Source organism: Zea mays, chromosome 8 (assembly GCF_902167145.1).
Source record: "Zea mays cultivar B73 chromosome 8, Zm-B73-REFERENCE-NAM-5.0, whole genome shotgun sequence".
NCBI classification, from domain to species: domain Eukaryota; kingdom Viridiplantae; phylum Streptophyta; class Magnoliopsida; order Poales; family Poaceae; genus Zea; species Zea mays.
The window spans coordinates 125452377-125524465 of NC_050103.1; positions in this window are offsets into that span (position 1 = coordinate 125452377).

The window sequence follows — 72089 nt, forward strand, 5'->3', positions numbered from 1 at the left end:
AACAGTCCAACCCGGTGGCAAGGTGGACGGCCAAGTTATCCCAGCAACCCTCTCCTCCAGAGAACCTGTAAAAATTATGCCACAAGCAAGGCTGAGTATACTAATACTCAGCTAGACTTAGCCGGTGTGAGGAGTCTACTCCTCTACCTCTAGACATGCAGCTGTTTGGCTGTGGGGTTTGGTTGCCAAAAGCACTAGCTGAGTTTCTAAATCAAAGTTTTAACTTAGTCAAAGTTAAGTGTGACTCTCTTAAGGCTAAAAGTGGACTATCTACTCATACATGGTAGCAAGCATTATTAACAATCAACATCTTATCTCAACTCATCATACTTCCACTTGTTACTCAATGTAGCAGCATGGATCAAGCAGTCTCATTATCTGCGAGAAGCAGACGATTCGAATCGAGTTTTTATCCTTGCAAGGTAAACCTAAACACACGACATGTAGGGGCATTCCATCCCCACACACATCAACCGTCCCCATCGATTCCCCGTCAGCAGAGAGGGGCTCACCGCCTTGGCGTACAATGCCTCACTGACCCCAACTGGCCGTCGTGCAGTGACCGCACTTGTACCCACCATAACCGGAATGGGAGACCTCGTCTCAGGTCGCGTGAGGAGGGCAATATGCTGCCAGGTTCAATCAGGTACTAGGCTTACCGATTTACCATATTTCTCGGCATGTGCTTAGTACGTTCAAACGCTTGACACACGGTACCACACCTTAATCCTTATTCCCATCTTTACCTTGTAAACAACCAATCCCCATGGATTGTTGTCCACCAACTAGTATCATGACAGTGTGAAAGTGGGTACAATCAATTTCCTGATCTCGCGCGAGTGCTAGAAAAATCACTCGTCTTCTACCGAGATCCTAATTAAATAAAGCAACTACTCGACCTGTCATACTAGTATTCATTTCAAAAGGATTCCTGAGATCATGCAACTAGGGCTTCAAACAATTCCTACACCTAAGTGCACAATCAATCCTACAATCATTAAGTGAAGTAAAATAGCATAAATAACAGGTTATGCATAAAACCGGGGCTTGCCTTCCAAAGCAGTGGCAGGCAGGTCCTCTGGTGCAGGCTCGAGTGCTGGATCTGGGGCTACCTCCTGAGCAGCTCCTTGCTCCGGCACGAGGATGTACTCTCCGTCAGCAAGATTACAGTCTATCGAATGCAATGAACATGCATGTCATGATTATGCAGGATGTAATAATATTATGCGGATGAGAACTAAGTTAAGAAGTAACTTAGGGTTTCTTAATCATGCGGGGCTTCCAGTGGGTTAGGTTCAATACTCCTTAGGCTTGGGTTTTTAGTGAGGATAACATAGTGGATTGGTATTACCTTGATACATTTTAGTGGACAGATTACAAAGGTTTTAGGATAACATTAATTCACATCTTTCATTTTTCTTTCCTTAATTTCCATTTAGGGTTTTTAGTGTAGGTTTGAACTACAACAGGGTTTTAATAATTTCCAAAAATTCTGTAAAAATTACAGTGGGTTGTCACTGGCTATTCTAGCTTGTTTTAAGAATTTGAGGCTTAAAGTATAAAAGCTAGGCTTTAAACAAAAATAACAACAGTTAGGCAAAATGGGCCACTTTACACTACACCTCATAGTTAGGGGTAGGTTCTGTCCTAAAGGTTATTTTTGCTGGCATCCCATAGTAATAATAGGTCTCTGTGCTAAAAATCACAGAAAACTAAGGGGTGGTTATTTAGTTATGATTTTCTTAAGTTTAATGTTAAAAAGACACTTTCTACTACATTATTATTTGAAAAATGTCAAACAGCAGATTTCATATTTTTCCTAAGTTCTCTCTAATAAAACAATAGTTATCCCAAGGGTGGGGGTGTTTTTACCTTGGGGTTATTTTTGTAGAGTTTTCCTAAGTTTTACTTGTTTTATTAAAACAAAAGGGGTCTTACTTATTTTACACTAAAAGAGGGTATGATATATTTTTCCAGGGAACTATATTGAATAAGTAACCTAATAAAAAATAGAGGCACTCTCTGGTTCATTAATTAAATTACATTTCCTATTTTCCTTATCCTTAAGCATATTATAGAATAAGGGGTAAAACTAATTTAAATGGAGTAGACAGAGGGGTTTAACATTTTTACTTGGTCTAGTAGATTGATATAAACTTCTCAAAATTTTTCTAACCCTGGTCAAACAATATTCCTATTTTTCCTTCTAATATTGAGTTTTGAGCAGTTTTCTTATTTAATTCAAAACTTCAGAAAGGAATACAGAAGACATAGGTTCTATTATTTTTATTTGATAGTTCATGAATTCCAGAATCTAGCAAAATTGGTTTGAACATTTTTGGAGGATTATTCTTCGAGTTATGCATTTATTTAGCTATCTGTTATAACAAAAAGAAAAGAAATTCGAAAATGGAAAAGAAAACAGGTTTACGCTGAGGCCCCTGGGGTTTTTTTTCCTTTTCTTTTCTCACAGAACAGCCCTTGGTCCACTATTGGCTTGGGTCACTGACATTGCGCAAAGCCCCCTGGACTTAACTGAAATCTAACCCGCGCTCCCTGACCGGCTTAAACAGTACCCGCGGTATAGATTACGGCGGTGGGGCTTACCGGCGACAGTAGAGCTCCGGCGGGGTGGTCAGTGACGTCCGGGAGGTCGCGACGGTCACGTCGGTGTGCGGGTCGGTGTCGGAGGTGGTCGGAGCTACCCTGGCCACGAGCACAGGCGGTGGGGGTCGTCGGTGGCTCCTGCTCCGGCCAAACCACGGCAGTATAGTTCAATTAGGGTGCACGAGGAGCTTCACGGGGTGACACAGAGGCCATGCACGCAAGGAATTTGAAAACGGTGCAGGGGCTTACCCGGTCCACGTGCGCCGGCGGGTCTTTGAACTCCGGTGAGCACGATTGAGTTATTCCGGTGACGCGGGTCCACGGGTTAAGCTTGAGCAAGTCTCTCGGCCTCACCACGAAGCTATCTGAGGGCTTGGATCGAACGGAGGAGGACAGGAGAGGGGCTGGCCACGGTGGTTGCTCTCGGGTGGCACTGGCGGGTCGCGGGGAGGTCGCCGGAGGTAATGGCTGGCTCGGGCAAGTCCGGCGAGGTACGGAGGATGCAACGGGGAAGGCAGCCAAGCACTGGGGCGGGCTTTATAGCCGTGGCACGGGCGTGGTCACGGGCGGCTGCGGGCGCGCGGGGGTTCGCGCACGGGCGTGCTCTGAGCGCGCCCCCGGATGCCAGCTCGCGTCGAACACGTGGAAGCTTGCTTCTGCCATGGTTCAACGGCCGATTAGAGCGCCATAGCGTGCGTATCTTGGCAAAGTCACTGTGTACGGTCGCTTCTCTGCTCCAAATCCTATCTTTTCGCTGTGAGTTCCAAGTCGAGATATGGTAGGGGTAGGGAGATAGAGAGGGCAGAAGTTTGCTGTGTCAGCTGAGCCCGAACCGAGACAAAAGGGGTGTCAAGTCGTGTCTAGCGCCCTAGGGTAGGTGTCATCTCTTTCCAGGGTGTTCTAGGGTTAATTTGGTGCCATTTTGTCAATTGGGTCGAAGGGTTTTGAAAAGGGGATTAAGGTGAACATGTGGAGTCTTTGTGCAAAGGTTAGTTTTTGTACTTAGGCAAAAACTGAATTCTCCCTTGTGCTGAATCTTAGGTGAACTTTTTAGGGCTTTTCTGAAAACTTTTTGGGGGTACTTCCTTACTATTAATTGTAGGTTATTAAGTATATTACAACTTTTATATTTGGCCCAAACCATGATCTTAAGGTTTACATGATCTTTTGGTCATGGCTTCAATTAGGGCTCCCATTGCCTATGGGGGTTTTGCTTTAGGGTTTTGGGGAGATCCCCACTTAGATGTGCATGATAAGCTAGGGCATGACATCCAAGGTGGGTTACACTTGCTTAGGACCTAGAATTCCAAGTTTGGTATACTTTGCCCAATTCAATCTTCATGTGATAATGGGTGAAAAAGGGGGTAACCCTGGGGTGGACACCCTGAGTAACACCTGGGGTGTTACATTTTTTAAAACGCGATATGGGTGCACCAGACAGTCTACAGTGCCTGTCTGATGCACACCGGACAGCGCACAGGAAAGGGAGTTCTTGCGCGCGCATGGCCGGTGCACCGGACAGTGCACAATGCAGTGTCTGGTGCACACCGGACTGTCCGGTGAGCCTAGACAGAGGGAAAATTTGGGTTTTTTTGAATTTTTCTATCTAGTTTTCAACCAAACCAAATCCCAACTTATAATCACACAAAATAACACTTGTTGGGACAGGTATTGGCACCCTCATATATTTTCTCATAACTTTCAAAATATTTTGCCATAGGCTAGATAATTTTTAGAGAAAATAGGCAAATAGCGAAATTTGCATTTTGGCCTTGCACTAGGGATTTTTATGAGTAATTTGAGTTTTGAATACTCCCCCTAAGTGCAGAACCTCATGCATATTTCAAGAACCAACAATTGCATAAAAAGTAAGAATTTAAGTGCTAAAAGCTTAAAACTAAGACTTGTCAAGTTTGATCCGAGTTAAGCTTTTTCACTCGCTTTGTTGGCGGTTATCTCAACTAGGTTAGACAAGCCGTAGATGCAATACAAGTAATTTAAATATGCAATGCAAGCTTGACAACACCATTTGACATCTTAAATAAAATTTCTGAGATCAAGTATATTTAATTCATTCCTCAACATGCAAAAGCGGGTCTTATCAAGTGGCTTAGTGAAAATATCCGCTAATTGATCTTCCGACCTCACTCCTTCTAAAATGATATCTCCTTTAGCAACATGATCTCTAAGGAAGTGATGACGGATATCAATGTGCTTGGTGCGAGAGTGTTGTACAGGATTATTAGCAATTTTAACAGCACTCTCATTATCACACAACAAAGGTACCTTTTCTAGAACTACGCCATAGTCTAGAAGAGTTTGTTTCATATATAGAATTTGTGTGCAACAAGCACCTGCGGCAATGTATTCTGCTTCGGCGGTTGACAAGGCAACACTATTTTGCTTTTTGGATGTCCATGATACTAGTGATCTACCAAGTATATGGCATCCCCCAGAAGTACTTTTCCTATCAATTTTGCAACCGGCATAATCCGAATCGGAATAGCCAATTAAATCAAAAGTAGCTCCTTTGGGATACCACAGACCAACGCTTGTGGTGTGCCTGAGATACCTAAGAATTCTTTTAACAGCGCGGAGATGAGCTTTCTTAGGATTAGATTGAAAATCTAGCACACATGCAGACACTAAACATGATATCGGGCCTAGATGTGGTAAGGTACAATAAACTACCAATCATAGAACGGTAGAGAGTTTGATTAACCGGGTTACCTCCCTTATCTAGGTCGAGATGTCCATTTGTTGGCATAGGTGTCTTGATTGGTTTGCACTTATCCATGTTGAACCTTTTCAACAAGTCTTTGGTATACTTCTCTTGTGAGAGAAAGTTACCATCTTTCATTTGCTTGACTTGAAAGCCGAGGAAGTACGTCGGCTCACCAATCATTGACATCTCGAACTTCTTCGACATCAACTCACCAAATTCCTTGCAATGATAGTCATTTATCGAGCCAAATATTATGTCATCAACATATACTTGACAAATGAAAATATCATCGTTATGTTTCTTTGTGAATAGAGTTGTGTCGACGGTCCCGATCTTGAAGCCCTTTTCGATGAGGAAGTCGCAAAGACGCTCATACCAAGCCCTTGGAGCTTGCTTTAGCCCATATAGCGCCTTGGACAACCTGTAAGCATGGTTAGTATATCTAGGGTCTTCAAATCTAGGTGGTTGCTCAACATATACAAGTTCATTTATGAAGCCATTTAAAAATGCATTTTTTACATCCATTTGATAAAGTTTTTATATCATAGCATGATGCATATGCAAGTAGGATACGGATGGCTTCCAGTCGAGCAACCGGTGCAAAGGTCTCTCCAAAATCTAAGCCTTCAACTTGAGAGAATCCGTTTGCAACAAGTCTTGCCTTGTTCCTTACAATCACGCCTTGATCATCTTGTTTGTTTCTGAACACCCACTTTGTTCCAATGATTCTTGCATCTTGTGGGGGCTTCTCCAGGGTCCAAACTTGGTTATGGGTAAAGTTGTTAAGTTCTTCATGCATGGCGTTCACCCAGTTCAGATCCTGTAGCGCCTCATCTATACATGTAGGCTCAACACAAGAAACAAAGGAGTGATGTTCAATAAAAGAAGCATGTCTATGTGATCGAGTAATAACCCCTTGTGAAGGACTCCCAATGATTTGGTTTTGAGGATGAGCTTGAAGTAGTGATGAGTTTCTCGTGTCAACCACTTGGGAAGAAGATCCTGGAGCATCAACATCTTCGGCTTGTACCCTTGCTTGTTCATGAGAGACAAATGTATCTTCATTTGCATGCCTCTCATCTTTTTCATCATCTTGTGGTACATTTGATGAAGAAGACCTGTCAATGTTTTGCACCTCTTCTTCATCTTCTTTTGGTTTGATAGCTCCAATTGGCATGTTCTTCATTGCATCCCTAAGTGGCTCATCACCTACATCATCAAGATTTTCAAGTGCTCCTTGGGAGCCATTAGTCTCATCAAATTCCACATCATATGTTTCTTCTACCATGCCAGTGGCATGGTTGAATACTCGATATGCTTTGGACTTTAATGAATAACCCAATAGAAAACCAATATCACAACGTCTTTGAAACTTCCCTAGGTGATGGCGTTTCTTGTAGATGTAGCATTTGCATCCAAACACACGGAAGAAGGAGACGTCTGGCTTTTTCCCATTTAGCAGTTCATAGGGAGTCTTTGCAAGCAGCCGGTGAGGAAATGGCCTGTTTGATGCATAACATGAAGTGTTGACATCTTCGGCCCAAAACCTCTCCGGTGTGTTATACTCATCAATCATTGTTCTTGCAAGTGTGATTAAGGTCCTGTTTTTCTTTTCAACAACTCCATTTTGTTGAGGTGTATATGTTGCAGAAACTTCATGCTTGATCCCAATTTCATCACAATACTCATGAATGTTGGTGTTGTCAAATTCTTTACCATTATCACTTATATTCTTCTTGATCTTGCAATCAAATTCATTTTGAGCTTTCTTGGCAAACTTCTTGAATATAGATGCAACTTCAGATTTGTCATGAAGAAAGTGAAAGGGAAATGTGCCCTTGGGCCATTTCTATAAGATTTTGGTGATTAAGTGCCCAACACACATTAAGGGAATGAGTATATTCCAAAGGGTGGACAAAGTGCAAATCAATACAAAGGTATGATTCTAGACTTAGTATATTGGTTTCTGTGTACTAACATATTTGTCTAAGTGCTAGAATCAAAGAAAAGACAATTGGAAAGACTTGGCTCGAGCAGCCAAGACTTTGCTCAGTATGGGTGCACCGGACTGTCCGATGGTGCACCAGACAGTGTCCGGTGCGCCAGGCTGGCTCTAGTGAAAAGGACGCTCTCGGGAATTCGTCGGTGGCGTACGGCTAAAATTCACCGGACTGTCCGGTGAGCCAACGGTCGGTCGCGCAATCCGCGCGTGACGTGTGGCCGAGCCAACGGTCAGAAGGGGGCACCGGACTGTCCGGTGTGCACCGGACAGTGTCCGGTGCGCTAACGGCTCCAAATCTTCAACGGTCGGCTGCGCCAGAATAGGAAAGAGATCTGCACCGGACAGTGTCCGGTGGTGCACCGGACTGTCCGGTGCGCCAGTCGACAGAAGGCAAGAATTGCCGTCCTGGAATGTTCTCAACGGCTCCTAGCTGCCTTGGGGCTATAAAAGGGACCCCTAGGCGCATGAAGGAGAACACCAAGCACACTTTGAGCAATCTTGATCATTCACACTTCGTCTTTGCGCACTCGTTTGACATTCTTAGTGATTTGAGCTTCGTTCTAGTGAGAACTTTGAGATATTCATTTGAGCTCAAGTCTTGGCCGTGTGTGTGTGTGTATTGCTGTGGACTTGTGTGTGTTGCTCATCCCATCCTTACTTCCGTGTTCATTTGTGATCATCTTTTGTAAGGGCGAGAGACTCCAAGTTGTGGAGATTCCTCGCAAACGGGATATAGTGAAAGGAAGAGAAACACTATGGTATTCAAGTGGGTCTTTGGACCACTTGAAAGGGGTTGAGTGCAACCCTCGTCCGTTGGGACGCCACAACATGGAGTAGGCAAGTGTTGGACTTGGCCGAACCACGGGATAAACCACTGTGCCTCTCTGTGTTGATCTTTTTGTGGTTATTGTGTTTCGCAAGAACTCCTCTCTAGCCACTTGGCTTTATTGCTCTAATACTTAATCAAGTTTGTGGCTTTAAGGTTTAAGTTTTTACAGGATCACCTATTCACCCCCCCCTCTAGGTGCACTCAATTGGTATCGGAGCCGTTCTCTTCAAGAAAGGGACTAATCACCCGAAGAGATGGATCCTAAGGGAAAGGGGATGGTGGTCAACGACAATGAGAAGGAGTCCATCTTCAACGAGCCAAGGGACGACAAAGTCAATGACTGTGGCTCGAGTCAAAAGAAGAAAGATGGGAAGAAGAAGAGGCGCATCAGGAAGGTTGTCTACTACGACAGCAACGAATCTTCCTCTTCTCAAAAGGACGACGAATACGAGGAGAAAAAGAAAACGGTTAACTCAAACTTTTCTTTTGATTACACTCGTATTCCACATAATTCCAATGCTCATTTGCTTTCTATTCCACTTGGTAAACCTCCTCACTTTGATGGAGAGGACTACAGATTTTGGAGTCACAAAATGCGTAGTCATTTGTTCTCTCTTCATCCAAGCATATGGGAGATAGTAGAAAACGGAATGCAATTTGATAGTTCAGATAATTCTATGTTTATCAATGAACAAATCCATAAGAATGCACAAGCTACTACTGTTCTTTTAGCCTCCTTGTGCAGGGAAGAATACAATAAGGTGAGCGGCCTGGACAATGCCAAGCAGATCTGGGACACCCTCAAGATCTCACATGAGGGAAACGACATCACCATGCTCACCAAGATGGAGTTGGTGGAAGGCGAACTAGGAAGGTTCGCGATGATCAGGGGGAGGAGCCAACCCAAACGTACAACAGGCTCAAGACCCTTGTCAACAAAATAAGGAGCTATGGAAGCACGCGATGGACGGACCACGACGTCGTCCGACTTATGCTAAAGTCCTTCATCGTCCTTGATCCTCATCTTGTTAACTCTATTCGTGAGAATCCTAGGTACATCAAGATAACGCCCGAAGAAATACTTGGGAAGTTTGTGAGCGGGCGAATGATGATCAAGGAGGCAAGATATGTTGATGAGGCGCTAAATGGCCCAATCTACGAGCCTCAAACCGTTGCTCTCAAAGCAACAAGTAGCAGTGAGACGCTACCTAGCAAGGTGGCGCAAGTTGAGGCGGCCGGGCTAAATGAAGATGAAATGGCCCTCATCATCGAGCGCTTCAAGACGACGCTCAAAGGTCGCAAGGAGCACCCCAACAAGAGCAAGACGAAGGGGAAGCGCTCCTGCTTCAAGTGTGGTAAGGTTGGTCACTTTATTGCTAATTGTCCCGATAATGATAGTGACTAGGATCAAGAAAAGAAGAGGGAAAAGAAGAAGACCTATAAGAAGGCTAAGGGCGAGGCACACCTTGGCAAGGAGTGGAACTCGGATTGTTCATCATCCGACTCCGACGACGAAGGACTCGCCGCCTCGGCCTTCAACAAATCGTCCCTCTTCCCCAACGAGCATCACACATGCCTAGTGGCAAAGGAGAAGGTAAGTACTCGAAATAATACTACGTATGCTTCTTCAAGTGATGATGAATCTAGTGATGATGAAATAGACTATGCATGTTTATTCAAAGGATTAGATAGAACTAAAATTGATAAGATCAATGAATTGATTGATGCTTTGAATGAGAAGAATAGACTTTTAGAAAAGCAAGAAGATCTTTTATATGAAGAGCATGATAAATTTGTAAGTGCGCAAAATTCTCTTGCTTTAGAAATTAAAAGAAATGAAATGCTTTCATGTCAATTGTCAACATGTCATGAATCCATTTCTAGCTTAAAGAGTATAAATGATGACTTGAATGCTAAGTTAGAAATAGCTAATAAATCAAACTCTTGTGTAGACCATGTTGTGATTTGCAATAGGTGTAAAGATTTTAATGTTGATGCTTGTAGTGAACACCTAGTTTCCATTTCTAAATTAAATGATGAAGTGACTAGTCTTAATGCTCAACTCAAAACTAGCAAAAATGAATTCGATAAACTAAAATTTGCAAGGGATGCCTACACTATTGGTAGACACCCCTCAATTAAGGATGGGCTTGGCTTCAAGAGAGAAGTCAAGAACTTAACACGCCAAAGGACTCCCACTTTCACAAAGGAGAAAGGGAAGGCCCCTATGGCTAATAGTGCTCAAAAGATCATGCATTTATTTATGATAGGAAATTTTCTAGAAATGTTCATCATGATAGGAGTTGTAATGCTTATGATTCAAATGCAATGTTTGCTTCAAGTTCTTCCTATGTGCATGGTAGAGATATGCCTAGGAAAAATGTCATTCATCATATACCTAGGAGAAATATTGCTCATGCTCCTAGGAAAATTAATGAACCTTCTACAATTTATCATGCTTGCAATGCTTCCTTTGCAATTTGTAGAAAGGATAAGAAGGTGATTGCTAGGAAATTAGGGGCAAAATGCAAGGGAGATAAAACTTGCATTTGGGTCCCTAAGACCATGATTACTAACCTTGTAGGACCCAACACAAGGTGGGTACCTAAGACCCAAGCCTAAATTGCCTTACAGGTTTATGCATCCGGGGGCTCAAGCTGGATTATCGATAGCGGATGCACAAACCACATGACGGGGGAGAAGAAGATGTTCACCTCCTACGTCAAGAACAAAGATTCCCAAGATTCAATCATATTCGGTGACGAGAATCAAGGCAAGGTTAAAGGGTTAGGAAAGATTGCTATTTCTTCCGAGCACTCCATTTCTAATATGTTTTTAGTTGAGTCGCTCGGTTATAACTTATTGTCCGTTAGTCAATTATGTAATATGGGTTATAAATTATAATTGCTTATTTACAAATGTAGATGTGTCTGTCTTTAGAAGAAGTGATGGTTCATTAGCTTTTAAGGGTGTACTAGACGACAAACTTTATTTAGTTGATTTTGCAAAAGAGGAGGCCGGTCTAGATGCATGCTTAATTGCTAAGACTAGCATGGGCTGGCTGTGGCATCGCCGTTTAGCACATGTGGGGATGAAGAACCTTCACAAACTTCTAAAGGGAGAACATGTGTTAGGCCTAACAAATGTGACTTTCGAAAAAGATAGACCTTGTGCAGCTTGTCAAGCAGGTAAACAAGTGGGAAATGCTCATCACAGCAAGAACGTGATGACTACATCAAGACCCCTGGAGCTGCTGCACATGGACCTCTTTGGACCCGTCGCCTACCTTAGCATCGGGGGAAGTAAGTATGGTTTAGTAATTGTTGATGATTTTTCCTGCTTCACTTGGGTATTCCTTTTGCAGCATAAAACTGAAACCCAAGGGACCCTCAAGCGCTTCCTAAGAAGAGCTCAAAATGAGTTTGAGCTCAAGGTGAAGAAGATAAGGAGCGACAACGGGTCCGAGTTCAAGAACCTTCAAGTGGAGGAGTACCTTGAGGAGGAAGAAATCAAGCACGAGTTCTCCGCTCCCTACACACCACAACAAAACGGTGTGGTAGAGAGGAAGAACAGGATGCTCATAGACATGGCGAGGATAATGCTTGGAGAGTTCAAGACGTCCGAGCGGTTTTGGTCGGAAGCCGTGAACACGGCTTGCCACGCCATAAACCTGGTCTATCTTCATCACCTCCTCAAGAAGACTTCGTATGAGCTTCTAACCGGTAACAAACCCAACGTTTCATACTTTCGTGTATTTGGGAGCAAATGTTATATTCTAGTGAAGAAAGGTAGAAATTCTAAGTTTGCTCCCAAAGCTGTAGAAGGGTTTTTGTTAGGTTATGACTCAAATACAAAGGCGTATAGGGTCTTCAACAAATCATCGGGTTTGGTTGAAGTCTCTAGCGACGTTGTATTTGATGAGACTAATGGCTCTCCAAGAGAGCAAGTTGTTGATCTTGATGATATAGATGAAGAAGATGTTCCAACGGCCGCCATACGCACCATGGCAATTGGAGATGTGCGACCACAGGAACAAACGGAACAAGATCAACCTTCTTCCTCAATAATGGTGCAACCCCCACCTCAAGATGATGAACAGGTTCATTAAGAAGAGGCATGTAATCAAGGGGGAGCACAAGATGATCCTGTTATGGAGGAAGAAGCACCTCAAGCCCCTCCAACTCAAGTTCGAGCGACGATTCAAAGGAATCATCCCGTCGACCAGATATTGGGTGATATTAGCAAGGGAGTAACTACTCGCTCTAGATTAGTTAATTTTTGTGAGCATTACTCTTTTGTCTCTTCTATTGAGCCTTTCAGGGTACAAGAGGCCTTGCTAGATCCGGACTGGGTGTTGGCCATGCAGGAAGAGCTCAACAATTTCAAGAGAAATGAAGTTTGGACACTGGTGCCACGTCCCAAGCAAAACGTTGTGGGAACCAAGTGGGTGTTCCGCAACAAACAAGACGAGCACGGAGTGGTGACAAGGAACAAGGCTAGACTTGTGGCAAAAGGTTATGCCCAAGTCGCAGGTTTGGACTTTGAGGAGACTTTTGCCCCTGTGGCTAGGCTAGAGTCAATTCGCATATTGTTAGCCTATGCCGCTCACCATTCTTTCAGGTTGTTCCAAATGGACGTGAAGAGCGCTTTCCTCAACGGGCCAATCAAGGAGGAGGTGTACGTGGAGCAACCCCCTGGCTTTGAGGATGAACGGTACCCCGACCACGTGTGTAAGCTCTCTAAGGCGCTCTATGGACTTAAGCAAGCCCCAAGAGCATGGTATGAATGCCTTAGAGACTTTTTAATTGCTAATGCTTTCAAAGTTGGGAAAGCCGATCTGACTTTATTCACTAAGACTTGTGATGGTGACTTATTTGTGTGCCAAATTTATGTCGATGACATAATATTTGGTTCTACTAACCAAAAGTCTTGTGAAGAGTTTAGCAGGGTGATGACTCAAAAGTTTGAAATGTCGATGATGGGCGAGTTGAACTACTTCCTTGGGTTCCAAGTGAAGCAACTCAAGGATGGCACTTTCATATCCCAAACGAAGTACACGCAAGACTTGATCAAGCGGTTTGGGATGAAGGACGCCAAGCCCGCAAAGACTCCAATGGGAACTGACGGACACGTCGACCTCAACAAAGGAGGTAAGTCCGTTGATCAAAAAGCATACTGGTCTATGATATGTTCCTTACTTTACTTATGTGCTAGTAGACCGAATATTATGCTTAGTGTATGCATGTGTGCTAGATTTCAATTCGATCCAAGGGAGTGTCACCTAGTGGCCATGAAGCGAATTCTTAGATATTTAGTTGCTACGCCTTGCTTCGGGATCTGGTATCCAAAGGGGTCTACCTTTGACTTAATTGGATATTCAGACTCCGATTATGCTGGATGCAAGGTCGATAGGAAGAGTACATCAAGGACGTGCCAATTCTTAGGAAGGTCCCTGATGTCTTGGAGTTCTAAGAAACAAACTTCCGTTGCCCTATCCACCGCTGAGGCCGAGTATGTTGCCGCAGGTCAGTGTTGCGCGCAACTACTTTGGATGAGGCAAACCCTCCAGGACTTTGGCTACAATTTGAGCAAAGTCACACTCCTATGTGATAATGAGAGTGTAATCCGCATGGCGGATAATCCCGTTGAACATAGCCGCACAAAGCACATAGACATCCGGCATCACTTTTTGAGAGACCACCAGCAAAAGGGAGATATCGAAGTGTTTTATGTTAGCATCGAGAACCAGCTAGCCGATATCTTTACCAAGCCTTTAGATGAAAAGACCTTTTGCAGGCTGCGTAGTGAGCTAAATGTCTTAGATTCGCGGAACTTGGATTGATTTGTAGCATACATGTGTCTTATGCTTTGATCATGTTCTTTTATATTGTTGTTTATGGTGCTCAAGTTGTACAAACACTCCCCGGACCTCAAAAGTCCATGTGTGAGTGATGCACATGTTTAGGGGGAGATGTGCTACAACTTGACCCTTTGAGACTAACCGTGTGCTTGAGTTTACTTGATTTAGTCTCAAAAGTGGATTGAAAGGAAAAGGTGAACTTGGACCATGCAAGACTTCCACTGCACTCCGATGAGAGGGTAACTCACTCCAAGTTCATCTCCATATTCTTATTGCCTTTTTACTCTTATTTGAAGATTTTGGTGAGGCAATGGGGTTTAAGGGCCAAAAATGATCCTGTTTTGGTGCTTGATGCCAAAGGGGGAGATGTTAAGGGCCAAAGCAACAAATGGATCAGCTACCACTTGAGAATTTTGAAAATAGTAGAGTTAGGACTTTTGATTTGCCAAATATCTAAATGTCTTTTTTTGTCAAAAGTTGGTCTCTTGTGGGGAGAATGTTTGATTATGGGAAAAATGGGGAGTTTTTGAATCTTTGATCAATTTCTCTTGGAATACCTTTCTCTATGTCTCAACAAGTGAATTTGACTTAGAGATAGGAAATTGAGTTTGACTTGCAAAAACAAACCAAGTGGTGGCAAAGAATGATCCAAATATGCCAAATTTGAATCAAAACAAATTTGTGTTCTCATTCGCATTGATGTTGCACTTCTTTTAGTTGCTTTTTGTTGTGTTGGCATAAATCACCAAAAAGGGGGAGATTGAAAGGGAAATGTGCCCTTGGGCCATTTCTATAAGATTTAGGTGATTAAGTGCCCAACACACAATAAGGGAATGAGTATATGCCAAAGGGTGGACAAAGTGCAAATCAATACAAAAGTATGATTCTAGACTTAGTATATTGGTTTTTGTGTACTAACATATTTGTCTAAGTGCTAGAATCAAAGAAAAGACAATTGGAAAGACTTGGCTCGAGCAGCCAAGACTCTGCTCAGTCTGGGTGCATCGGACAGTGTCCGGTGCGCCAGGCTGGCTCTGGTGAAAAGGCCGCTCTCGGGAATTCGTCGTCGGCGTACGGCTAAAATTCACCGGATTGTCTGGTGTGCACCGGACTGTCCGGTGAGCCAACGGTGGGCCGCGCAATCCGCGCGTGACGCGTGGCCGAGCCAACAGTCAGAAGGGGCACCGGACTGTCCGGTGTGTACCGGACAGTGTCCGGTGCGCCAACGGCTCCAAATCTTCAACGGTCGGCTGCGCCAGAATAGGAAAGAGATCTGCACCGGACAATGTCCGGTGGTGCACCGGACTGTCCGGTGCGCCAGTCGACAGAAGGCAAGAATTGCCTTCCTGGAATGTTCTCAACGGCTCCTAGCTGCCTTGGGGCTATAAAAGGGACCCCTAGGCGCATGAAGGAGAACACCAAGCACACTTTGAGCATTCTTGATCATTCACACTTCGTCTTTGCGCACTCGTTTGACATTCTTAGTGATTTGAGCTTCGTTCTAGTGAGAACTTTGAGATATTCATTTGAGCTCAAGTCTTGGCCGTGTGTGTGCGTATTGCTGTGGACTTGTGTGTGTTGCTCATCCCATCCTTACTTCCGTGTTCATTTGTGATCATCTTTTGTAAGGGCGAGAGACTCCAAGTTGTGGAGATTCCTCGCAAACGGGATATAGTGAAAGGAAGAGAAACACTATGGTATTCAAGTGGGTCTTTGGACCACTTGAAAGGGGTTGAGTGCAACCCTCGTCCGTTGGGACGCCACAACGTGGAGTAGGCAAGTGTTGGACTTGGCCGAACCACGAGATAAACCACTGTGCCTCTCTATGTTGATCTTTTTGTGGTTATTGTGTTTCGCAAGAACTCCTCTCTAGCCACTTGGCTTTATTGCTCTAATACTTAATCAAGTTTGTGGCTTTAAGGTTTAAGTTTTTACAGGATCACCTATTCACCCCCCCTCTAGGTGCTCTCAGAAAGAACACCCAAGTGTATCTTGAGAAATCATCAACAATCACTAGACAGTAGTGGTTGCCACCTGCACTTACATAATTTGTAGGTCCAAATAAATCCATATGAAGTAGTTCCAGTGGCCTTGATGTTGACAGGAAAGCTTTAGTAGGATGTGTATTAGCAACTTGCTTCCCAGCTTGACATGCACTACAAGGCTTGTCCATTTCAAATACCACATCATTTAATCCTCTAACCATGTCCTTCTTTAATACCTTCTTGAGTGTGCTCATCCCAACATGTGCAAGCCTCCTATGCCAAAGCCATCCAAGTGATGCTTTGGTGAGGAGGCAAGTTCTTAAGTCTGCATCTTCTGAAGTGAAATCCACTTAGTAGAGATTGTTGTATCTAAATCCCTTGAACACCATTGATTCATCATCCATCTTTGATACAATAACCTCTGTTGGAGTGAATAAGCATTGAAGTCCAAGATCACAGAGTTGACCAACTAATTATAAAGTGAAGCTCAAAGGTGCAACCAAGAGAACATTTGAAATTGATAAATCATTTGAAATTGCCACCTTGCCAAGTCCTTGCACTTTCCGTTTTGAATTATCTCCAAATGTGATTTTGTCTTGTCCATCAACATTCTCATCAAGTGAGGTGAACATCCGTGGGTTGCCTGTCATATGTTGTGTGCATCCACTGTCAATAACCCAATGACTCCCACCGGTCTTGTAGTTCACCTACATCCACAGACAAATGAAGCTTGAGTTTTGAGGGACCTATATTGCATAGGACCAGTGACTCTCTCAATCAAGGACTTTGCAACCCAAATTTGTCTAGGTCTACTCTTGTTTGGTGAACCTAGGAATGTAACTTTGACCTTTCCATTTGCAACTTTTCTTAGAACATAATGAGCATTGAAAGCAAATGGTCTTGAGTGCTTAGGCAAGGGAGTTGGTGGTTTGGCTTTGCAGTTGTGGGCAAAGTGACCTTTTTTTCCACACTCAAAGCATTTGATAGGCTTGTGAGTTTGCTTTGGCTTGTATTGAGTAGTAGCTTTCTTTTGCACAAAAGCATTGTATCCAATACCACTCTTGTTGTTTTTCATGACAATGTTCATAAGCAACTCATTTTGGAGGTATTGGCCCTTGTTGAACTTTTGCACACTTGTTGCAAGATGTTCATTTTGACTCTTAAGTTTCTTGACCTCATTTTAAGCCTTTCATTATCCATTGCCAACTCATTGTTGAAATCATTGTTCTCAATAACAACCTTTCCTCTAGTAGTTGCATCAGTCAAGTATCTCTTCAATTTTTGGTTGTCTAAAGTCAAGACTTCAACTTTTTCGGTCAGTTCATCATGCAGACTAGTTTGCTCCCCTTGACTCAAATCATCACATGAGGTTGCTACATCAATCTTAACAACAGGGTTAATAGCCTCATGTGTTTTGCAAGATAAAAGTTCATTTTCAACAAGAAGATTATCATGATCAAATTTAATCTTAGTATAGTCTTCCTTGATTTTTACTAGTCTATCTTGCAACTCCCTATTAGCTTCATTTAACTTGTCACATTTATCCTTAGCATCTTTTAGGGAGGTTGTGAGCTCATTTATAGTGGATGACATAGTTTTGTTCTCTTCTTTCATTTCATCACTAGCTTTCATAACTATGTCATATTTGGCATTTAAAGATTCATTTTCATTCTTCAACTTATCACATTTAGCTTTTGACTTCCTAATGATTTGAGTATATTCTTTTAGCAAGTCAGCTAGTTCATCATTTGAAGGTGAAGCAAATTCCTCATCACTATCACTATCACTATCATCAGTAGTATCAATATCATTTTGTACCTTCCGTTCACCTCTAGCCATGAGGCATAGGTGAGAAGTTGATGATGGCGATGGTGGTGGTGAAGAGAAGTCCCCGGCGATGGCGGCAACTTTTTCATCATTCTCTTCTTCACATGAAGAAGATCCACTTGAAGACTCAATGTCAGTGAGCCAGTCACCAACAATATATGCCTTTCCATTTTTCTTTTTGTGGAACCTCTTTTGCTTCCCATCCTTCCTCTTGAAGAATCTCTTTTCCTTCTTCTCATCATCGCTGTCATCTTCTTTCTTGCCCTTGAACTTGTTCTTCTTGGGCTTGTTACATTGATGAGCAAGATGACCAAGCTCTCCACAGTAGTAGCAATCCATCTCAGAAATGGGCTTTCTTTTGCTGGAAAAGAATTTCTTCTTTCTTGAATCAAATTTGATGCCTTCTCAGTTGAGCTTCTTTAACATCTTGGTGGTCTTCCTCACCATCAAGGCAATGTTAGCATCAAGGTCATCATCACTTGAGGATTCTTCCTCAATTTGTATTTTAGCTTTTCCTTTTCTTTCTTGATTTGCTTTGAGAGCCAAATCCTTTCTCTTGGAAGATGACTCATCTTTGTCATTGATGTGCATGTACATCTCATGAGCATTGATCTTTCCCAATATCTGTGTAGGTGTGGTAGCTGAAAGATCCATTTGATGTAGCACAGTGACAATGTGTCCATATTTGTCTATTGGGAGGACACTGAGAATCTTCCTCACAACATCCGGTTGTGAGTTTGAGTAAGCCCCAATCCATTTACTTCCTCTACAAGAATATTGAGACGTGACTACATAGCATTGGAATTTTCATTAGCAAGCATTTCAAAAGAATTTCACTTTCTCATAGCAATGTGATATCTCTCCTCACGCTCACTTCTAGTTCCTTCATGTAGAGCACAAATGTCCATCCACAAATCATGAGCATTTTTATGATTTCTAACTCTATTGAACACATCTTTGCAAAGGCATCTAAAAAGGGTGTTTTTGGCCTTAGCATTCCATTTCTCATAATTAAACTCATCACCTACAAGATTTGTGTGATCTCTAGGTTCGGGAAATCTTTGTGTGGCGGCTTTATAGACACCAATGTCTATAGCCTCTAAATATGCTTCCATACGAATTTTCCAATATGGAAAATCGTCACCATCAAAAACGGGAGGAGGTCCATCCCCACCGGACATCGTAACTCTAGCGGTTAAGCTAATTTAAGAGCAACAAGGCTCTGATACCAATTGAAAGGATCACGATGCCCAAGAGGGGGGTGAATTGGGCTTTTCTAAAAATCAACACTAATTAAAACCTAAGCAAGAGCTAAGCAAGAGCCCAACTTCACCCCAACAATTAGCACTAAGATAATAATACTAGAAATACAACAATGCTAAGACAATACTTCAAATACTTGCTAAACAAATACACAATGTAAAGTGCTTGAATTAAGTGCGGAATGTAAAGCAAGGTTTAGAAGACTCCAATTTTTCCCGAGGTATCGAAGAGTCGGCACTCTCCACTAGTCCTCGTTGGAGCACCCGCGCAAGGGTATCGCTCCCCCTTGGTCCTCGCAAGAACCAAGTGCTCACTATGAGATGATCCTTTGCCACTCCGGCGCGGTGGATCCCTCGAGACCGCTTACAAACTTGAGTCGGGTCACCAACAAGATCTTCACGGTGATCACCGAGCTCAAAACGCCACCAAGCCATCTAGGTGATGCCGATCACCAAGAGTAACAAGTCGTAGACTTTCGCTTGACCAAGAGAAGCCTAATGCAAGTGGTGTGTGCTCTAGGTGGCTCTCGCTAGCGCTAATGAGGAACAAATGCGGGATTAAGATTCTCTAATCTCCTCACTAGGCTTTTGGTGCTTGCAATGCTCTAGCAATGTGCTAGAATTAATGTGGGCAGCAAGACATTGAATATGGTAGGTGGAGGGGGTATAAATAGCCCACACCCACCAACTAGCCGTTACCAGCACTGTTCTGCGCATGGGCGCACGGGACAGTCCGGTGCGCCACCGGCGCGCCAACGGTGCGCCACCGGTGTGCCAACGGTCGACTCCAACGGCTAGTTATGACAGCTAGCCATTGGGCTGATGGCACACCAGACAGCGAACAGTCACAGTCCGGTGCACACCGGACAGTCTGGTGCACTGTCCGGTGCACCACTAAAATTCATTTCTGAAACTGGCGCTCTTGGGTTTTCTGCTCGGGGAAACCCTTCCCCTGGGCCAGCCTGGCCCCACCTGGCAGAGGGCACACCGGACAGTCCGGTGCCCCAAGGCCAGAAACCCTATTTCCTATTTTCAGCTGTTTTTCAAATCGGTTTTCGTTCTAACTTGTGAGTGAGTTCTAGAGTGACACCTAGCACTATATGTGAGTGTGAATGTGCACCAACACTACACTAGAACTCTCTTGGTCAAACTACTCATCGACAACCCCTCTTTATAGTACAACTAAAAGAGAATAAAAGACCTAACTAAATCACGAGTGTCCACATCTCCTTGACACTCGGACTCTGTAGTCCTTCACCTTTTGTTTCGTCGTTTTAGTCGTCGCTTCGAGTTCTTATCTCCGGGATTGTTTTCACCGTTGTAGTACTTCTACCTGTAATGCGACCTAACTTACCATTTGTCTCTACAAAACACATGTTAGTCACATATAACATTACGTTGTCATTAATCACTAAAACCAACCAGGGGCCTAGATGCTTTCAGTGGTGGCCTTTGGGCTCTAGTATAGAAACGTGCCAATCTCCCCCTTCAATCTGCCCCTAACATTGACGGCAGGCAGCGGAGCCTGGCCACCTCTGCCTCAAGTGTTGTGTGGTTATGGAGCTTCTTCATGAGTTGTTGGTTGAGTGTCCTGAGATGTACCACATCCTCCTTCAGCGACACAGTGTCGGCCTTCTTCTCCTGATACTTCCTAATAGTGGCACGGTTCCCCGAGGGACACTTCATTAGAGGTCATGTTGCTGTCATTGCCTAGCGCTTGGCACCGACCCACCCAGCACCTACTCCATATAGTTTTGAATCTTTTGATTAGTGTTTGGTTCGCTTGCTTAAACCACGAAAAGGATAGACTTAAAAAACAGGAAATAGCTGACCAAATGATATATCATAGTGCAATTGAGCGAAAAATGTTTGGCTCTATCACATTTTAAACTATAAAAGGAGATCATTTTAAAAGCATGACAACTGAGAACTTGTGAAACTATTTGAACATACTAAACAGATCTTGTGTAATTGAACATACCAGAAGTCATTTTTTTAGTTGATGTCAAGTTTGATTTGGGTGGATTGGGCATGGCAAATCCACAAACAACCTGCGTACCTTCCTAAGAGCAACTAAGTAAGCTTAGTGGGAAGGAATAACATACCATTGTGAATAATTGGAAAAGAGAACAGTTATAAGCAAGTCTAGGAGCATATTAGTAAATAATTGGAAAACAAAAAAGAATGGAGGAGGAACGATACAATTCCGTCACCACCCACCCAAATGATTCCTGCAAAAAATCATGGTGCCATTAAGATAATACCAATTAAAATGGTTGTCCCTAAATTGGAATAAGATAATTCACATATCTAATGATTAAAAGGGCAGCGATGTATCCTTCCAGAAACATAACACATTTGAATGCCTTAAAACCTAAAATGATCTCAGATAACTACATAGTTTTTTAATATCACCAAACAAAGATCCAAGACACATCATAAAGATGTTCAAGAAGGATGCATATGAAAACTCACCTCTTCTAGAAGCACAAAATTTATTCTCAACAACACATATCATGGGACGCCTTCTTGGATATGCATCAGACATTCCTACTCCCACCCGATCTTGTCGGCGTTTCGACCCCAGGGGGTCCCTGGACCGACGAGTAAATTGTCGTCGCGTGTCCCAGCCCAGATGGGTCGGCGCGAGACAGAGCACGGAGGGGGGAAAACAGGGAGACAGGCGTAAAGGGGAAACCCGCGGCCTTCGTGTTTGTCCCGCGCCCAGGTCGGGTGCGCTTGCAGTAGGGGGTTACAAGCGTCCGCGTGGGAGGGAGCGAGAGTCCTGTACGCGTCGTCCCGTCCTCCCCGCGCGGCCAACCCTCTGTACGAGTGCCCTGGGCCTTCCTTTTATAGGCGTAAGGAGAGGGCCCAGGTGTACAATAGGAGATGTAGCAGTGTGCTAACGTGTCTAGCAGAGAGGAGCTAGCGCCCTAAGTACATGCCATCGTGGCAGCCGGAGAGGTTTTGGCACCCTGTTCGTGTGATGTCGTGGCCGTCGGAGGAGCGCTGGAGCCTTGCGGAAGGACAGCTGTCGGGGCTGTCGAGTCCTTGCTGACGTCTCCTTGCTTCCGTAAGGGGTTGAGAGCCGCCGTCGTCATGGAGCACGCGGGGCGCCATCATTATTTGTTTACCGGGGCGAGCCAGATGGGACGCCGGTCTTGTTCCCCGTAGCCAGAGCTAGCTAGGGGTAGGGTAATGATGGTCCCTTCTGTGACGTGGGTGGTCCGAGCCCTGGGTCGGGCGAGGCGGAGGCTCCTCCGAGGTCGAGGTCGAGTCTGTCTTCCGAGGTCGAGTCCGAGCCCCTGGGTCGGGCGAGGCGGAGACCGTCGGCTGAGGCCAGGGCTGAGTCCGAGCCCTAGGGTCGGGCGAGGCGGAGTTCGTCGTCTTCTGGGGCCGAGGCCGAGTCCGAGCCCTGGGGTCGGGCGAGGCGGTGTTCGTCGTCTTCCGGGGCCGAGGCCGAGCCCTGGGGTCGGGCGAGGCGGAGCTTCCTATGGTGCCCGAGGGCGGACTTGGCTGCTGTCAGCCTCACTCTGTCGAGCGGCACAGCAGTCGGAGCGACGCAGGCGGCGCTGTCCTCTTGTCAGGCCGGTCAGTGGAGCGGCGAAGTGACTGCGGTCACTTCGGCTCTGTCGACTGAGGGGCGCGCGTCAGGATAAGGTGTCAGGCCATCCTTGCATTAAATGCTTCTACGATACGGTCGGTTGGTGTGGTGATCTGGCCAAGGTTGCTTCTTGGCGAAGACTGGGCCTCGGACGAGACGAAGGTGTGTCCGTCGCTTGAGGGGGCCCTCGAGCGAGACGTGAATCCTCCGGGGTCGGCTACCCTTGCCCGAGGCTGGGCTCGGACGACGCGAGATCGTGTCCCTTGAGTGGACCGAGCCTTGACTTAATTGCACCCATCAGGCCTTTGCAGCTTTGTGCTGATGGGGGTTACCAGCTGAGATTAGGAGTCTTGGGGGTACCCCTAATTATGGTCCCCGACAGTAGCCCCCGAGCCTCAAAGGGAGTGTTAATACTCACTTGGAGGCTTTTGTCGCACTTTTTTGCAAGGGGACCAGCCTTTCTCGGTTGCGTTTCGTTTCGGTGGGTGCGCGCGAGCGCACCCGTCGGGTGTAGCCCCCGAGGCCTCGGAGGAGTGGTTATACTCCTTCAAGGTCTTAATGCGTTTCGTGATGCTTCGGCCGGTCTGGTTGTTCCCTCATGCGAACTGGCCGTAGCCCGGGTGCACAGTCGAGTCCCAAGTTCTCGGGCTGGTATGTTGACGTTGTCAACGGTTTGGCCGGAGCCGGGTTTGCGAGAGCAGCCCCCGAGCCTCCGCACAGGGTGAGAGGACGGTCAAGGACAGACTCAACTTTTTTACATACGCCCCTGCGTCGCCTTTCCGCAAGGAGGAGGAGGGGGGAAAGAGCCATGCTGCCCTCGGAGGGTGCTGAACATGGTGTCTTCTGTGAGTTGCTAACGGGTAATCCGAGTGGACGCCCGTGCCCCATTTGTTAGGGGTCGGCTAGTGGCTCGGAGGCGCGCTCCAAAAGTACCTGCGGGTGATTTGCCGGACCTGGTCCCCTTTTGACGGGGTCGAGGGCTCGATGCCTCCCTCTGGTGGGATTCCATTACAAAATCGTTCCCGTTGGTCTCGGAAATGTCCTAGGGTACCTCGGGAGCGTAGCCCGAGCCTTGGTTATGTATCGAACGTACCCAGGGTCATCCCTCGGTCTCCGTCTGAGGCGGCTGTCGAACCCTTCGAGGGCCAGCCTACGAACCCCTGATCAGTAGTGGGCGCGGAGCCCGAGTGGCCTGAGGCGGCCGTTGAACCCTTCCGAGGGGCCGGCCTTCGAACCTCTGACCAGTAGTGGGCGCGGAGCCCGAGCGCTCTGAGGCGGCTGTTGAACCCTTCCGAGGGGCCAGCCTTCGAACCTCTAATCAGTAGGGGGCCTCGGGGCCCGCTTCCTTCGCGGAGAAGGATCCCTTTCGGGGTATCCCCTTTCCCGGTCCCTATTGTAAGAGAGAGAAAGAGGAAAAGGAAAAGGGTACGAAATCGAATGACGTGGCGCACCTTTTTTGACGCGGTCATTATGGCGGAAGCGAAGCGTCGCCTGCTTCGCTTGCCAAAGGTGCCGCTTGTCCTGCCGCAGAGTTAATGCGACGGGACGAGTGGTTCGCGGGGTAGCCGTTGCGCGTGCGCGAGCCGTTCGAGGAATGGAACACGGGCGTGCCGTCTTCACGCCATGGGAGAGGGTTCTCTCGCTGTCCCAGGAGGGGACGTGAGCTTGGCTGATGACTTGACCGCTGCTTCCGCCTGCCTGCCACCGCCATTACTGTCGGCCCATTTCTGGCCGTATCGACTGTCGCGCCTTCTCCCGTGGCCGATTGACCCGTGACCGATGTGCTCGGTTGGCACTGTCGGGTCATGCGCAGGGTTGCCTCGAGTCGCGGTACTGGTTCCGCAGTCGAGGAGGCACGGCAGTGGTGCGAGTGGCGGTGCAGTTTCTTGTACGCAGTAACCGGCAAGCCGGTTACATGACGTGTGGGCCTGGGCCTCCATGCTGGACGCGTTGAAGTCGAAAGGGTGCGCCCTCTTGGTGCGGTTGCATGCCGCCTGCATGGCGGCCCGTCCTCTCGCCCGCTGGCCTGGGTGGAAGTGGAGGAATGCTCGTAACCGCTGGGCAGTTGTGCACACCGCGCGCGGCGGTTTGGCTTTTTCCGCCCTGGGCCAGCTTGCATGACGCGTGGGACCCAGCCCCCATGTCGTAGGGGGAGGACCTTGGAGCGTGTTGGAGAAGACTCAGCCCGCGACGGCTGAGGACGCAAGTGGGGAGAGTTGCCTTTAAAAGGAGGGTGACCCCCTTGAAAGGCAACCATGTCTTTGCGCTCCCCTCATGCATCGCGTCTTTCCACCTTCCGAGCCCCCGAATGGGGGGCGCCCGCGGTTCTTCCGCCTCGTCGTTGTCGGAGGAACACAACTTCGTGGAGGTTGGTACCTTTCAGCCATCGTTCGGCTTCAAGGGTTTTCATCAGTCAGCCCGGCCGCCTCCCCTCGCCGGTGGTCACCCAAGACGGTGACCACCAGTTCGATGGTGGGGAGAAGCGAGCCGGGCTGCGATCTTGGTCCCGCCCTCAGCTTCAAGGATCTTCATCATCCTGGCTGGGGTGGAGGCCGGGCTGAGCCGGAGCTCTACCTCCCGCGCGGGTCGACTGGCCACCTCTTCTTCCAGCTTCTGGTGGTGAAAACCATCCTCCAGCTCTGCGGAGGAGGCGTCCTCCAGCCATGTCGGGGAAGGCGAACTGTTGCTGCCCAGCTAGAATGCAACATTCCATCCTCTGTCCTCGTTTTCGTGGCGAGGACGGGAGCGAGGACCTGCCGGTGCGCTTTGGAGCGGCCTGCGCTCGCTGGTGCGGTGTTGGTGAACAGGCGGACGCCGGCATAGGTGCTGACGTGGTGGCAGCTGGAGAAAGCTTCTCCGCCGTCGAGGCCGTCAACGCCGCCTACGGATCGACCTCCGGCTCTTTGGCTTTAATGTCTGGTCCGCGTCCCTTGAGTGGGGACGCGAACGAGAGCCTCCCGGTGGCTGCGTCCGTCCTGGGACCATGGCTGCTGCTGCAGAGGTCGCCGGCGAGTCGCCCGGAGCCTGTCGCCCCGCAGGCTCTCCGGTGTGGAGGTTGTTCATACCCGTGGGGGCGGAACCGGAGTTTCGTTTGTAATGGCACCTTGAGTGCCGGTGTCTGTTCATTGTGGCTGTCGGGGCCTGAACATGTATGTATTTTCGGCACGGAGCCGCGTTTTTTCCTCATTTCGAGCACTAGGACTCGCCTATCGGCTAACTGAACCGCTTAACCAAGTGTGAGTCGCCTCGTGCGAAGGTGACGAGTGAGGTATCCGTATCCCGGAGGCGTAGGAGTCCCTCGGCTCGGTCGGCCTCACTGCCCGAGGCTTCTCTTACTTAGTTAAGGGAACCCTCGGCCGCTCTTCGATGAGCCGAAGCCGGAGGCAGCGGTGTTAGCATGGACAGAGGCAGAGTTGGCTCGAAAAGAAGACTTCGTCGGCCGGAGCCTGGCCGGGCCGTCCACTGGCGGGATCGACGCCGGAGTCGAGTTGCCGAGGCCACGAGCCGGGTTGGTGTCCTCAGGGGACAGCTGGCTGAGGCTTCGGGGCGGCCGGCCGAGCCGTCTGCTCAGGCCGGATTCCTGAAGGAGACCCTGGCGACGATAGCCCGGGCGTGGCGCTGACGTCGTCCTTCGGAGTGGAGATCCTCCGACCGCGTTGCCGTCCGAGGCTCGGTCGGACTTCGTCGAAGGTGGAGTTGACGCCGAGGGTGCTGCTGCTCCCCTTCCGTCGACGTCTGAGCCTGCAGGATTGGTTCATCTTGTAGTGTGCGTATGTTTTCTGCGGCCGCCGAGGCCCAAACATACTATCGTCGTGTTGTAAGGCTGCGTTTCTTTTCCTCCTGTTTCGAGTATCTGGACTCATTTGTCGGTAACAGAATTGTTTGTCCGAGCGAGAGTTACTTTTCACGGAAGGTGATGAGTGTGGTATCCGTATCCCGGAGGCGTAGGAGTCCCTCGGCTCGGTATGCCTTGCCGCTTACGTGTACTCTTACTCGTCCGTAGGATTCTGCTATCTATATAGTCGAGAAGGCTCGAAAAATCGTTTCGGCAGAAGAGTTTTCGAGCGTGAAGACTTGTTCGGTCCACGGAATCGCTTATCCGAGCGTGAGTTACTTATCGCAGAAGGTGATGAGTGAGGTATCCGTATCCCAGAGGCGTAGGAGTCCCTCGGCTCGGTCAGCCTTGGCTGCTTACGTGTACTCCGTCGTTTTCTGGATCCCACTTTCGAAGTAGTCGAAAAGCACGAAAGACGTTCTGGCAGAAAAGATCTTTTTCGAGGAAAATTTTGACGCAGAGGGGGTTCCCCCCTTCTAGCCCCCGAGGTAGGGTCGGGCTTTGCCGAGGCAAGGCTGACCCTTCCTTGATGGTTAGACTTTGTGTGTGAACGAGGTGTACGAACGACTTGAAAGCATCTTAAGGGTAGAAGCGACGTAGTTGTCGGATGTTCCAAGCGTTGCTGTAGACCTCGCCTTGACTGTTGGCCAGCTTGTACGTCCCGGGCTTCAGAACCTTGGCGATGACGAACGGCCCTTCCCAGGGAGGCGTGAGCTTGTGCCGCCCTCGGGCGTCTTGTCGCAGCCGAAGCACCAAGTCGCCCACCTGGAGGTCTCGGGACCGAACCCCTCGGGCGTGGTAGCGTCGCAGGGACTGCTGATACCGTGCAGAGTGTAGTAAGACCATGTCCTGAGCCTCTTCCAGCTGGTCCAGTGAGTCTTCTCGGTTAGCCCGATTGCTTTGGTCGTCGTAGGCCCTCGCCCTCGGGGAACCGTATTCTAAGTCTGTGGGCAAGATGGCCTCAGCCCCATAGACTAGAAAGAACGGTGTGAAGCCCGTGGCTCGGCTTGGCGTTGTCCTCAGACTCCAGACCACCAAGGGGAGTTCCTTCATCCATCGCTTGCCGAACTTGTTGAGGTTGTTGTAGATCCGCGGCTTGAGTCCTTGCAGAATCATGTCGTTGGCACGTTCTACTTGTCCATTCGTCATGGGGTGAGCCACGGTGGCCCAGTCCACCCGGATGTGGTGATCCTCGCAGAAGTCCAGGAACTTTCTGCCGGTGAACTGGGTGCCGTTGTCGGTGATGATGGAGTTCAGGACCCCAAAGCGATGGATGATGTTGGTGAAGAACGCCACCGCCTGTTCGGACCTGATGCTATTTAGGGGTCGGACCTCGATCCACTTGGAGAATTTGTCGATGGCGACCAGCAGGTGCGTGTAGCCCCCGGGTGCCTTCTGCAAGGGACCGACGAGGTCCAGACCCCACGCAGCAAACGACCAGGTGATGGGTATCGTCTGCAGAGCCTGAGCGGGCAAGTGTGTCTGCCTTTCATAGAATTGACACCCTTGGCAGGTGCGGACAATTCTAGTGGCGTCGGCCACCACGGTCGGCCAGTAGAAACCTTGTCGGAAGGCGTTTCCAACAAGGGTTCGAGGCGCTGCGTGATGACCGCAATCCCCCGAGTGTATTTCTTGTAAGAGCTCCTAGCCTTCAGCGATGGATATGCATCGCTGGAGGATGCCTAAGGGGCTGCGGTGGTTGAGCTCCTTCCCGTCCCCCAGCAAGACGAACGACTTGGTGCGCCGCGCCAATCGCCGAGCTTCGGCTCGGTCGAGGGGTAGCTCTCCTCGGTGGAGATATTGCAGGTACGGAGTCTACCAGTTTCGATTAGGCGTGACCCTGCTTCGCTCTTCCTCGACGCGTAGTGCCTCACCCTCGGGGGCCGAGGGTGCCTCGGGCTGAGCCGAGGGTGCCTCGAGCTGGGCTGAGGGTGCCTCGGGCTGAGCCGAGGGTGCCTCGGGCTAGGCCGAGGCCTTCTCGGGCTCGGGCGTGTCGTCGGTCTTGACTGAGGGTTGATGTAGGTCTCGGGAGAAGACGTCCGGGGGAACCGTTGTTCGCACCGAGGCTATCTTAGCCAGCTCGTCCACAGTCTCGTTGTATCATCGGGCGACGTGGTTGAGCTCGAGCCCGTAGAACTTGTCTTCGAGGCACCGAACCTCGTCGCAGTAGGCTTCCATCTTTGGGTCGCGGCAGTGGGAGTTCTTCATGACTTGTTCGATGACAAGTTGCGAGTCACCGCGAGCGTCGAGGCGTCGGACCCCTAGCTCGATGGCGATGCGCAACCTGTTGACCAGAGCCTCGTACTCAGCCACGTTGTTGGACGCCGGGAAATGGAGGCGTAGCACGTAGCGGAGGTGTTTCCCGAGGGGCGAGATGAAGAGCAGGCCCGCGCCTGTCCCTGTTTTCATCAGCGACCCATCGAAAAACATGGTCCAGAGTTCCGGTTGGATCGGAGCCGCTGGAAGCTGGGTGTCGACCCATTCAGCCACAAAGTTCGCCAAGACTTGGGACTTGATGGCCTTCCGAGGGGCGAACGAGATTGTCTCGCCCATGATTTCCACCGTCCACTTTGCAATCCTACCCGAGGCCTCTTGGCACTGGATGATCTCCCCCAGGGGAAGGATGACACCACAGTCACCGGATGAGACTCGAAGTAGTGTCGCAACTTCCGCCGCGTCAGGATCACCGCGTACACCAGCTTCTGAATTTGTGGGTAGCGGATCTTGGTCTTGGACAGTACCTCGCTGATGAAGTAGACCGGCCTCTGGACGGGCAATGCATGCCCCTCTTCTCGTCTCTCAACCACTATCGCGGCGCTGACCACCTGAGTGGTAGCGGCGACGTAGATCAAGAGGGCTTCTCCGGCAGCGGGGGGGCACCAAGATGGGCGCGTTCGTGAGGAGCGCCTTTAGGTTCCCGAGGGCTTCCTCGGCCTCAGGGGTCCAAGTGAAGCACTCGGCCTTTCTTAAGAGGTGGTACAGGGGTAGACCTCTTTCGCCGAGGCGCGAGATGAAGCGGCTCAGAGCCGCAAGGCATCCCATGACCCTCTGTACGTCTTTCAAGTCCTTGATGGGCCCAATGTTGGTGATTGCCGCGATTTTCTCCGGGTTGGCCTCGATGGTTGGCCTCGATGCCCCGCTCGGAGACGATGAACCCCAAGAGCATGCCTCGGGGGACTCCGAAGACGCACTTCTCGGGATTGAGTTTTACGCCTTTCGCCTTGAGACACCGGAATGTCGTTTCAAGGTCGGAAAGGAGGTCGGAGGCTTTCCTCGTCTTGACTACGATGTCATCGACGTAAGCCTCGACCTTTCGACCGATGTGTTGGCCGAACACGTGGTTCATGCACCTTTGGTATGTCGCACCCGCATTCCTCAAACCAAACGGCATAGTAACGTAGCAGTACATGCCGAAAGGTGTGATGAAAGAAGTCACGAGCTGGTCGGACTCTTTCATCCTGATTTGGTGATACCCTGAGTAGGCATCGAGGAAAGACAGGGTTTCACACCCAGCAGTGGAATCCACGATTTGATCGATGCGAGGCAGAGGATAAGGAACTTTCGGACATGCTTTGTTCAGACCAGTGTAGTCTACACACATCCGCCATTTCCCTCCTTTCTTTCTCACAAGCACAGGGTTGGCAAGCCATTCGGGATGGAATACCTCTTTGATGAACCCTATAGCCATCAGCTTGTGGATCTCCTCGCCTATGGCTCTGCGCTTTTCTTCGTCGAATCGGCGCAGAGGCTGCTTCACGGGTCGGGCTCCAGCTCGGATATCTAGTGAGTGCTCGGCGACCTCCCTCGGTATGCCAGGCATGTCCGAGGGACTCCACGCAAAGACTTCGGCGTTTGCGCGGAGAAAGTCGATGAGCACCGCTTCTTATTTGGGGTCGAGCTCGAAGCCGATCCGTATCTGCTTGGAGGCGTCGTTGCTAGGGTCGAGAGGGACGGATTTGACCGTCTCTGCTAGCTCGAAATTGCCGGCATGGCGCTTCTGAAAGGGAAATGTGCCCTTGGGCCATTTCTAAGTATTTTGGTGATTGAGTGCCAACTCAAGTGCTTAAATGTGAATTTATGCCATGGATGAATAAAGTGCAAATCAAGAGCAAAGGTATGTTTCTAAGTCTTAGTACATTGGTTTTGTGTACTAATATACTTGTCTAAGTATTGGAAACAGGAAGAAAAAGAAAAGAAAAGAATTGGCTGTGTACAGCCAGAAGGCTGCTTCGGTCTGGAGCACCGGACTGTCCGGTGGTGCACCGGACAGTGTCCGATGCGCCAGGCTGCCTCGGCCGAAGAGGCCGCTCTCGGGAATTTGCTGACGGCGTACGGCTAAAATTCACCGGACTGTCCGGTGTGCACCGGACTGTCCGGTGAGCCAACGGTCGGCCGGGCCAACGGTCCGCCGCGGATTCTGCGCGCGACACGTGGCCAAGCCAACGGTCGGAAGGGGGCACCGGACTGTCCGGTGTGCACCGGACATGTCCGGTGCGCCAACGGCTCCCAGATCTGCAACGGTCGGCTTCGCCATTTAAGGAAAGGAATCGGGCACCGGACACTGTCCGGTGTGCACCGGACTGTCCGGTGCGCCTGATGACAGAAGGCAAGGATGGCCTTCCAGATTTGTTCTCAACGGCTCCTAGCTGCCTTGGGGCTATAAAAGGGACCCCTAGGCGCATGGAGGAGGACACCAAGCATTCCTACAACATTCCTAAGCACCAAGACATCGATCTCACGCATTCGTTTCATTGTGATAGCATCTAGAGCTCTTGTTGAGTTGCGAACTCCTTGAGTTGTGTTGCGAGCTCTTGTTGCGACTTGTGTGCGTGTTGTTGCTCTGATCTTTTGAAGTCTTGTGTGCGTTGCTCATTCCCCCTTTGCTCTGTGTTCTTTGTGAACTTCAATTGTAAGGGCGAGAGGCTCCAAGTTGTGGAGATTCCTCGCAAACGGGATTGAGAAAAAGCAAGCAAAACACCGTGGTATTCAAGTGGGTCTTTGGACCGCTTGAGAGGGGTTGATTGCAACCCTCGTCCGTTGGGACGCCACAACGTGGAGTAGGCAAGCATTGGTCTTGGCCGAACCACGGGATAAACCAATGTGTCGTCTCTGTGATTGATCTCTTGTGGTATTGTGTTTTGTTGAGACTCCTTTCTAGCCACTTGGCATTTATTGTGCTAACACTTAACAAGTTTTTGTGGCTATAAGTTTAAGTTTTACAGGATCACCTATTCACCCCCCCTCTAGGTGCTCTCAATTGGTATCAGAGTCGTTCTCTTCAAGAAAGGGACTAACCGCCCGAAGAGATGGATCCTAAGGGGAAGGGAATCGTGATCAACGACAAGGAAAAGGAGTCCTTCGTCAACGAGCCAAAAGATGACAAATCCAACGACTCTGGCTCGGGCCACAGACGTAAAGATGGGAAGAAGAAGAAGACAAGACGTATCAAGGAGATCGTCTACTACGACAGCGACGAGTCTACTTCTTCCCACAAGGACGACGACTACGACAAACAAAAGACGGTTAACTCAAACTTTTCTTTTGATTATTCGCGCATTCCGCACAGCTCAAATGCTCATTTGCTCCCCATTCCACTTGGCAAGCCTCCTCACTTTGATGGAGAGGACTACGGATTTTGGAGTCACAAAATGCGTACACACCTATTTTCTCTCCATCCAAGCATTTGGGAGATTGTGGAAAGTGGAATGAAATTTGATAGCTCGGATAGTCCTTCGTTTATTAATGAACAGATCCATAAAAATGCACAAGCTACTACTGTGTTGCTAGCCTCTTTGTGCAGGGACGAGTATCACAAGGTGAGCGGCTTGGACAATGCCAAGCAAATTTGGGACACCCTCAAGATCTCTCATGAGGGGAATGATGTCACCTTACTCACCAAGATGGAGTTGGTGGAGGGCGAGCTCGGACGATTCGCGATGATAAGGGGCGAGGAGCCGACGCAAACATACAACCGGCTCAAGATCCTTATCAACAAAATAAGGAGCTACGGAAGCACGTGATGGACGGATCACGACGTCGTCCGCCTAATGCTAAGGTCATTTACCGTTCTTGATCCTCATCTCGTGAACAATATTCGTGAGAATCCTAGGTACACGAAGATGACGCCCGAGGAGGTACTCGGAAAATTCGTAAGCGGGCGGATGATGATCAAGGAGGCAAGATACGTGGACGACGCCTTGAATGGACCGATCAACGAGCCTCAACCCCTTGCTCTCAAGGCAACAAGAAGCAAGGAGGCGCTACCTAGCAGGGTGGCACAAATTGAGGCGGCCGAACTTAATGATGAAGAGATGGCCCTCATCATCAAAAGATTCAAGACGGCGCTTAAAGGTCGCAAGGGACAGCCAAGCAAGACCAAAGCCAAGGGGAAGCGTTCGTGCTTCAAATGCGGTAAGCTTGGTCATTTTATTGCTAACTGTCCCGACAATGATAGTGATCAGGACCAAGGGAACAAGAGGGAGAAGAAGAAGAATTATAAGAAGGCAAAGGGCGAGGCTCATCTTGGCAAGGAGTGGGATTCGAACTGCTCCTCGTCTGACTCCGACAATGAGGGACTCGCCGCCACTGCATTCAACAAGTCATCCCTCTTCCCCAACGAGCGTCACACTTGCCTCATGGCAAGAGAGAAGAAGGTAATCACTCGTAATGATATCACTTATGATTCTTCTAGTGACGATGAGTCTAGTGATGATGAAATAGATTACTCTAGTTTGTTCAAGGGATTGGATAGAAATAAAATTGATAAAATCAATGAATTGATTGATGCCTTGAATGAAAAGGATAGGCTTTTAGAAAAGCAAGAGGATTTCTTGTATGATGAACATGATAAGTTTAGAGAGGCACAAAAATCCTATGCTTTAGAAGTTAAAAGAAATGAAGTGCTTTCTAGCGAATTATCTTCTTGTCATGAAAACATTGCTACTTTAAAGAGTGTTAATGATGACTTAAATGCTAAACTAGAAGTAGCTAGTAAATCAACATCTTGTGTAGAAATTGTTGAAACGTGCACTAGGTGTAAAGATCTTAATGTTGATGCTTGTAGTAAACATCTAGTTTCAATTTCTAAATTGAATGATGAAGTGGCTAGTCTTAATGCTCAACTTAAGGCTAGCAAAAGCGAATTTGATAAGCTAAAATTTGCAAGGGATGCCTATACGATTGGTAGACATCCCTCAATTAAGGATGGACTTGGCTACAAAAGGGAAGCCAAGAACTTGACAAGCCATAAGGCTCCCATCTCCGCCAAGGAGAAAGGGAAGGCCCCTATGGCTAGTAGTGTGCAAAAGAACCATGCCTTTATGTACTATGATAGAAGACAACCTAGAAATGCTTATAGGAGTTGTAATGCATATAATGCCTTTGATTCTCATGCCATGTTTGCTTCTAGCTCTTCTTATGTGCATGATAGAAATGTTGGTAGGAGAAATGCTGTTCATAATATGCCTAGAAGAAATGTTGTTAATGTTCCTAGGAAAGTAAATGAACCTTCTACAATATATCATGCTTTGAATGCTTCCTTTGCAATTTGTAGAAAGGATAGAAAGGTGATTGCTAGGAAATTAGGGGCAAAATGCAAGGATGATAAAACTTGCATTTGGGTCCCTAAGACAATTGTGACTAACCTTGTAGGACCCAACAAGAGTTGGGTACCTAAGTCCCAAGCCTAAATTTGCCTTGCAGGTTTATGCATCCGGGGGTTCAAGCTGGATTATCGACAGCGGATGCACAAACCATATGATGGGGGAGAAGAAGATGTTCACCTCCTACGTCAAGAATAAGGATTCCCAAGATTCAATTATATTCGGTGATGGGAATCAAGGCAAGGTAAAAGGGTTAGGTAAAATTGCAATTTCTAATGAGCATTCTATCTCTAATGTGTTTTTAGTGGAGAGTCTTGGATATAATTTGCTATCTGTTAGTCAATTATGTCATATGGGATATAACTGTCTATTTACAAATGTAGACGCGTCTGTCTTTAGAAGAAGTGATGGTTCACTAGCTTTTAAGGGTGTATTAGACGGCAAACTTTATTTAGTTGATTTTGCAAAAGAAGAGGCCGGTCTAGATGCATGCTTAATAGCTAAGACTAGCATGGGCTGGCTGTGGCATCGCCGCTTAGCACATGTGGGGATGAAGAACCTTCACAAGCTTCTAAAGGGAGAACACGTGATAGGTTTGACTAACGTGCAATTCGAAAAAGATAGACCTTGTGCAGCTTGTCAAGCAGGTAAACAAGTGGGAGGAGCGCATCACAGCAAGAATGTGATGACCACTTCAAGACCCCTAGAGCTACTGCATATGGACCTCTTCGGACCCGTCACCTATCTGAGCATAGGAGGGAGTAAGTATGGTCTAGTTATTGTTGATGACTTTTCCCGCTTCACTTGGGTGTTCTTTTTGCAGGATAAGTCTGAAACCCAAGGGACCCTCAAGCGCTTCCTCAGGAGAGCTCAAAATGAGTTTGAGCTCAAGGTGAAGAAGATAAGGAGCGACAACGGGTCCGAGTTCAAGAACCTTCAAGTGGAGGAGTTCCTTGAGGAGGAAGGGATCAAGCACGAGTTCTCCGCTCCCTACACACCACAGCAAAATGGTGTGGTAGAGAGGAAGAACAGGACGCTAATCGATATGGCAAGGACGATGCTTGGAGAATTCAAGACCCCCGAGTGTTTCTGGTCGGAAGCCGTGAACACAGCTTGCCACGCCATCAACATGGTCTACCTTCATCGCCTCCTCAAGAAGACTTCGTATGAGCTACTAACCGGTAACAAACCCAATGTATCTTACTTTCGTGTATTTGGGAGCAAGTGCTACATTCTAGTAAAGAAGGGTAGAAATTCTAAGTTTGCTCCCAAAGCTGTAGAAGGGTTTTTGTTAGGTTATGACTCAAATACAAAGGCGTATAGAGTCTTCAACAAATCATCGGGTTTGGTTGAAGTCTCTAGCGACGTTGTATTTGATGAGACTAATGGCTCTCCAAGAGAGCAAGTTGATTGTGATGATGTAGATGAAGAAGATGTTCCAACGGCCGCTATACGAACCATGGCGATTGGAGAAGTGCGGCCACAGGAACAAGATGAACGAGATCAACCTTCTTCCTCAACAACGGTGCATCCCCCAACTCAAGACGATGAACAGGTTCATCAACAGGAGGCGTGTGATCAAGGGGAAGCACAAGATGATCACGTGATGGAGGAAGAAGCGCAACCGGCACCTCCAACCCAAGTTCGAGCGATGATTCAAAGGGATCATCCCGTCGACCAAATTCTGGGTGATATCAGCAAGGGAGTAACTACTCGATCTCGATTAGTTAATTTTTGTGAGCATTACTCTTTTGTCTCTTCTATTGAGCCTTTCAGGGTAGAAGAGGCCTTGCTAGATCCGGACTAGGTGTTGGCCATGCAGGAGGAACTCAACAATTTCAAGCGCAATGAAGTTTGGACATTGGTGCCTCGTCCTAAGCAAAATGTTGTGGGAACCAAGTGGGTGTTCCGCAACAAACAGGACGAGCACGGGGTGGTGACGAGGAACAAGGCTCGACTTGTGGCAAAAGGTTATGCCCAAGTCGCAGGTTTGGACTTTGAGGAGACTTTTGCTCCTGTGGCTAGGCTAGAATCAATTCGTACCTTGCTAGCATATGCCGCTCACCATTCTTTCAGGTTGTACCAAATGGATGTGAAGAGCGCGTTCCTCAACTGGCCGATCAAGGAGGAGGTGTACGTAGAGCAACCCCCTGGCTTCGAGGATGAACGGTACCCCGACCACGTGTGTAAGCTCTCTAAGGCGCTCTATGGACTTAAGCAAGCCCCAAGAGCATGGTATGAATGCCTTAGAGACTTTCTAATTGTTAATTCTTTCAAGGTTGGGAAAGCCGATCCAACTCTTTTTACTAAGACATGTGATGGTGATTTGTTTGTGTGCCAAATTTATGTCGATGACATAATATTTGGTTCTACTAACCAAAAGTCTTGTGAAGAGTTTAGCAGGGTGATGACGCAGAAATTCGAGATGTCGATGATGGGCGAGTTGAACTACTTCCTTGGGTTCCAAGTGAAGCAACTCAAGGACGGCACCTTCATCTCCCAAACGAAGTACACGCAAGATCTGCTAAAGCGGTTTGGGATGAAGGACGCCAAGCCCGCAAAGACTCCGATGGGGACCGACGGACACACTGACCTCAACAAAGGAGGTAAGTCTGTTGATCAAAAAGCATACCGGTCAATGATAGGGTCTTTACTTTATTTATGTGCTAGTAGACCGGATATTATGCTTAGCATATGCATGTGTGCTAGATTTCAATCCGATCCTAAGGAGTGTCACTTAGTGGCGGTGAAGCGAATTCTTAGATATTTGGTGGCTACGCCTTGCTTCGGGCTCTGGTATCCAAAGGGGTCTACCTTTGACTTGGTTGGATACTCAGACTCCGACTATGCTGGATGCAAGGTCGATAGGAAGAGTACATCGGGGACGTGCCAATTCTTAGGAAGGTCCCTGGTGTCATGAAACTCTAAGAAACAAACCTCCGTTGCCCTATCCACTGCTGAGGCCGAGTATGTTGCCGCAGGACAGTGTTGCGTGCAACTACTTTGGATGAGGCAAACCCTCCGGGACTTTGGCTACAATCTGAGCAAAGTCCCACTCCTATGTGATAATGAGAGTGCTATCCGCATGGCGGAAAATCCTGTTGAACACAGCCGCACAAAGCACATAGACATCCGGCATCACTTTTTGAGAGACCACCAGCAAAAGGGAGATATCGAAGTGTTTCATGTTAGCACCGAGAACCAGCTAGCCGATATCTTTACCAAGCCTCTAGATGAGAAGACCTTTTGCAGGCTGCGTAGTGAGCTAAATGTCTTAGATTCGCGGAACTTGGATTAAATTGTAGCATACATGTGTTTATGCCTTTGATCATGTTCATTCTGCATTTTGTTGCTTATTGTGGTGCTCAAGTTGTACAAACACTCCCTGGACCTCATAAGTCCTTTTTGCAAGTGATGCACACATTTAGGGGGAGATGTGCTACAACTTGACCCTTTGAGACTAACCATTTGCTTGAGTTTGCTTGATTTAGTCTCGAAGGTGGAATGAAAGGGAAAGGTGAACTTGGACCATGCAAGACTTCCACTGCACTCCGATGAGAGGGTAACTTATTCCAAGTTCATCTCTATGATCTTATTGCCTTTGTACTCTTAATTGAAGATTTTTGTGAGGCAATGGGATTAAAGGGCCAAGATTGATCCCGTTTTGGTGCTTGATGCCAAAGGGGGAGAAAATAAAGGCCAAAGCAATAGATGGATCAGTTACCACTTGAGAAACTTTGAAACTTTGAAAATAGTAGAATAGAGCTTTTGGTTTGTCAAAACTCTTGTATTGTCTCTTTTGTCAAAAGTTGGCCTCTTGTGGGGAGAAGTGTTGATTATGAAAAAAAAGGGGGAGTTTTTGAAATCTTTGATCAATCTCTTTTGGGATAACTCTCTATATGCTTCAACATGTGTGTTTGACTTAGAAATAGAGATTTGAGTTTGATTTGCAAAAACAAACCAAGTGGTGGAAAAGGATGATCCATATATGCCAAAATTGAATCAAAATAAATTTGAGTTTTATTTGAAGTGATTTTGCACTTGTTCTAGTTGCTTTATGTTGTGTTGGCATAAATCACCAAAAAGGGGGAGATTGAAAGGGAAATGTGCCCTTGGGCCATTTCTAAGTATTTTGGTGATTGAGTGCCAACTCAAGTGCTTAAATGTGAATTTATGCCATGGATGAATAAAGTGCAAATCAAGAGCAAAGGTATGTTTCTAAGTCTTAGTACATTGGTTTTGTGTACTAATATACTTGTCTAAGTATTGGAAACAGGAAGAAAAAGAAAAGAAAAGAATTGGCTGTGTACAGCCAGAAGGCTGCTTCGGTCTGGAGCACCGGACTGTCCGGTGGTGCACCGGACAGTGTCCGGTGCGCCAGGCTGCCTCGGCCGAAGAGGCCGCTCTCGGGAATTTGCTGACGGCGTACGGCTAAAATTCACCGGACTGTCCGGTGTGCACCGAACTGTCCGGTGAGCCAACGGTCGGCCGGGCCAACGGTCTGCCGCGGATTCTGCGCGCGACACGTGGCCAAGCCAACGGTCGGAAGGGGGCACCGGACTGTCCAGTGTGCACCGGACATGTCCGGTGCGCCAACGGCTCCCAGATCTGCAACGGTCGGCTTCGCCATTTAAGGAAAGGAATCGGGCACCGGACACTGTCCGTTGTGCACCGGACTGTCCGGTGCGCCCGATGACAGAAGGCAAGGATGGCCTTCCAGATTTGTTCTCAACGGCTCCTAGCTGCCTTGGGGCTATAAAAGGGACCCCTAGGCGCATGGAGGAGGACACCAAGCATTCCTACAACATTCCTAAGCACCAAGACATCGATCTCACGCATTCGTTTCATTGTGATAGCATCTAGAGCTCTTGTTGAGTTGTGAACTCCTTGAGTTGTGTTGCGAGCTCTTGTTGCGACTTGTGTGCGTGTTGTTGCTCTGATCTTTTGAAGTCTTGTGTGCGTTGCTCATTCCCCCTTTGCTCTGTGTTCTTTGTGAACTTCAATTGTAAGGGCGAGAGGCTCCAAGTTGTGGAGATTCCTCGCAAACGGGATTGAGAAAAAGCAAGCAAAACACTGTGGTATTCAAGTGGGTCTTTGGACCGCTTGAGAGGGGTTGATTGCAACCCTCGTCCGTTGGGACGCCACAACGTGGAGTAGGCAAGCATTGGTCTTGGCCGAACCACGGGATAAACGACTGTGTCGTCTCTGTGATTGATCTCTTGTGGTATTGTGTTTTGTTGAGACTCCTTTCTAGCCACTTGGCATTTATTGTGCTAACACTTAACAAGTTTTTGTGGCTATAAGTTTAAGTTTTACAGGATCACCTATTCACCCCCCCCCCTCTAGGTGCTCTCAGCTTCACGTCTGGCGCCTCCTTGGAGAGGCTATCTAGGTCGGCGATGAGGGCCTCGGACTCGGCGAGGGCCTCGGCGTACTCCACGCACTCCACGTCGCATTCGTACGCGTGCCGGTATGTGGGGCCGACGGTGATGACCCCGTTGGGACCCGGCATCTTGAGCTTGAGGTAGGTGTAGTTGGGGACGACCATGAACTTGGCGTAGCATGGCCTCCCCAGCACTGCGTGGTAGGTTCCTCGAAACCCGACCACCTCGAACGTGAGGGTCTCCCTTCGGAAGTTGGAGGGAGTCCCAAAGCAGATGGGTAGATCGAGTTGTCCGAGGGGCTGGACGCGTTTCCCGGGGATGATCCCGTGAAAAGGCGTCGCGCCCGCCCGGACCGAGGACTGATCGATCCGCAGGAGCCCGAGGGTCTCGGCGTAGATGATGTTGAGGTTGCTGCCTTCGTCCATGAGGACCTTGGTGAGCCTGACGTTGCCGATGACGAGGTCGACAACGAGCGGATATTTCCCCGGGCTCGGCACGCGGTCGGGGTGGTCGCCCTGGTCGAAGGTGATGGGCTTGTCGGACCAGTCTAGGTAGACTGGCGCCACCACCTTTACCGAGCAGACCTCCCGATGCTCTTGCTTGCGGTGCCGAGCCGAGGCGTTCGCCACTTGCCCACCGTAGATCATGAAGCAGTCGTGGACCTCGGGGAACTCTCCTGCCTTGTGATCCTTCTTCTTATCGTTGTTGTGGGCCCTGCCACCTTCCGCAGGTGGCCCGGCCTTGTGAAAGTGGCGCCGAAGCATGGCGCACTCCTCAAGGGTGTGCTTGACGGGCCCCTGATGATAGGGGCACGGCTCCTTGAGCATCTTGTCGAAGAGATTGACGCCTCCGGGAGGTTTCCGAGGGTTCTTGTACTCGGCGGCGGCGACAAAGTCCGCGTCGGCGGCGTCGCGTTTCGCTTGCGACTTCTTGCCTTTCTTCTTGGTGCCACGTTGAGTGGACGCCTTGGGGACATCTTCCGGCTGGCGGCCCTGGGGCTGCTTGTCCTTCCGGAAGATGGCCTCAACCGCCTCCTGGCCAGAGGCGAACTTGGTGGCGATGTCCATCAGCTCGCTCGCCCTGGTGGGGGTCTTGCGACCCAGCTTGCTCACCAGGTCGCGGCAGGTGGTGCCGGCGAGGAACGCGCCGATGACATCCGAGTCGGTGACGTTGGGCAGCTCGGTGCGCTGCTTCGAGAATCGCCGGATGTATTCCCGGAGAGACTCTCCCGGCTGCTGGCGGCAGCTTCGGAGATCCCAGGAGTTCCCAGGGCGCACGTACGTGCCCTGGAAGTTGCCGGCGAAGGCTTGGACTAGGTCGTCCCAGTTGGAGATCTGCCCCGGAGGTAGGTGCTCCAACCAGGCTCAAGCGGTGTCGGAGAGGAACAGGGGGAGGTTGCGGATGATGAGGTTGTCATCGTCCGTTCCACCCAGGTGGCAGGCCAGCCGGTAGTTCGTGAGCCACAGTTCCGGCCTCGTCTCCCCCAAGTACTTCGTGATAGTAGTTGGGGTTCGGAACCGGGTCGGGAACGGCGCCCGTCGTATGGCCCGGCTGAAAGCCTGCGGACCGGGTGGTTCGGGCGAGGGACTCCGATCCTCCCCGCTGTCATAGCGTCCCCCACGCCTGGGGTGGTAGCCTCGGCGCACCCTCTCGTCGAGGTGGGTTCGACGGTTGCGGTGGTGGTGCTCGTTGCCGAGGCGATCCGGGGCCGCAGGCGCTGTGTTGTGCGTGCGCCCAGTGTGGACCGAGGCTTTCCTCATGAATCGGGAAGTCATGGCGCGATGCTCCGATGGGTATCCCTGCCTTCGGGAGGCAGAGCTTTCGGCCCGTCGGACCGCGGCATCCTCCAGGAGATTCTCGAGCTCTCCCTGGATACGCCACCCTTCGGTGGTTGATGGCTCCGGCATCGCGTGGAGAAGTATTGCCGCTGCAACCAGGTTCTGGCCGACCCCACTGGAAGCCGGTGGCAGGCTTGCCCTAACATCGTCGGTGATGCGGTGCTGGATGCCCTGGGGTAGATGACGTGCTTCTCCGGATGGAGCTTGGCCCGCCCATTCCTGCCCGATGTCCCAGTGGAACGGCTCAAGTGTTCCTGCTCCCTCGTCGAGCCTGGCCTGCATCTCGCGGATTTGCTCGAGTTGTGTGTCCTGACCCACCGCAGGGACTGGGACCGCAGCTAGCTCCCGAAGGATGTCAACGCGAGGCGCAGGCCTAGGGGGATCACCGTTTTCCGGTATACCAAGATGGTTGCCTTCACTGGGACCCCCTAGATCAACGTGGAAACATTCACGACTTGGGCCGCAGTCCTCGTCGCCGAAGCTGCGGCTACCGTCGGAACAGTCGGAAAGGCAGTAGTCGCATGCGGTCATGAAATCCCGCATGGCACTGGGGTTGCCAAGTCCGGAGAAATCCCAACAAAAGTCGGGCTCGTCATCTTCCTCAGAACCCGAGGGCCCGTAGGTCGAGACGGCAGTCAGCCGGTCCCAGGGTGACCGCACACCGTACCCCGGAGGGTTTGGACACGCCTCTATGAAGGCTTCCACCGAAGCGAAGTCGCTTGGTGGGTCGAGGCTGAATCCAAAAGGCACGAGATGGGAATCGGTCGGTACCTCCTGGTCGACGGGCGGTGACGAAGTCGCGTCAGGGGCAGACTGCACCGTCGTCTCGGGTACGAGGGTGACGCCCAGCAAGTCCTTTGCGAGCGTGCTGGCATCGTCCGTCCGCTTGGAGTTGGCGTGTTGCGGGGAAACAGCGCTCGGCTTCGTCTCAGACGCGAGGTCGACGCTCGACGTGTCCCCCGTTGGGGCGCCGGCGCCGTCGACTCGCTCGACAGCTGACGAGGTGCCACCTCCTGCTTGGCATTGGTTGCCCCGCCTCCTCCTCCATCGGTGGGGGAGGCGACGGGACAAACCCGAATGTTGTTCTTCCGCCACGTGGGGAAGACGTCGTCGATTCCGCCGCCGGCGGGCGGGTTGTCGGCCGCCATTGTCGCTGTCGCACGGCGGGGGAAGGAGTATCATGTCGTAGCTGCCGTCGAGGGACATGAACTCAAGACTCCTGAAACGGAGCACCGTCCCGGGCTGGAAAGGTTGCTGGAGACTACCCGTCTGGAGCTTGACGGGAAGTTGTTCGTCAACACGCAGCAGGCCCCTACCTGGCGCGCCAACTGTCAGCGTTTCGACCCCGGGGGGTCCCTGGACCGACGAGTAAATTGTCGCTGCGTGTCCCAGCCCAGATGGGTCGGCGCGAGACGGAGCACGGAGGGGGGAAAACAAGGAGACGGGCGTAAAGGGGAAACCCGCGGCCTTCGTGTTTGTCCCGCGCCCAGGTCGGGTGCGCTTGCAGTAGGGGGTTACAAGCGTCCGTGTGGGAGGGAGCGAGAGGCCTGTACGCGCCGTCCCGTCCTCCCGGCGCGGCCAACCCTCTGTACGAGTGCCCTGGGCCTTCCTTTTATAGGCGTAAGGAGAGGGCCCAGGTGTACAATAGGAGATGTAGCAATGTGCTAACGTGTCTAGCAGAGAGGAGCTAGCGCCCTAAGTACATGCCGTCGTGGCAGCCGGAGAGGTTTTGGCACCCTGTTCGTGTGATGTCGTGGCCGTCGGAGGAGCGCTGGAGCCTTGCAGAAGGACAGCTGTCGGGGCTGTCAAGTCCTTGCTGACGTCTCCTTGCTTCCGTAAGGGGTTGAGAGTCGCCGTCGTCATGGAGCACGCGGGGCGCCATCATTATTTGTTTACCGGGGCGAGCCAGATGGGACGCCGGTCTTGTTCCCCGTAGCCAGAGCTAGCTAGGGGTAGGGTAATGATGGCCCCTCCTGTGACGTGGGCGGTCCGAGCCCTGGGTCGGGCGAGGCGGAGGCTCCTCTGAGGTCGAGGTCGAGTCTGTCTTCCGAGGTCGAGGTCGAGTTCGAGCCCCTAGGTCGGGCGAGGCGGAGACCGTCGGCCGAGGCCAGGGCTGAGTCCGAGCCCTGGGGTCGGGCGAGGCGGAGTTCGTCATCTTCCGGGGCCGAGGCCGAGCCCTGGGGTCGTGCGAGGCAGTGTTCATCGTCTTCCGGGGCCGAGGCCGAGTCCGAGCCCTGGGGTCGGGCGAGGCAGAGCTTCCTATGGCGCCCGAGGCCGGACTTGGCTGCTGTCAGCCTCACTCTGTCGAGCGGCACAGCAGTCGGAGCGACGCAGGCGGCGCTGTCCTCTTGTCAGGCCGGTCAGTGGAGCGGCGAAGTGACTGCGGTCACTTCGGCTCTGTCGACTAAGGGGCGCGCGTCAGGATAAGGTGTTAGGCCATCCTTGCATTAAATGCTTCTGCGATACGGTCGGTTGGTGTGGCGATCTGGCCAAGGTTGCTTCTTGGCGAAGACTGGGCCTCGGGCGAGCCGAAGGTGTGTCCGTCGCTTGAGGGGGCCCTCGGGCGAGACGTGAATCCTCCGGGGTCGGCTGCCCTTGCCCGAGGCTGGGCTCGGACGAGGCAAGATCGTGTCCCTTGAGTGGACCGAGCCTTGACTTAATCGCACCCATCAGGCCTTTGCAGCTTTGTGCTGATGGGGGTTACCAGCTGAGATTAGTAGTCTTGGGGGTACCCCTAATTATGGTCCCCGGCAGATCTCTTATTAACAATGGCAACAATCAAGAAGTACATGATCATTAGAACTGCTGTGTGAAGAGAGAACAAACCTAAGATAATTTTATGGAACATATTACATCAAGCATTGTTCAAATATCATTGGCTTCAACTATCTAGACAACAACCCTTAACAAGGAACAAGAATAAAACAACAAGTTATTAGCACTGTCATCTGAGGACTCTAGACTCTTTGTTTAGGCTACATGAGAGGCAGCTGGTCGAGTGAAGCATATGTATAGAGCCAGAGCAGCTCCTCTCCCAGACTTCTCTCTCTCTCCTTTTTGCGGGGCCCACCGGGACTTCGTATCGATGTGAGAAACCTAAAACTCGTAATTCCCACCTCCTAGACACAACTTCAGTATCCATACTCCTTAGAAGTGATGTAGGAGTAGCTTGTACAGGTCTCAAGGGCACCGCATGCGACACAGGTCACGTACCTCCGAGCTCCCAAACTGTGGGTAATCTTGCTAAGTCGGTGCAGGATAAGTCGGTGCATGCATTTCGTCGAGCAGCAAGCGTACCAACGCAAACATGGAGATGCAAAACGTGACATGGAGGTAGCCCTGCCTCCTTCTGTGCATACGTGGAAGCCTCCTCGCCCGCACGCTCTTGCGGTCTCGCTGGCGCGTCATGATGGAGGCCAGGAGCCGCTTGATTGCCGCGCCTGCAGTGTGGACTTCGGTGGTGGGGTGGCCGACACTAGAGCCGATACTGGACTCGGTGTTGGAGACGTTGTCACGAAGGTGGACGACGACTTACTGAACTCCTCTTTCTTGACCTCGGCTAGCGACGGGCCCACGACGGCGGCAGACATGCCATGGGGGAAGACCGCGACGCTCGGCACCAGGAAGACCTTCTCTTCCTTGGCTTCGTCTCCATCGCTAGACCTGACCACTTGCACTGTCCCTGCAATGGATCGATGGAACCATACCTTATCCCCGTCCTCGCCCATCCTCGTCTGGTTGGCACGAACGATGGGGTCGTCGTACTCCTCGCCCGCGTCCTCCTAATGGACCCGCTTAACGGCCCTGCTCCTCTCCCACGCAGCGTGGATAGCGAGATCTTGCCTACAAGGCCATCAACCTGCTCATAGATCTCGCGAGCAAGAGTTGTGTGGGAGTGGCAGCAACAGATCTCGGGGGGTGCTCGTGGATCCGTCCTCCTCGTTGCCATCGTCGATATCGAGCGAGGACGCGGTGGTGTATGCTACAGCGACATCGATGGATGCCTCCGGGACGGAGGCGCTTGCCGCCCATGTGGGCCCTGAAGGCACGCCGAGGAGGGCGGGAGACCGCGGCTCTGAGGATGGGGCGAGCTAGCGGCGCTAAGGATGGAGGTAGGGTCACGACCTCTTCGAAGACGGGGGTGAGGGTGAGGGGGTGTGCTGAGGCGAGAGCGGGGCATGGTATCGCGTGGGAGATGGTGTCTGTCGCAACAGATCTCCGATGATCGGGCGGCTGTCTTCGGGGGAAAGGGTGGCGGTCGTCTCAGCGGTGTGAGGGGAGGGAATGGGACCAGGGCACCACACATCGCGCGAGGCGGGGAAGGGCGTGTCGAGGCGGGGGCAAGGTGAAGCCATGGTGGACGCCCTCATTACGTGCTTATAGGAGTAGTATAGATTGTTAATATTGCTACTGCGGCTATGGAATCCGGCGCACGCTTAGGAACAATAGAGGTGGGCTGAGGCGAGCAGGTAAGTGGCTGACGAGTGGTCCCTACATGTCAGCACCTCTAAGGCGGGCGTCCGCGTTGAAGGCCTGGCAGACGAGCCTCGTCGGTCGGTGTCACACCCGGTTTTGAAGGTAAACCGAATGCGAACCATGTACGTGCCAGGATCAGTAATTCACGTACACAGCGATTACATAAATGACTCATCATAGCACAATGCTTTGAATTACAATAAAGAGTAAGTAATAATATTACAAACTAGAGTCATCTACATAATATAAATCAAAGTACGCAGAATCGAAACGTAGCCAACGTAAACAACCCACCACAGGCAGCTGACTGGGGGAGATCGCTAGCCTAATCATCGAACTCGTCGAAGTCCTGGAACTCCTGGAGATCCGCCTCGACGCCTTCTTCTTTACCTGAGCATAGGTTGCACCAAAGGCAACCTGGTGTTTTGTGAAAGCAAGGGTGAGTACACATCAACATACTCAGCAAATGTCCCGTTTGGCTGAGGTGGACTAGCTTTATGTGGAGTTAAGCTCAAGCAGTTGCTTTTAGTTGGTCAGGTATTTATTATTAGTGGAAGCCAAGTTTTAGTAATAGCCAACCCGTGAACAGCTTCCTCCTCGAGGAACATCATGATCATCATCGAACCAAAAAACATTAATAGAACCATTGAGTCTCAAACCAGTTGTATCTCTAATCAAAGAGGATCCCAAGGCTGCTCTTAACCGTGAGCACGGCTGATATACCAGTTTCACTACCCTCTGCAGAGGTCGCACACTTTACCCATGAGCCGTGATTCCCTCTCTAGCCCGGGTTTGCAAGACCCTTATTCACTCCCAAGGTGAATGGCCAGGGATTCACTACGAAGCCTTTACAAAGATTCCCTAGAGGTCATAGCTGCCCGTTAGGTTTCTCCAGTTTGATAAACACAGTACCTCTCCCCGCAGGAAGGTGACTAAAAAGCAAAACGAAAGAACCTCGGCACTCCGCCTCGGCAGAGCAAGCACTGTGCCTGGACCCCATTGACGGCACGACGGCGAAGCAACTACACTTCTAGTTCCTCTAATTAATTAGCTAAGGGCACCCCATTCCACCCTCATGGTTGCACTGTTATCCCGGGTGGTCACTCCCCAAACAGGTCCTTACGGAGAGGCACTCAGGAAACAGCCTGAGCCCCCTAAAGTATCACAGGAACATCATCGGGATAACATCATAGTATCATAAGTATTCACATCATGTTCATTGATTCAAGTAAAGCAATAGCATAATGCTAACCATGATAACCCAAAAGGTAAACAAGGATAAGGTAAATAGAAAGCTAGTCAATCCTTAGGTTTCAATTAAGTAATGCGGGACAGTGCATTAAAAGTGAATGGGACATAATGGGTCAGAGGACACTTGCCTTCACCAAACAGATGCTCAGAATCTTCAATCTCGTAGAACTCGAAGAGCTAGGTCATTTGGTCGCCGAAGCTTGTCCGTCGATTCCTCGAAGCTCAGAAACGAACCGCGATCTAATCGCAACGCGACGCGAAGACGAACAGGCACAAGCAAACAAACATATACATATGCATAAGAACATTACACCATACAAGATAAAATGTTATAAAAGCGAGCAATATAAAATAGAGAGCGCCTCTACGGTTACGCGAGGAAAAGAACCACGATAGTCGAAGCTACGGTCGAGGGGTTAGCGCGTTTACGTTAAACAAGTACTAATTAGAACATCTAATTCAACATAATTATATTAATTGATATTAATCAAATGTAAATTAATACTACTACTTAGTTTTGACTAACTTATTATTTTAATAGTTGACAGTTAAGCAAGTAACTTAATGAATATGAGTGATTCTAAGCGAGACGAATTAACGACGCACGACGTGCAAACACGATGTGCGCAACGCGCGGACACAAACGACTTAGCACGCGGACAACGCGCGATACGCGAGAACGGCACGCGGCAAGGCGCGTGACACACGCGAATGGCACGCGACAACGCGTACGAACAACACGCGCGACTCTTGCAAACGACATGCGCGAAACAGCACCGCGGCACACGCACGGTACGCGCGGACCGACATGCGAAACTAATAAATAAATGACAACATGATTACACTAAACAATTATTAATAAGTAACATTTCAGTTAAGGTTAATCATATTGGTGACTAATTATAAATGCGTAAATCGAATTCCTAAATTAGGTTTTTAAATTGAAACGACGTTCTAGTAGCCACTGGTTAAACAAACGTTTAACTAAATTAAATAAAATGTGAAAAAATTGGGATAAATATTTCTAAATTAAGATAATTTTAATACGAATCTAACGCAACTTGAATGGATCGAATCGGGTTTAAAACGCAAAAATTATGAATGTTTTAAACCATACTGTAATTGGCGCGGACTAGATTTACAGAATTGCCATCTTCTTCCTCTCTTCATCTTCTTCCTCTCATCCATGGAAGAGAGAGGAGAGGAAGGGGAGGGGGCTGCGCAGGGGAGGTCGGGGTTGGGCCGGCCGGGGGTGGGCGCGGCCGCACGGAGCGCGAGGGGCACGGCCACCGCTGCCGGGGAGGGGTGCGTGCCGGCGTGGGACGCGGGAGCGCGAGTGCCACCGTCGGCCACCGCCGCCACCGCCGGGGAGGGGGAAAGGGGGCGCCGGCGGGGAGGGGAAACGGAGGGGGAAGGGCGCCGCCACCGGGGAAGGTGAGGGGAGAGTGGGAGAGGCTCTGCACGGACGGGAAAACGAAGAAACGAAGAAACCCTAGGTGCAACAATGGAGGTTTCTCACCGGGGAAGAAGACCCTCGCCGGAGCCGAGGAGAAATCCGTCGATTGCCGGAGATTCGGGGATCCAATCGACGAACCGAACGCGCTGCGACGAAGCCCTCGACGAGACGAACGCAGCGGTACCCTCGGATTCAGCAGACGATGCACGGATTGGGAGTAATTGCTCGCCGGAGTTGTCGCCGGAGTTGGAACCGCCCCGAACTTCGGCGAGCAATACCGAGAGCTAGGGATTGGATTTGGGGGAAATGTTTTGTGTTCTGGAACGGGCTCGACGAGATGAAGCCGGACATGTATATATATCTAGGGTTTGGATGAGATGAAAATTCGGTTAAAATTCGGATTTTATTATTTTTAAAATTCGAAAAAGTCTAGAAATCCATATTTTGTGCTTAAAATATTATATATGCTTTCAAAAATTCCAGAAAAATTCCTATAAATGTTTTGGCACCTAATGAACTCAAAAAACATAATTAGAATTTCTAAAAATATTTTTAAGTTCCACAAATAAATAGTTTTTGGTTTCCGGAAAATAGAAAAGTATTCTGAAAAATATGAAAATTTACCGAGCGCTTCTATAAGATATGTTAACATGTTTCAAACACATTTTGCACTTAGAAACACCATGCAACAGCATGAATGCAACAACCAAAGTGCCTCTAGGGCTCATTCCACTAGGTTTACGCTAATATAAAACAAAATAATTCTCCATTTTTAGTGAAAAGAGAAAGGAAAGCGAAGAACTGAGAGAGTAACACCTGAATTTGGTGGATATTAGAAAATAAATTTTATACCCCCAAATTCAGGGTGTTACAAACCTAACCCCCTTAATAGAATCTCGTCCTCGAGATTCAAGAAGAGGCTAGCAGGAAAATGAGATTGGTTCATTAGTCTTTCATAGCTTTTTCTAACTCAACTTTGACTCCGCCGGCTTGACTTGTGGATTGGTTGCTTTGACCATCAGATGCTTGAGACCGATTGATGCAATTCTTGAGGATCTCCTGGACCTGTGGGTTAGGACCCACACACGCTTTCGCTGCGCCAATCTGATCTTGTTGGTTGATGTTGATTGCATTGTCTTCATTGGGGTTAGCGGCTAACCCCCTTAATAAGAGCATTGATACCTACTTGATGAAGATGTTGCCGACTCTGATCTTGACTGATTTGGAGGAGTTGGAGGTTGCCAAAAGGACAGGTGCAAGAGGAAAGAATAACGAGAAAAGGTAAGTATAGACAGATTAGAGAGAGCAGGGGGAGAACCCAACTACTTAACTCTATGGCACTCACCTAGTAAACAGATTCCATTGCGGACCAAGGGCCACAACACATTAACACTCATTCCAAAGAAGCAAATCAGTCATAGCAGAAGGACAAACATCATGAGCACACATCAACAAACATCTCGTTGATATACGTTCCTTTTAATTAAATGGTGGTCTTTCCTTAAAGAGGGAAACTACTCTAAGGCCAACAAAAGGCAAGGGGAATAATAAGACATGGAGGGTAGGGGCATGAGCATAATAAAGAATGGAGCTAAAACAATGATTGTAACCGACAAGGGAGAGAATGCAACCAAGGTCGGGATAGGTAAAACACCATTCTCAAATCGAGATGGAAAAGATGATATTTCAAAAGGTAGACATAAGATAACATCATGGAAAGATCCAGTGATTACAAAGGTAAGGGAGGTGAAAGGCAAAAACACACCAAAAGATAGAGTTAGGACAAGACTTGCAACGCGACAGAGGAAAAAGGGAATGAACAAGAGCGGGATGGGCAAGACATCACTCTTGAAATGAAATGGGAGAGGAGGCTTTAAAATTAAGGTGCAAGATAAGCATCATGGTAAAGGTCAAGGGATGACAAGGGTTAAGGTGATAATAGACAAACACAACCAAGGATGTATTTTAGACAAAACTTGCGAGGTATCAAAAAATGGGAAGCAATCAATGGTGAAGTAGGTGAGGCATTATCCTCAAACAACGATGAAAAAGAGGTGGCTTTAAAGGGTAGGTTCAAAGTAAGCATGAGGGCAAGGGCATAGATATCACGAGGGTTTAAAGGTGATAACGGACAAGGATGTAGGAGAGGAGGTAAATGTGCATAATAACCAAGAATATAAGTACCACAAAGGATGGAGTTAAGACAAGACCTGCAGATGAAAAAGAAGGAGGTACGTCCAAGGGCCAGATAGGTAAACAACCACTCTCCAATTGAGGTGGAAGAGAGGAGATTTTAAAGAGCTAGAATAAAGATGAGTATCAAGGCAAGATCGATGGATGACAAGGAGGTGGTGATAGCAAATAAAACACATAGCAAAGGATGGAATTGAAACAAAACTTGTAAGGCGACAAGAAGTGAAAAGAAATCAAGGGAGAGGTAGGTAACTCGCAACTCTCAAACTGGGTTGAAAGAAAGGGGAGGATTTAAAGGATAAGTTTAAGGTAAGCATTTAGGTAGAAGACATAAATATTGCAAGGGCCAAAGGCGATAACAGACAAGGGTGTAAGAGAAAAGATAAAGGCCTAGAAGAGCAAGTGGTACAAATACAATAACGAATGGAGTTAAGTCTAGGCCTACACGCGGTAAAGAAGAGGATATAGTCAAGGGTGAGATAAGTAAAACATATCTCTCGAATTGAGATAGAAAAGAGGGGATTTCAACAAGCAGACCTAAGATAAGTATCAAGGCAAGATCTACAGATTACAAAGGTAAGGATGATATCAAACAAAAGCTCAACAAAGGATGAAGTTAAGGAAAGACAAGACTTGCAAAGCGACAAAGGGAAAGGAAACGGACAAGAGCAGGATAGGGAAAATAACACTCTCAGATTGAAATGGAATAAGTGAGGCTAAGAAAAATAGGTAAGCATCATGGTAAATATGGAGAGAGGTCAAGGGTCAAGGGTGATGATAGGCAAGGATATAAAGGAAGAGGTAAATGTGCATAAAAAACCAGGAATCTAGGTACAATCAAGAATAGAGATAAGATAAGTCTTGCAAGAGGTAAAGTATAGGATATAACCACGGGTGAGATAAGTAAGAGACCACACTTGAAATAAGGTGGGAGATTGGAGGTTTTAGATAACGAACATAGCGTAATCACCAAGGTAAGATTGAGAGATGAGAAGGGTAAAGGCAATAAGAAACAAAAGCACAACAAAGGATGAGGTTACAAACTCGCGAGCCAAAGAAGAGGATACGGCCAAGAGAAAGAAGGTATGAGATGAAAGAGGGGCGATTTTAAAGGGCATGTATGAGACAAACATCAATGTAGGATATAAAGGTGTCAAGGGTGCATATGATAATAATTAAAAGCATAACAAAGAATATAGTTAAGGCAAGACTCGAGAAACAACAAAGTGGAGAAAACAATCAAGGGTCAGATAGGTAAGGTTCCAACAGAAGGGTTGAAGTAAAGATTCATTACCGAGTGGAGTTACAAGGAGACAACGGGATCACCAAGGATATGCGAAGTAGAATGACCGCTCATGGATCATTAAGAAATAAGGGTGGTCAAGGGCACGTTAACTGAAATGTCTTAAACATATATTGGGATATAAAGGTAAACACATATAAAAATAAGAGTAGGCGAGATTCCAATGGCACGAGCATACCAAGACCAAGGGCATAGAAATTGTCGAAAGATAGCGACTTACAACCGAATAAGAAATGGTCCCAGAAGACAAGAAGGTCATGGACACCTAAACTGAACTGTTTAAATGAGCAATAGAGGTACAAGGGTAAGTACTTTAGATTAAGGGATAAGGGTATTAAAAATGCAAGGATACAAGCATGTCAATAACAAAATGGAATAGAGATGGTCAAATAGTAGCAATTTAATAAGGGATGAGGAAAGAGTCCCAAAAGACTAAAGGCTATGGTCAGGGGGCATCTATAAAGATGTCGCAAGCATAAGAGTGAGATCAGATCTAATAGATTGAGAGAAGTATAGACCATACTAGAATAAAATACTTTTTTTGCAAGGGGGCATATAGGAGCACAACATAGAATTAGTCGAGGTGACTAATATTTTGAAGCAGAATCAAGGATGAGATGAAGTAATAATCAATAAATCCTTAAAACGACCAATGCTACTCTAGGTCAGCGGTCCTACAGTCAGCACGGCTTTGATACCACTTATGTCACACCCGGTTTTGAAGGTAAACCGAATGCGAACCATGTACGTGCCAGGATCAGTAATTCACGTACACAGCGATTGCATAAATGACTCATCATAGCACAATGCTTCGAATTACAATAAAGAGTAAGTAATAATATTACAAACTAGAGTCATCTACATAATATAAATCAAAGTACGTAGAATCGAAACGTAGCCAACGTAAACAACCCACCACAGGCAGCTGACTAGGGGAGATCGCTAGCCTAATCATCGAACTCGTCGAAGTCCTGGAACTCCTGGAGATCCGCCTCGACGCCTTCTTCTTTACCTGAGCATAGGTTGCACCAAAGGCAACCTGGTGTTTTGTGAAAGCAAGGGTGAGTACACATCAACGTACTCAGCAAATGTCCCGTTTGGCTGAGGTGGACTAGCTTTATGTGGAGTTAAGCTCAAGCAGTTGCTTTTAGTTGGTCAGGTATTTATTATTAGTGGAAGCCAAGTTTTAGTAATAGCCAACCCGTGAACAGCTTCCTCCTCGAGGAACATCATGATCATCATCGAACCAAAAAACATTAATAGAACCATTGAGTCTCGAACCAGTTGTATCTCTAATCAAATAGGATCCCAAGGCTGCTCTTAACCGTGAGCACGGCTGATATACCAGTTTCACTACCCTCTGCAGAGGTCGCACACTTTACCCATGAGCCGTGATTCCCTCTCTAGCCCGGGTTTGCAAGACCCTTATTCACTCCCAAGGTGAATGGCCAGGGATTCACTACGAAGCCTTTACAAAGATTCCCTAGAGGTCATAGCTGCCCGTTAGGTTTCTCCAGTTTGATAAACACAGTACCTCTCCCCGCAGGAAGGTGACTAAAAAGCAAAACGAAAGAACCTCGGCACTCCGCCTCGGCAGAGCAAGCACTGTGCCTGGACCCCATTGACGGCACGACGGCGAAGCAACTACACTTCTAGTTCCTCTAATTAATTAGCTAAGGGCACCCCATTCCACCCTCATGGTTGCACTGTTATCCCGGGTGGTCACTCCCCAAACAGGTCCTTACGGAGAGGCACTCAGGAAACAGCCTGAGCCCCCTAAAGTATCACAGGAACATCATCGGGATAACATCATAGTATCATAAGTATTCACATCATGTTCATTGATTCAAGTAAAGCAATAGCATAATGCTAACCATGATAACCCAAAAGGTAAACAAGGATAAGGTAAATAGAAAGCTAGTCAATCCTTAGGTTTCAATTAAGTAATGCGGGACAGTGCATTAAAAGTGAATGGGACATAATGGGTCAGAGGACACTTGCCTTCACCAAACAGATGCTCAGAATCTTCAATCTCGTAGAACTCGAAGAGCTAGGTCATTTGGTCGCCGAAGCTTGTCCGTCGATTCCTCGAAGCTCAGAAACGAACCGCGATCTAATCGCAACGCGACGCGAAGACGAACAGGCACAAGCAAACAAACATATACATATGCATAAGAACATTACACCATACAAGATAAAATGTTATAAAAGCGAGCAATATAAAATAGAGAGCGCCTCTACGGTTACGCGAGGAAAAGAACCACGATAGTCGAAGCTACGGTCGAGGGGTTAGCGCGTTTACGTTAAACAAGTACTAATTAGAACATCTAATTCAACATAATTATATTAATTGATATTAATCAAATGTAAATTAATACTACTACTTAGTTTTGACTAACTTATTATTTTAATAGTTGACAGTTAAGCAGGTAACTTAATGAATATGAGTGATTCTAAGCGAGACGAATTAACGACGCACGACGTGCAAACACGATGTGCGCAACGCGCGGACACAAACGACTTAGCACGCGGACAACGCGCGATACGCGAGAACGGCACGCGGCAAGGCGCGTGACACACGCGAATGGCACACGACAACGCGTACGAACAACACGCGCGACTCTTGCAAACGACATGCGCGAAACAGCACCGCGGCACACGCACGGTACGCGCGGACCGACATGCGAAACTAATAAATAAATGACAACGTGATTACACTAAACAATTATTAATAAGTAACATTTCAGTTAAGGTTAATCATATTGGTGACTAATTATAAATGCGTAAATCGAATTCCTAAATTAGGTTTTTAAATTGAAACGACGTTCTAGTAGCCACTGGTTAAACAAACGTTTAACTAAATTAAATAAAATGTGAAAAAATTGGGATAAATATTTCTAAATTAAGATAATTTTAATACGAATCTAACGCAACTTGAATGGATCGAATCGGGTTTAAAACGCAAAAGTTATGAATGTTTTAAACCATACTGTAATTCGCGCGGACTAGATTTACAGAATTGCCATCTTCTTCCTCTCTTCATCTTCTTCCTCTCATCCATGGAAGAGAGAGGAGAGGAAGGGGAGGGGGCTGCACAGGGGAGGTCGGGGTTGGGCCGGCCGGGGGTGGGCGCGGCCGCACGGGGCGCGAGGGGCGCGGCCACCGCTGCCGGGGAGGGGTGCGTGCCGGCGTGGGACGCGGGAGCGCGAGTGCCACCGTCGGCCACCGCCGCCACCGCCGGGAGGGGGAAAGGGGCGCCGGCGGGGAGGGGAAACGGAGGGGGAAGGGCGCCGCCACCGGGGAAGGTGAGGGGAGAGTGGGAGAGGCTCTGTACGGACGGGAAAACGAAGAAACGAAGAAACCCTAGGTGCAACAATGGAGGTTTCTCACCGGGGAAGAAGACCCTCGCCGGAGCCGAGGAGAAATCCGTCGATTGCCGGAGATTCGGGGATCCAATCGACGAACCGAACGCGCTGCGACGAAGCCCTCGACGAGACGAACGCAGCGGTACCCTCGGATTCGGCAGACGATGCACGGATTGGGAGTAATTGCTCGCCGGAGTTGTCGCCGGAGTTGGAACCGCCCCGAACTTCGGCGAGCAATACCGAGAGCTAGGGATTTGATTTGGGGGAAACGTTTTGTGTTCTGGAACGGGCTCGACGAGATGAAGCCGGACATGTATATATATCTAGGGTTTGGATGAGATGAAAATTCGGTTAAAATTCGGATTTTACTATTTTTAAAATTCGAAAAAGTCTAGAAATCCATATTTTGTGCTTAAAATATTATATATGCTTTCAAAAATTCCAGAAAAATTCCTATAAATGTTTTGGCACCTAATGAACTCAAAAAACATAATTAGAATTTCTAAAAATATTTTTAAGTTCCACAAATAAATAGTTTTTGGTTTCCGGAAAATAGAAAAGTATTCTGAAAAATATGAAAATTTACCGAGCGCTTCTATAAGATATGTTAACATGTTTCAAACACATTTTGCACTTAGAAACACCATGCAACAGCATGAATGCAACAACCAAATTGCCTCTAGGGCTCATTCCACTAGGTTTACGCTAATATAAAACAAAATAATTCTCCATTTTTAGTGAAAAGAGAAAGGAAAGCGAAGAACTGAGAGAGTAACACCTGAATTTGGTGGATATTAGAAAAGAAATTTTATACCCCCAAATTCAGGGTGTTATAGTCGGCACTAACCCCCTGCTGAGCGTGGAGGCAAACTAGGCCACGAGGTGGTTTCTTCCCTTGGGGCGACCGGAGCAAGGAGCCCTGGCCCAACTGTCCCTTTTTATTTTTTTTCTTCCTTTTTTTCTTTCCTATTTCTTGATTCCACATTTCCTTTTCTATTCATGTTCTCAACTTTCAAGTTCAGGTTTGTTTTATTTTTTTAATTCCACACACACATTTAGTGCACAACAAAAATAACAGCATGATGCAATATATTTATTTTATTTTATTTTATGTCATTTTTTATTTTTCTTATCAAAAAGAGTTATGCTCTAATAATGAAACGCATAATCGGAATCACTCTAGTATGATTTCTTGAATAACTCAACTCAAGTCTTATAATCCCACTGTAGGGTTTACAAATCATACCCCTTAAAAAATCTCAACCTCGAGATTATGATGGACTAGGAAAAATGTGAGTAAATTCTACTCGTAAATTCATCTTCTTGTTTCCAGGTGGCTTCATCTTCTACATTATGACTCCATTGTACCTTGCAGGCTTGCACATCTTAATCACTTAATTCCTGGTGACACGAGTCAGGGTATCGATGATCTTGATGGGATATTCCATGTAGGTTAGATCACCCTACACTCTGAGTTCCTCCATAGGTATTTGTTCATCTGGCACGCTGAGGCACTTCTTCAACTAGGACACGTGGAATACATAATGTACATCTGCTAGATGGTTGTGTAACTCTAGTTGATAAGCCCACTTCCCCAACTCGCTTTAGGGTTTTGAAGGGTCCAACAAAGCCACGAGATAACTTTCCTTTAACTTTTAAATCTTCTCATGCCCCATATTGGTGACACCTTCAGGTACACGTGATCACCTACCTCGAACTCTAGCTGTCTTTTTTGGGTCTCCGCATAGATTTGCTGTCTTGAATGTGCAGTTCTCATGTTCTCCCTTATTATCCGAACTTGTTTCTCTGCCTCTTGAATAATTTTTAGTCCAAAGAACTGTCTTTCACCGGTCTGATCCTAATACGGCGGGGTTCTACACTTCCTTCCATATAATGCTTTGAATGGGGATATCTTCAAACTGGTCTGATAACTGTTATTGTAGGAGAAATCCGCATAGGGTAAATTTTTATCCCAACTGCCACCATGCTTAAGAGCACAAGCTCTCAACATATCCTCTAACACCTGATTTGTTCTCTCTGTCTACCCATCTGTTTGAGGATGGTAGGCTGAGCAAAAGTTCAGTTTTGTATCCATACTCTTCCAAAATCTTGAAGTAATCTGAGATCCTCGAGTGTAGCCATGAATTAACATTTTCAATAATACCGAAGTACCTTCCAAAAATCGTACAACGATGTCGTTGCATATGATGCCGAGATCTTCCAAGACTTTCATTTAGGTACATATATGCATCCATGCAGTTCTCGTCATCGTACAGGTAGTTGCCCACGTATAGCATTGATGTTAGTAATAGTAACACCCACACCCAAATAAGCTTCTTGTACTCGGATCTTGCTTTTAGGCTCATTTAGCTTGACCAATGACCAACTAAACCTTGTTCCGTTATTCCTATCCCATATAGATTGGATAGAGTTGAAAAAAATATGAAAGATTTTGACTTATTTGAAAATTAAACTCACTCAATCTCAGCTAGTTCACATGGATTCAGAGTAAAACGAACAAGCACCGTCCGTGCTTGTCGTCCTACAGCCGGTGGTGAAGATGAGATTTCTGCAAAAAGAGGTCACGCGGCACCCTCTCTCGATGGGTGATTCTAGCCTCTTGGAGGGATGTATAAACCTGCACTCTACACTAGCATATTGCAAGATCAGTTTTCTCCTTTTCTTCATTCGCCGAGGTGTTGAGTGAGGTTTCTTGACCAGCATTTGTTTTCGCATATTCTTCCGAGATTTTGATTCGGTTCTGTGGCTATTATTGAATTCCTCCATGGTGTGCGTGTAAAGAAGTTCAGAAAACACACAAGTTGTTGAACTGGGTGTTGGGCACCAAAATGAGTGGCCGGACGGTCCGCGGTCCGGGCAGTCCGCGCCTGTGGGCCAGACGGTCCGTGCAAGCAAAGAACAGATTAGGGTTCTGAGTTTCTTGCTATGTTTGTTGGCGAGAATCTCGGGATAAGCTCGGAAATTAGTTTGTAAAGGGTCCAGTCCCCCTCCTCTATAAATAGAGTGGTATACGGCCGATTTGAAAGAATCAATCGAACCTTCAATCAATACAATTTACATTTTATCCTAGGAATAGTTCTAGTCTAGTCTAGGTTTAGTCTTCCAATCCCTAAATCTTCCGCTTCTCTTCGACTCTACGTCGATTAGAGGAGTCTAGGTCGGTCTACCTGAGCCTAGACATCACCTAGGATCTCTACTCCCCAACAGGGTCCCTCTCGGGAGCGAGATCCAGGCACCGTCGGCGATCCACCACCACCTCTGCACACACGCGGACCGTCCGGCCCTAGGGCGCGCACCCACCGGAACAAAGTATAACCGAGAAAGGCTAGTCCCCTCACAAAAAATGCGGCAAAGCCTCCAAGCGAGTACCAACACTCCCTTCGAGGCTCGGGGGCTACTGTCGGGTACCGTAATTAGGGGTACCCCCAACACTCCTAAACACGGCTGGTAACCACCCTCAGCACAAATCGCAAAGACTGATGGGCACGGTTCAGGTCAAGGCCTCGTCTCCCAAGGGACGCGATCTCACCCGAGCCCAGCCTCGGGCGGGAACTGTAGTCTCAGACGAATTCACGCCTCGCCCGAGGGCCTCCTCAGGCAGTGGGGGCACCCTCAGCTCGCCAGAAGCCCAGCTCGGGCAGGCTTCGTTGAGAAGCAACCTTGGCCAAATCGCCTTACCAACCGACCGTATCGCAGGCGCATTCAATGCGAAGATTGCCTGGCACCTTATCCTGACACGCGCACCGCAGTCGGCAAGGTCGAAGTGACCACAGTCACTTCACCCCTTCACTGACCGATCTGACAGGAAAACAGCGCCGCTCGCCCCGCTCCGACTATCGTGCCAACCACCCGGGTAAGGCTGACAACAGCCAAGTTCAGCCTCGGGCGCAACAGGAAGCTCCGCCTCGCCCGACCTTAGGCCTCGGCCTCGGGAGGAGGTCTCCGCCTTGCCCGACCCTAAGACTCGGCCTCAGCCTTGGCCTCCGGAGGAATCGTGTCCTCGCCCGACCCCAGCCTCGGCCTCGGGAGAAGTCTCCGCCTCGCCCGACCTTGGGCTTGGACCGACCGCGCCACAGGGAATACATCATTACCCTACCCCTAGCTAGCTCAGGCTACGAGGGAACAAGACCAGCGTCCCATCTGGTTCACCCCGGTAATAGGTAATAATGGTTCCCCGCGTGCGTCCATGACGTCGGTGGTTCTCAGCCCCCTACGGAAGCAAGGAGACGTCAGCAGGATCCCAGCCGCACCGCCAGCTGTGCTTCTACAGGGCTCAGGCACTTCTCCGACGGCCACGTTATCACGTACGCAGGGCTCAAGCACTTCTCCGACAGCCACGTTGGCATGTACACAGGGCTCAGGCACTTCTCTGCCAGACACGTTAGCGCATAGCTACACCCCCCATTGTACATCTGGACCCTCTCCTTGAATCTATAAAAGGGAGGTCCAGGGCCTTCCTGCGAGAGGGTCGCGCGGGGGACGAGCAAACGAACAGGCTTTCTCTCTCTCTCTCGCGACGCTTGTATCCCCTACTACAAGCACCCCCGGTGCGAGATAACACGAGCCACATTTCCCTCTTGTGTTCCATCTTGCGCCGACCCATCTGGGCAGGGGCACGCAGCGATAAATTCATTGGTCGGCTCAGTTGAGGGTCCCTCGTGGTCCGAAACGTCGACAATTGGCGCGCCAGGTAGGGGCCTGCTGCGTGTTAACGAACACCTTCCCGTTGAGTTCTAGATGGGTAGTCTCCAGCAACCTCTTCAGCCCAGGACGGTGTTCCGCTTTGGAAGTCTCGAGTTCATGTCCCTCGACGGCAGCTACGATATGGTACTCCTCCCCCCGCAGCGCGGCAGCAACAACGACAGTCGTCAACTCGCCCAGCGGCGGCGAACTCGACGACGTCTTCCCCCCGTGGCGAAAGGGCAGCATCCGGGTTTGCCCCACCACCCTCCTCACCGCAGGAGGAGGAGACAGGGCAACAGTGGCCAGGCAGGAGGCGGCATCTCGTCGGCTGTCGAGCGAGTCGACGACGCCGGCACCCCAGCGAGGGACATGCCGGGCGTTGTCCTCGCACCTAAGACGACGACGGATGTCATTTCCCTGCAACATGCCAACCCCAAGCGGACTGATGACGCCAGCACACTCGCAAAGGACTTGCTGGGCGTTAGCCTCGTACCTGAGATAACGGTGCAGTTCGTCCCCGACGCGACTCCCCCGCCGTCCATCGACCAAGAGGTACCGTCCGTTTTCCACCCTGTGCCTTTTAGATTCAGCTTCGATCCACCAAGCGGCCCCGCTTCGGTAAGCGCTTTCGTAAAGACATATCCTAACCTTCCAGGGTACCATATGTGGTCATCTTGGGACCGACTGACGGTCGTCTCAACCTACGGGCCCCCGGGTTCCGAGGAAGAAGACGACCCTGACTCCAGTTGGAATTTCTCCGGGCTCCGTGATCCCAGTGCCATGCGAGACTTCACGACCGCATGTGACTACTGCCTCTCCGGTTGCTCTGACGATGGCCACAGCCTTGACGACGAAGGTTGTGGCCCAAGTCGCGAATGTTTCCACGTTGATCTCGGGGTCGCGACGAAGGCAACCACCTCGGTATGCCGGAGGATGACGATCCCCCTGTGCCTGCTTCTCGCGTTGACATCCTGCGGGAGCTAGCTGTGGTCCCAGTCCCTGCGGGGGGTCAGGACACATAGCTCGAGCAAATCCGCGAGATGCAGGCCAAGCTCGATGAGGAAGCAGGGCGACTTGTGCAGCTCCGGCAAAACGTCGAGCAGGAGTGGGCAGGCCGAGCACTCGCAGGAGAAGCGTGTCATCGGGCCCGGGACGTCCAACGCCGTATCGTTGACGATGCCAGGGCAAGGCTGCCCCCGGCCTCTAGCGGGGTCGGCCAGAATCTAGCAGCAGCAGCAATGCTACTCCGAGCAATGCCGGAGCCATCCACCACCGAGGGGCGCCATATCCAGGGAGAACTCAAGGGTCTCCTAGAGGATGCCGCGGTCCGATGGGCCGAAAGCTCTGCCTCCCGAAGGCAAGGGTGCCCCTCGGAGCATCGTGCGACGACTTCCCGACTCATGCGGGAGGCCTCGGTCCGCACCGGGCGCACGCGGGACGGGACGCCTGCGGCCCCGGATCGCCTCGGCAACGAGCAACTCCATCGCAACCGTCAAGCCCGCCTCGACGAGAGGGTGCGCCGAGGCTACCACCCTAGGCACGGAGGATGCTACGACAGTGAGGTGGATCGGAGCCCCTCGCCCGAACCACCAGGCCCACGAGCCTTCAGGCGGGCCATACGACGGGCGCCGTTCCCGGTTCGGTTCCGAGCCCCGACTACCATCACCAAGTACTTGGGGGAGACAAGGCCGGAGTTGTGGCTTGTGGACTACCGGCTGGCATGCCAGCTGGGAGGGACGGACGACGACAACCTCATCATCCGCAACCTCCCCCTGTTCCTCTCCGACGCTGCCCGGGCCTAGCTGGAGCATCTGCCTCCCGCGTAGATCTCCAACTAGAACGACCTGGTCAAGGTACGTACATGTGCCCTAGGAACTCATGGGACCTCCGAAGCTGCCGCTAGCAGCCAGGGGAACCCCTGCGAGATTACATCTGACGGTTTTCAAAGCAGCGCACCGAGCTGCCCAACATCACTGACTTAGATGTCATCGGGGCGTTCCTCGCCGGCACCACCTGCCGAGACCTGGTGAGCAAACTGGGGTGCAAGACTCCCACCAAGGCGAGCGAATTGATGGACATCGCCACCAAGTTTGCCTCTGGTCAGGAGGCGGTCGAGGCCATCTTCCGGAAGGACAAGCAGCCTCAGGAGAGGCAGAAGGAAGATGTCCCCGAGGCATCCGCCCAGCGTGGCACGAAGAAGAAGGCCAAGAAGAAGGCGCAAGCAAAGCGCGACGCTGCTGACCGAATCTCGTCGCTGCTGCCGAACACAGGAACCCACGGAAGCCTCTCGAAGGGGCCAACTTGTTCGACAAGACGCTCAAGGAGTCGTGCCCCTATCACCAGGGTCCCGTCAAGCACACCCTTGAGGAATGCATCATGCTTCGTCGCTACTTCCATAAGGCTGGCCCCCTGGCGGAAGGTGGCAAGGACCAAGGCAACAAGAAGGAGGGCGGCAAGGAAGAGGAGTTCCCGGAGGTTCACGACTGCTTCATGATATACGGTGGGCAAGTGGCGAACGCCTCGGCTCGGCACCGCAAGCAGGAGCGCCGGGAGGTCTGCTCGGTGAAGGTGGCGGTGCCAGTCTACCTAGACTGGTCCGACAAGCCCATCACCTTCGACCAAGGCGACCACCCCGACTGCGTATCGAGCCCAGGAAGGTACCTGCTCGTTGTCGACCCTGTCATCGGCAACGCTAGGCTCACCAAGGTCCTCATGGATGGAGGCAGCAGCCTCAACATCATCTACGCCGAGACCCTCGGGCTCTTGGAGATCGATCTGTCCACGATCCGAGCCGGTGCGGCACCCTTCCACGGGATCGTCCCGGTAAGCTCGTTCTGCCCCTTGGGCAACTTGATTTGCTTGTTTGCTTCGGAACTCCCTCCAACTTCCGCAGGGAAACCCTCACGTTCGAGGTGGTCGGGTTCTGAGGGACCTACCACGTGGTGCTGGGGAGACCGTTCTACGCCAAATTCATGGCCGTCCCCAACTACACGTACCTCAAGCTCAAGATGGCAGGCCCCAACGGGGTCATCACTGTCGGATCCACGTACCGACACACGTACGAATGCGACATGGAGTGCGTGGAGTATGCTGAGGCTCTCGCCGAGTTCGAGGCCCTCATCGCCGACCTAGAGTGCCTCTCCAAGGAGGTGCCTGATGCGAAGCGCCACGCCAGCAACTTCGAACCGGCCGAGGCGGTTAAGTCCGTCGCCCTCAACCCCAGCAACGACGTCTACAAGCAAGTCAGGATCGGCTCCGAGCTCGACCCCAAATAGGAAGCAGTGCTCGTCGACTTTCTCTGCGCAAATGCCGAAATCTTTGCGTGGAGTCCCTCGGACATGCCAGGCATACCGAGGGATGTCGTCGAGCACTCACTGGACATCCAAGCCAGTGCCCGACCCGTGAAGCAGCACCTGCGCCGTTTTGATGAAGAAAAGCGTAGGGCCATAGGCGAGGAGATCCACAAGCTGATGGCTGCAGGGTTCATCAAAGAGGTATTCCATCCCGAATGGTTAGCTAACCCTGTGCTTGTAAAAAAAAGGTGGGAAATGGAGGATGTGCGTAGACTACACTGGTCTAAACAAAGCATGTCCGAAGGTTCCTTACCCTCTGCCTCGCATCGATCAAATTGTGGACTCCATTGCTGGGTGCGCAACCCTGTCATTCCTTGACGCCTATTCAGGTTATCACCAAATCAAGATGAAAGAGTCCGACCAGCTCGCGACTTCTTTCATCACACCTTTTGGCATGTATTGTTATACTACTATGCCATTTGGCTTGAGGAATGCAGGTGCAATATACCAAAGTTGCATGAACCACGTGTTCGGGGAGCACATCGGCCGAACGGTCGAGGCTTACGTTGATGACATCGTTGTCAAGACGAGGAAAGCCTCCGACCTCCTCTCCGACCTTGAGACGACATTCAAGTGTCTGAGAGCGAAAGGCGTGAAACTCAATCCCGAGAAGTGTGTCTTCGGAGTCCCCCGAGGCATGCTCCTGGGGTTCATCGTCTTCGAGCGGGGCATAGAGGCCAACCTGAAGAAAATCGTGGCCATCACCAACATGGGGCCTATCAAAGATTTCAAAGGAGTACAAAGGGTCATGGGATGCCTTGCGGCTCTGAGCCGCTTCATCTTGCGCCTCGGCGAGAAAGGATTACCCTTGTACCGCCTCTTAAGGATGGTCGAGCGCTTCACTTGGACCCCCGAGGCCGAGGAAGCCCTCGAAAACTTAAAGCGCTCCTTACTAATGCGCCCATCTTGGTGCCCCCCGCTGCGGGAGAAGCCCTCTTGATCTACGTAGCCGCAACCACTCAGGTGGTCAGCGCCGCGATCATAGTCGAGAGACGAGAAGAAGGGCATGCACTGCTCGTCCAGAGGCCGGTCTACTTCATCAGCGAGGTGCTATCCGAGACCAAGATCCGCTACCCACAAATCCAGAAGCTACTGTACGCAGTAATTCTGATGCGGCAAAAATTGCGACACTACTTCGAGTCTCATCCGGTGACTGTGGTGTCATCCTTCCCCCTGGGGGAGATCATCCAGTGCCGAGAGGCCTCGTGTAGGATAGCAAACTGGGCAGTGGAACTCATGAGCGAGACAATTTCATTCGCTCCTCGGAAGGCCATAAAATCTCAAGCCTTGGCAGACTTCCTGGCTGAATGGGTCGACACCCAATTGCCGACAGCTCCAATCCAAGACGAACTTTGGACCATGTACTTCGATGGGTCGCTGATGAAAACAGGAGTAGGTGTTGGCCTGCTCTTCATCTCACCCCTCGGGAAACATGTGCGCTACATGATTCGCCTCCATTTTCCGGCATCAAACAACGTGGCCGAGTACGAGGCTTTGGTTAACGGGATGCGCATCGCCGTCGAGCTAGGGGTTTGGCACCTCGACGCTCGGGGTGACTCGCAGCTCGTCATCGACCAAGTCATGAAGAACTCCCCACTGCCGCGATCGAAAAACGGAGGCCTATTGCGACGAAGTTTGGCGCTTGAGGATAAGTTCCACGGGCTGGAACTCAACCATGTTGCTCGATGGTACAACGAGACTGCGGATGAGCTGGCGAAAATAGCTTCGGGGCGAACGATGGTTCCCCCGAACGTCTTCTCCAGGGACATACATCAACCATTCGTCAAACTCGACGACGCGTCCGAGCCCGACGAGTCCTCGGCCCCACCCGAGGTGCCCTCGGCCGCCGAGGGTGAGGCCTTGCGCGTTGAGGGGGAGCGGAATGGGGTCACACCAAACCCGAACTGGCAGACCCCGTACCTGAAATATCTCCTCCGAGGAGAGCTACCCCTCGACAAGGTCGAAGCTCAGCGACTGGCTCGGCGCGCTAAGTCGTTCGTTTTACTGGGTGATGAAAAGGAGCTCTACCACCGCAGCCCCTCGGGCATTCTCCAACGATGCATATCCATCGCCGAAGGACAAGAGCTGTTGCAAGAGATACACTCGGGGGCTTGTGGTCACCATGCAGCACCTCGAGCCCTCGTGGGGAACGCCTTCCGACAAGGTTTCTACTGGCCGACCACGGTGGCTGACGCCACTAGGATTGTACGCTCCTGCCAAGGGTGTCAATTCTACGCGAAACAGACGCGCCTGCCCGCTGAGGCCCTACAGACAATACCCATCACCTGGCCGTTTGTCGTGTGGGGTATGGACCTCGTCGGTCCCTTGCAGAAGGCACCCGGGGGCTTCTCGCACCTGCTGGTCGCCATCGACAAATTCTCCAAGTGGATCGAGGTCCGACCCATAACCAGCATTGGGTCCGAGCAGGCGGGGCGTTATTCACAAACATCATCCATCGCTTTGGGGTCCCGAACTCCATCATCACCGACAATGGCACACAGTTCACTGGGAAGAAGTTCCTGGACTTCTGCGAGGACCACCACATCCGTGTGGACTGGGCCGCCGTAGCTCACCCCATGACGAATGGGTAGGTGGAGCGTGCCAACGGTATGATTTTGCAGGGCCTAAAACCGAGGATCTACAACGACCTCAACAAGTTTGGCAAGCGATGGATGAAAGAGCTACCCTCGGTGGTCTGGAGTCTGAGGACGACGCCAAGCCGGTCCACGGGTTTCTCGCCATTCTTTCTAGTCTATGGGGCCGAGGCTATCTTACCCATGGACTTAGAATACGGTTCCCCGAGGACAAAGGTGTACGACAAACGAAGCAACCAGACCAGCCGAGAAGATTTATTGGACCAGCTGGAAGAGGCTCGGGACGTGGCCTTACTACACTCGGCGCGGTATCAGCGGTCCCTGCGACGCTACCACGCCCGAAGGGTTTGGCCCCGAGGTTTCCAGGTGGGAGACATGGTACTTCGGCTGCGGCAAGACACCCGAGGGCGCCACAAGCTTATTCCTCCCTGGGAAGGGCCGTTCATCATCGCCAAGATTTTGAAGCCCGAAACATACAAGCTGGCCAACGATCAAGGCGAGGTCTACAGCAACGCTTGGAACATCCAACAGCTACGTCGCTTCTACCCTTAAGATGTTTCAAGTCGTTCATATACCTCGTTTTCTTTACATGCATAAATAAAGTCTAACCGTCAAGGAAGGATCAGCATTGCCTCGGCAAAGCCCGACCCTCCCTCGGGGGCTAGAAGCGGGGAACCCCCTTTGCGTCAAAATTTTCCTCGGAAAAGTCTTTTGCCAGAACGTCTTTCGCGCTTTTCGACTGCTTCGATAGCAGGGTCCTAAAAACGACGAGAGTACACATAAGCGGCAAGGCCGATCGAGCCGAGGGACTTCTACGCCTCCGGGATACGGATACCTCACTCATCACCTTCCGCAAAAAGTAACTCACGCTCAGATAAGCGATTCTGCTACCGAACAAGTCCTAACGCTCGAAAACTTTTCTGCCAGAATGACTTTCGTGCCGTTTCGACTGCTTCGATAGCAAAACCCTAAAAACGACGAGAGTACACGTAAGCGGCAAGGCCGACCGAGCCGAGGGACTCCTACGCCTCCCGGATACGGATACCTCACTCTTCACCTTCCGTGAAAAGTAACTCTCGCTCGAACGAGGGATTCTGCTACCAAACAAGTCCTAACACAAGAAACGAGAGGAAAGAAAACGTAGCTTTATAATCCGGCTTTAAAATGTTTAGGCCTCAGCGACCGCGAAAAACATACGCATGCTTCAGATAAATCGTTCCTGTAGGTTCAGACATCGGCAGGGGGAGGAGCAGCGCCCTTGGCGTCATTTCCACCCTCGGCGGAATCTGGCCCGGCCTCAGACGGCGACACGGGCGGAACGATCTCCACCTCTAAGGAGGACGCTGAAAGGGAAATGTGCCCTTGGACCATTTCTAAGTATTTTGGTGATTGAGTGCCAACACAAGTGCTTTTGTGTTAATCTATGCAAAGTGGTGGACAAAGTGCAAATCATGTCAAAAGGTATGTTTCTAGACTTAGTACATTGTTTTATGGACTAATGTATTGTGTCTAAGTGCTGGAAACAGGAAAAATCGAATTGGAGAAGAGATGGCTAAGTTCAGCCAAGGTCAGCGCAGTCTAGGTGCACCGGACTGTCCGGTGGTGCACCGGACAGTGTCCGGTGTGCTAGACTGGCTCTGGCGAACTCGTCGCTCTCGGGAGTTGATTAACGGCGTACGGCTAAAAATTCACCGGACTGTCCGGTGGTGCACCGGACTGTCCGGTGAGCCAACGGTCGGCCGGGCCAACGGTCGGCCGGGCCAATGGTCGGCCGCGTGATCCGCGCGAGACACGTGGTCGAGCCAACGGTCGGGAGGGGGCACCGGACTGTCCGGTGTGCACCGGACAGTGTCTGGTGCGCCAACGGCTCCTAGGCGCCAACGGTCGGCTTCGCCAAATAAGGAAAGAGATCCGCACCGGACAGTGTCCGGTGGTGCACCGGACTGTCCGGTGCGCCAGTCGACAGAAGGCAAGAATTGCCTTCCTGGATTGCTCTCAACGGCTCCTAGCTGCCTTGGGGCTATAAAAGGGACCCCTAGGCGCATGAAGGAGCATACCAAGCATTCCTTGAGCACTCTTGATCATTCACACTCCATTCTTGCGCACTTGTTCGACATTCTAGTGATTTGAGCTCCGTTCTAGTGTGCTAGTCTTTTGAGCTTAAGTCTGGGTCTTGTGTGTGCGTACTTGCTGTGATCTTTGTGTCTTGTGTGAATTGCTAATCCCTCCCTTACTCCGTGCTTCTTTGTGAACATCTTTGTAAGGGTGAGAGACTCCAAGTTGTGGAGATTCCTCGCGAACGGGATTAAGAAAAGCAAAGCAAAACACCGTGGTATTCAAGTGAGTCTTTGGACCGCTTGAGAGGGGTTGATTGCAACCCTCGTCCGTTGGGACGCCACAACGTGGAGTAGGCAAGCGTTGGTCTTGGCCGAACCACGGGATAACCACTGTGCCATCTCTGTGATTGATATCTTCGTGGTTATTGTGTTTTGTTGAGACTCCTCTCTAGCCACTTGGCGATTATTGTGCTAACGCCTAACCAAGTTTTTGTGGCTTAAGTTTAAAGTTTTACAGGATCACCTATTCACCCCCCTAGGTGCTCTCAATTGGTATCGGAGTCGTTCTCTTCTAGAAAGGGACTAACCGCCCGAAGAGATGGATCCTAAAGGGAAGGGAATCATGATCAATGATAAGGAGAAGGAGTCTTTCGTCAACGAGCCGAAGGTTGACAAGCTTACCGACTCGGGCTCGGGCCACAAACGAAAGGATGGGAAGAAGAAGAAGAAGACAAGGCGCATCAAGGAGATCGTCTACTACGACGACAACGATGAATCCACTTCTTCCCAAAAGGACAACGACGACAACGACTACGACAAAAGAAAGACGGTTAATTCGAACTTTTCTTTTGACTACTCTCGTATTCCGCAAAGTACAAATGCTCATTTGCTCTCCATTCCACTTGGCATACCTCCTCACTTCGATGGAGAGGACTACGGATTTTGGAGCCACAAAATGCGTAGTCACATGTTCTCTCTCCATCCGAGCATATGGGAGATTGTGGAAAGTGGAATGAAATTTGATAGCTTGGATAGTCCTATGTTTATAAATGAACAGATTCATAGAAATGCACAAGCTACTACTGTGTTGTTAGCCTCTTTGTGCAGGGACGAGTATCATAAGGTGAGCGGCTTGGACAATGCCAAGCAGATCTGGGACACCCTCAAGATCTCTCATGAGGGGAACGACGTCACCTTACTCACCAAGATGGAGTTGGTGGAGGGAGAGCTTGGAAGATTTGCGATGATAAGGGGCGAGGAGCCAACCCAAACATACAACCGGCTCAAGACCCTTATCAACAAAATAAGGAGCTACGGAAGCACGCGATGGACGGACCACGACGTCGTCCGCCTAATGCTAAGGTCCTTTACTGTACTTGATCCACATTTGGTGAACAATATTCGTGAAAATCCTAGGTACACCAAGATGTCGCCCGAAGAAGTCCTTGGAAAATTCGTAAGTGGGCGAATGATGATCAAGGAGGCGAGGTACGTGGACGACGCGTTGAACGGTCCAATCCATGAGCCTCCACCCATTGCTCTCAAGGCAACGAGAAGCAAGGAGGCGCTACCTAGCAAGGTGGCGCAAGTTGAGGCGGCTGGGCTAAATGATGAAGAGATGGCCCTCATCATCAAACGCTTCAAGACGGCGCTAAAGGGTCGCAAGGGACAGCCAAGCAAGACCAAAACAAAGGGGAAGCGCTCATGCTTCAAATGTGGTAAGATTGGTCATTTTATTGCTAACTGTCCCGATAATGAAATTGACCAGGAACAAGGGAGCAAGAGGGAGAAAAAGAAGACATATAAGAAGGCTAAGAGCGAGGCACACCTTGGCAAGGAGTGGGACTCGGATTGTTCGTCATCCGACTCCGAAAATGAAGGACTCGACGCCACCGCCTTCAACAAGTCATCTCTCTTCCCCAACGAGCGTCACACATGCCTCATGGCAAGGGAGAAGAAGGTATGTACTCGAGACAGTACTACTTATGATTCTTCTAGTGATGATGAGTCTAGTGATGAAGAAATAGATTACTCTAGTTTGTTCAAAGGATTGGATAGAACTAAAATAGATAAGATCAATGAATTGATTGATGCCTTAAATGAAAAGGATAGACTCTTAGAGAAACAAGAAGACCTTTTATATGAAGAGCATGATAAATTTGTTAGTGCACAAAATTCACTTACTCTAGAAGTTAAAAGAAATGAAATGCTTTCTAGTGAATTGTCTACCTATCATGACTCTATCTCTAGCTTAAAGAGAATTAACAATGATTTAAATGCTAAACTAGAAGTAGCAAGTAAATCTAACTCGTGTGTAGAACATGTTATGATTTGCACTAGGTGTAAAGATTTTGACATTGATGCTTGTAGTGAACACCTAATTTGCATTTCTAAATTAAATGACGAAGTGGCTAGTCTTAATGCCCAACTTAAGACTAGCAAGAGTGAATTTGACAAGCTAAAATTTGCAAAGGATGCCTACACGATTGGTAGACACCCCTCAATTAAGGATGGTCTTGGCTTCAAGAGAGAAGCCAAGAACTTAACAAGCCATAAGGCTCCCATCTCCGCCAAGGAGAAAGGGAAGGCCCCTATGGCTAGTAGTGTGCAAAAGAACCATGCTTTCATGTATCATGGTAGGAGACATTCTAAGAATGCCTTTAGAAGTTATGACGCTTTTGACTTTCATGCTATGACTGCTTCTAGTTCCCATGTTATGCATGATAGAAATGTTGCTAGGAGAAATGTTGTTCATAATATGCATAGGAGAAATGTTGTTAATGTTCCTAGGAAAGTTAATGAACCTTCTACAATATATCATGCTTTAAATGCTTCCTTTGCTATTTGTAGAAAGGATAGGAAGATAGTTGCTAGAAAATTAGGGGCAAAATGCAAGGAAGACAAAACTTGCATTTGGGTCCCTAAGACAATTGTGACTAACCTTGTAGGACCCAACAAGAGTTGGGTACCTAAGACCCAAGCCTAAATTTGCCTTGCAAGTTTATGCATCCGGGGGTTCAAGCTGGATTATCGACAGCGGATGCACAAACCATATGACAGGGGAGAAGAAGATGTTCACCTCCTACGTCAAAAACAAGGATTCCCAAGAATCAATAATATTCGGTGATGGGAATCAAGGCAAGGTAAAAGGGTTAGGTAAAATTGCTATTTCATCCGAGCACTCTATATCTAATGTGTTTTTAGTTGAGTCTCTTGGATATAATTTGTTATCTGTGAGTCAATTATGCAATATGGGATATAATTGTTTATTCACAAATGTAGATGTGTTTGTCTTTAGAAGAAGTGATGGTTCATTAGCTTTTAAGGGTGTATTAGACGGCAAACTTTATTTAGTTGATTTTGCAAAAGAGGAGGTCGGTCTAGATGCATGCTTAATTGCTAAGACTAGCATGGGCTGGCTATGGCATCGCCGCTTAGCACATGTAGGGATGAAGAACCTTCACAAGCTTCTAAAGGGAGAACACGTGATAGGTCTAACCAATGTTACTTTCGAAAAAGATAGACCTTGTGCAGCTTGTCAAGCAGGTAAACAAGTGGGAGGAGCGCATCACAGCAAGAATGTGATGACTACGTCAAGACCTTTGGAGCTGCTACATATGGACCTCTTCGGACCCGTCGCCTATCTAAGCATAGGAGGAAGTAAGTATGGACTAGTTATTGTTGATGACTTTTCCCGCTTCACTTGGGTATTCTTTTTGCAGGATAAATCTGAAACCCAAGGGACCCTCAAGCGCTTCCTAAGGAGAGCTCAAAACGAGTTTGAGCTCAAGGTGAAAAAGATAAGGAGCGACAATGGGTCCGAGTTCAAGAACCTTCAAGTAGAGGAATACCTTGAGGAGGAAGGGATCAAGCACGAGTTCTCCGCTCCCTACACACCTCAGCAAAATGGTGTGGTAGAGAGGAAGAACAGGACGCTTATTGACATGGCGAGGACGATGCTTGGAGAGTTCAAGACCC